Source organism: Diadema antillarum, unplaced genomic scaffold (genome assembly GCF_040938485.1).
Source record: "Diadema antillarum isolate AM-2024a unplaced genomic scaffold, OU_Dant_1.0 seq00001809_RagTag, whole genome shotgun sequence".
In the NCBI taxonomy this organism is placed as follows: Eukaryota; Metazoa; Echinodermata; class Echinoidea; order Diadematoida; family Diadematidae; genus Diadema; species Diadema antillarum.
In genome coordinates this window covers 26,534-98,622 of record NW_027272484.1, presented here as the reverse complement: position 1 = coordinate 98,622, position 72,089 = coordinate 26,534, and the positions used below count along the sequence as shown (strand labels likewise).

Genomic DNA, 72,089 nt, shown 5'->3' with positions numbered 1-72,089 from the left:
GTGTACCAAGAAGGTTTATGTCTTTGTTTGTTTGTTTGTTTTTCCTTTGCTTTGATGATTAATACTTAATGTTGAAGCAAGAATGTAATATTATCCATACACCAGACAAAGTGTGTATGTCTTGATGCATCATAGTTCCAATAAAGATATCCTATCCAATAGCATAGCCAATGTCTGTAGAACAGTTGAACACAAGAAGGTGTCAATTCCGTATGTAGTCAATGTTGCTAGAATCCATGTGATTCACAAGCTTACAAGTTGTCATATTTTTTTTTTAATGAAAGCATACCTCATATGGGACCGTTATATCTTGTCTGTAATATCCTTGCTTTTCATACAAGCGAATGAACAAAATAATGTGCAAAGGGGAACGTGTTCTTTGCAGATTTGTTTCATCTTATCGTAGTTCCTCATGCTCAGTCCCACATGTACCATAATTATGATGCCATGTGTTTGAATAAAGAGAAGATTTACTGTGAAGATGAAAGCTGCTTTGCCTGGCTGTGCTGTGACAGACTTTGTGTTTGTTCACCCTCCCCCACACCCTTTGCCAATTTTGTAATTGATGATGACATGAAATGGCCAGAGCCCCTTTTTGCAATTACGATATAAGTGTCAGAGAGGCACCACATTGAACCAGTAGATCTGCAATCTGTCATAATGCTTTATTATTTTTGTTTTTGAAAGATAGATACATGTGCATGTACATAAGTGAGAAAATAAATAGATTGTATAAATGCTTTACATGAATAAGTGAATAATTCAATCATGAGTCTGGAAACCAAACAAATATCACATGCTTTAGCTGCTTTAGTAATTCCCTTTCCCTGGCAATCTACACTTTATACAAACCCATATTCCTCAACTCATGTAGTTGCAGAGGCACACTCTTTTTATAACCCACAATATCAATAATAATAATTATAATAATAATAATAATAATAATAATAATAATAATAATAATAATAATAATAATAATAATAATAATGATAATAATAATAATAATAATAATAATAATAGTAATAATAATAATAATAATACATGTAATGATAATAATAATAATAATAATAATAATAATAATAATGATAATAATAATAATGAAAGTTACTTTACTAACCCATGTTTTTTTGAAAATTCACATTCCATGATATCTTGTCCATTGTGATAACGTCATGGCCCCATCCAAAACTACTCGGCGGGCCGGAGCATTTTTTTTTTTTTTTCGGGGGGGGGGGGGGGGGGGGTGATGCGCACTGTGCCTCCTGCTTATTCCAGGTGACAAACTTGAAATGGAATTTGCATTCTACATTGTTTATTGACATTAAAAAAAAAGAATAGCCACTGATACGTAATAAATGCACAATAATGCATACGTAATTATGATATAGAATTTGAAATTTTTAGTGACGAGCACCTCGACAGTACAATCTTGCATTACCTACACTCACACAGAGTAAGGAGTATCTTTTCATGTAATGCTTTACTGTTGTAATATTTCAAGACCTTGAAAGTCGACCAAAATTTCCATTCAGATAGGTGTTTTCAATAAAGAAATATATTTTATCAATAGACAGACACGTATTCATCAGTTCGGACTGGCATGCTGTCCTTAAATTGTATTGAACTCCCCGAATAGTCCGTCTAGTGCGATTCCGTTTCGACGTAAAAGTCGTAGAAACGAGGAAACTTTGACCTGGGTTTACATCATTTGAATTTGATTCGAAATGAGATTGATAAAGAAGTGGACCCACAATGCAATGAAATGTCCAGAAAATTTAAGACAATTCAAATGAGAAACTATAGGAGTAAGACCATGAGGCTTTGTATTTATCTCCATCGCGATATCTTCATCGCCCCATCCAAAACTATTGGACGGGATATTGGCACTTCGGTGGCATATGTACTTCTTCTTTTCCCCCTTATTGTTAACGTTTTAAGGTATAGATCGATATTGTATGAAAATATTTCAAAGCATGTACAGGCGTTGTATGATAGTGAAAATACGCTGTCATTGACGTCGGACACACTGCAAAAAGTCCGGTGTTAAATAGTGAACACCGAGCTGGTGTTAAATTTTCGGTGCTCATTTATGGTGTTAAATTAACACCTCCGGGTGTCATTTCCAAATATAAAACTGTTTTTTGAAGAGTTTCTTAGTAACTGCACTTCTTGTTGATTTTTAATTTAAACAAGACGATCAAGAAATTTACATTAAAGTACTAGATTTTTGAAAAAAATGTGAAAATAAATTTACACCACAGTAACACCAGCTGGTGTGGTCACTTATTGAAGCTGGACGGGTGTTAAACCATTAATATTGACACAAACAAATATCAAATCAACACCATGTGGTGTCATTTTTTAATTAACACCAGTACAGTGTCAAAATATCACCAGGTACTTTGTCAAATTAACACCACGAAGTATCAGGTGAACACTTTTCAACACCATCACAGTGCATTTTCTACACCTGTGGGTGTGGTCCTCTATTAACACTTGATCGGTGTTAAATTTAATACCCATGGTGTTCAATCTAACACCGATGTTTTTACAGTGCAGCGGGCTTGAAAATATCTTTGAGGTGTGTGTGTTTTTGTTTTTTTTTTCAGGATGGCTTCATTTCATATTTAAGTAATAAATGATATAATTTGATATTCATTTGTTAAAAAGAACCACCCATATGGTTTTATTTCTGTCTTACTATTTGTTATCATTTTTAATTTTTTTTAAGATGCGAAAGATGCGATCTTCCCAAACAGAACATCGTGGGTGTCGATCTCGTGGGATGACCTCATGCATATTCATGATGAAGGTCATGATGAGACAAAACCGCATCATTCTGCACATGAATCAGTCAAGTCAAATGACTCATTCATGACTTTTACTTATGTATATGCAATGTCTGACATATATGAAATATTCACAGTGAAAAAACAAAACATAACAATTGCTTGTAAATGTCCGAGGGTAAGTCATCCAAGAATGTGTAATTCTCATGCATCTTAATTAGTAAAAATATTTAAAACGCCTACACGAGTGAAATCTATGCTAGATTAGTTGTTATTGTTGTTGTTGTTGTTGTAAATGATGCAAATATTGACATTGATAGATTGCGTTTATCATTCATTCACACAATCAAATAAAGTTCAGGGTAATGAGAACAACATAACAAAGAGTTGGAAAAAAAAACAGAACAGTATATTTGCGATGCAACTTGCACTATCTTTGTGATTGCTGTGGCATATTATGCAATCGTTACTATTTTCTGCTACAAAAACACAAAATATATAAAGAATGTCAACGAAACCCAGTTACAGAACGCCATAGACTGATATCATAATAATCAAATCACTAAGATACACAGTACTATTTGAAATACGTTTACAAATTATGACCATCCGTATGAATGTATATATACATAGGCCCTACATACATACATATTCAGTTCACTGATACTTTTTTGCACTATAGATGAAGACCGCATTATGTTGATTTATTATCAGAACAAAAAACAAAAAACGTGACTATTACAGGCGGACTTTTTAGATTGGTGATCGTCTTGTTCTGTCCGATTTTAGGCCTATTCATGCCTGACTTCAGTGCATAAGGGACATCGGTGAAAACATGGTTTATTGTTCAATTGGTGATCAGATGCGCTAATGCAGTTCATCTTGCTAGAAACCCCCAAAATAATCAAGGAAGTTGAAGATGAAACTCTCCAGACCAGTTGAAGTATCAAATCCTAACATTGCGTCCTTATGCACTCAACATCGATGTCTATACGTACGATTTATTCCTTCAGAGGTATTATGCTTCATATTAAAGGGATTGTATAGTTTTGGTTGAGACCTAATTTCAGGTTTCTAACATTTTTTGGTGAGATAATGGGAAACCTCTTATGAAATATGAAAGAACATGCAATTCTATGTGGAATTCAACATTTATTTGATGAAAATTGGTTTTGAAATGGCTGAGATATCCAAAAAAGAGCGATCGTAATAAAGTGTGGGACCCACACTTTATTACGATCGCTTTGTTTTACTTTGTTTTTGGATGTTTCAGTCATTCCAAACCGGATTTTCATCAAATAAACATTGAGTTCCTCTTAAAATGGTATGCTCTGTACTATATCATAAGTGTTTTCTAGGTATCTCGCAAAAAAGTTAAAAGCCCAATTCTTATCTCCACCAATACTGTACCATCCCTTTAAGCATGATGTTATCAGTCTTTCTGTAGTGGTCTGTTACACTGAGAATACAAACTATACAGCTACATCTAAGTAAATCTCATTCCGCATCTGCTAATTGTCTGATCTATTCTGTGTGTGACCCAGAAATGCTTCGCTGTAGTCACTATCTGCCATGAAAAGGGTTATGCAGGCGCTAAACTGTCCCGATAATGAGCAAAGATGGACACACGATAAAGGAAATGTTCAAATTCGGCTCTGATCATATGAAACATCGGGTCAGTCGTGATGGTATTTTATTTAAAGGGATGGTATAGTTTTGGTTGAGATGGGGATTAAGCTTTCAACTTTTTGTGAGATATTTACAAAAGTTCATAATCATGGGATATTATAGAGCATATAATTCTAAGAAGAATTCGAAGTTCATTTAAAGGGATGGCTAGTAACTGATCAGTGGGAATCTGTGGGAATGCTGGGGGATCTATTGTTGTGTGCAAATTACTTGCTTCAAAATTGTCTCATATTCAATAATGTGCAGTTTAATGTTTCCAGGTTAGCATGCCTGTAGCATGCCTGTACAGTGACGGGGCGATCGTTAACCTGGAAACATTAAACTGCATTTTACTTGAATATGAGACCATTCTGAAGCAAATAATTTTCACACAACAATAAACTCTTAAATGAATCCCACAAGGATTGGAACAATCATCCCCCAGCATTCCCACTGATCAGTTACTATAGCCATCCCCTTTCATGAAAAACTGTTTTGAAGTGGTTGAGATATTCAAAAACAATGTAGAACAAAGTGGAATAAAAGGTTGGTCCCACCTTTTATTAGCATTGCTTTTCCCCCATCTTAGCCATTTTGAAACCATTTTCAGCTCTTAGCACCTCTTAGCACTATATGCTCTTTCATAATTATGTATAAGATATTTCTCCTTACGTCAAAAATAGTTTTAAAAAAACACGCCCTAAAGCCCCATCTCAACCAAAACTATATCATCCCTTTCGATGCCATCGTACGACATTGACGGATTCCTCAGGATCCGGCAGCAACTTACATGTTGCTGCGCATGGGTCCCATATCGTACAAGCTGTGCTTATGAGGGGGACCCATCCATTTCCAATCCATTTCCATTCCCATCCTTGTTCAATTTGTATTATGCATATTTCAAAATACAATTATCCTTTCTTCATTTTCTTACTCAATTTCACATGTATTTTGTTAATTCACGCTTTTGAAATTATTACAAATATGTCCTGCTTATGCATTGTATGATTTCTCTGTTTTCTTGATGGAAATAAAAATTAATGTGAACTTTGAACTTAAAAACTTTGAACTTCGTGAGTGGCGACAAAATCTTGGGCAAGCCAAACAAAATGGCCGGACGATCTTGCTGAGGTTCACCTCGTATGATAAAGATTCACATCTTCGGACAGTCTTTCGTGTCATCGTGTGACTTTCTGTAGGCACTGGCTGTTGATTGGCTTTTTTTTTTTACCAAGTTCGGGTCAAACTTCGTGGGAAATTAAAAATACTTTATATACATGGTCATCTTGTGTCAATATCGGGACAGCGTGACGCCACCAGCACAGTTCGCTACTCCCAAGTTTCGTTTATCCCAATATGAAATAAGGTTCGTAATTCCGATGGTTCGTTACTAGGACCTACACGCTTCGTCTTTTCTCTTTGGGATTCGCGAATAATGAACTTTATTTGATTTCGTACTCACCATCATGTGGAATAACGAACCTTATTTCATTTTCTGATTCGCGAACCTTCGGAATTACGGCTCATAATAAAGTTGAACTTGAACTTGAACATAATGTTCGGACAGTAAACGAACGTGGGATAGGTATTCAATTTTTGTGTTTCGGTTAGCAAACCTGCGGAATGACGAACCTTATTTAATTTTTGGATTAATGAACCTTCGGAATAACGAACATTACCTGTGAAAAGCATTGTTACTTTATCACTTCAAGTCGTAAGGGGTTTTGCTCGAGAAATTATTGTTTTTTTCATCATCTTATTGTCACCTTTCAGCCACATGACTTTCAAATGGGGTCACCCCTCGAGACCGACACCCATGAGTCATACGGTTCACGAGTTCGACACTGAAAACAAAAGGTCCAGGAGCCATACAACCCACGAGTCATACAACCCATGAGCCCGACACTAGGCAAATAGGGTCCATGAGTCCGACAGTATACAATATTAAAGCCCACAAGGGGGCCACGAGACTGCGGGGCTTGATGTGTCGGTCTCGTGGGCCTTTTTTGCTTAGTCGAGCTCATGGGTCTTACTTGCCTATAGTATGGACTTCATGGGCTGAATGACTCGTGGGCTGTATGACTCGCTGACTGTAAGACTTCTGGACTGTACGACTCGTGGGTGTTAGACTCGTGACATGCACCCGTTCAAATTCGATCAGTTAAAAACGTATTCAAAATAAATCAACTAGATGTTGATACACCAACATACACTTTTTATACAATGATCAGAGTCTTTCAAGACACCCGAGTGAGATGATTAATTTTGACAGTAAACATTACATTGTACAATTTAAGATTACACTTCCACACAATGTTCAAGTTGACTTTGATAACCAAAATAATTAAAACCGGGCCTGTTTCATAAAGAGTTGCGATTGATCTTAAGGTCGATTTATTGAGCGTAACTTGTTGAATTGAGCGTAAGTTCAATATTGAGCGTAAGTCCATGTTTCATAAAGGCAACTACGCTTGATTTCTACAAAATTCAATAACTCTCAGTACATTGAGCATTACTTGAGATCAATCGAAAAGTTGTGATCAGTTTGCGATTTTGCGATCAATTTGCAACTTACGCTAAGTCTTTATGAAACAGACCCCAGACAAGGAGACTGACAGAATTTCTATCACAATCAGATACTTATATAAAAAGATGTATATAGTTTCAAATTTCGAATGTTTTTTTATCGGATGTCGATAGAAATACCACATTAATTTAGCTGAGATGATTTTTTTTTCCATCAACTCTCTTTCACTCAAATTGAATCTACACGTGCGTTGGGTTACTAATCTAGAAACTTGATAATTCTTTCCCCCGAAAATTGTTACTGCCGGGATTAAATTACGATATACCAAAATAATTGATGAGAAGGGCATTTTGTTTTTCTCATATCTTACGTCGAAGAGGGTATTTGAGTGATTATAGTATTAGTATAGAGGTCAATGGGAGACTTTGAGTTCACATCATTTCGTCATCTATGTTGTAGGTCCTATATACCCGTTTCTGGTATCACTATTTTGTGATGACCAAAAAGATCCATAACTTTCTTAACTTTGTTTATTACACGAATATCGTCTTTTAGAGTCCAATTTTGATGAGAATGCTGATATCTTACCATTGCTAATCTGGTTTTACACTCTTTTGATCATTTTTTTTTTCAGATTGAAGATGGAATAGTGATACATTTGAAGTCTATGCAGATTTGTTGCTTGTATAACTCGCTGTCAGTAGACGCAGACGAGTTGATTCTCGGGGTTGGGCTCTCCAGACATGCAGGGGAACCGGGAGGGGAACCCTCTCCTCAGGGAGGTGGGCACCTCCCTGCTCTCCTTGTGTCTCGTAGAAGTCTTCACCTTACGTCTTTACGAAGAACACAGCCAGCAGCGATGCGACTCCGAGAGCCACCCAGAGCACAAACCCAACCCAAGATGCCGTCTGATGGAACCAACACAGAATTATTTGTAATCATATAAGTTTCCTTGGAAGGATAATTTGTCCACATACATGCACACACAGACACACACACACACACACACACACACACACTATTGTGTATGCATTCATAATGTTATCACGTATCAGTCCGAGATGAGCTTAAGAAGACGAAACGGATGACCCATTATTGTTAACTATAGGTCTGAGCATTTGCACAAAAAGATAATACTAATTCTGTCTTCTTGTACTGCCGCTGCTCAATCAGATGACCCTGCCATTACCATCAACCCAGCATTACCAGGTACATTTTTTGCCGATTTATACACCTGGACGGGGAAGGACTTGGAAAGTAAACACATGCATCTTTTCCATTGACATGATATCATAGGCACTTGATGGGATTCGAACTAGGAACCTACTATAGAAAGTCAAGAGTCTTATCCACTATACGTCATAATATAGTGCACCAAACAAATACTGATATTGTTGATTTCACTTCTAAATGGAATGATATCTTAGGAAAATTGGAAAGCAAAAAGAAGGAGTTTTATTTGATGGGCAATTTTGATATTGATTTATTGAATTATGGGAGTCATAGTAGAACAAACAATTTTGTTGATATGCTGTTTTCTTTTTACTGTGTTTCCTTTGATATCGAAACCGACTCGTAAGATTCATCAACCAGAGCTTCTCTAATTGGCAACATTTATGCCAACACTACTGACAAGAACATTTTCAGTGGAATATTTCATGACTATGACGATGACGATCAATATATGTTATATTGAGAGGTAGACATTGTTATCATAAATCGTTAAGGAAAAATGCGCAAAGAAAATGATTATTTTGATAGCGAGAAAAATTGTTGTTCAAAAATAGACTGAAGACTTTTGATTGTGTTTTTTTTTTGTTAAAGAATGTTCAGATGTAAATGACAGAGTAAGTTTATTGGAAAATTAAATATGTTTATATCGTGAATATTTTTCTCTTTAAGATTATTCGTAAAAGAAAAATAGATAAAGGAAACCTCGATTTTCTCAAGGCATACTCAAATCTATAAATTTTAGGAATAATTTGTATAAAAAGGGCAGGTCTTAAGTATCCAGGTATTAAACATATATTTCGATATAAGAAGTACAAAAATAAACTTTCCAATCTTGTTCGTTATTCTAAACATAAGTACACAGTGAAATGGTTTCCTCAACACGTAATCTTATAAAACAAAACAAAACTGGAGGCATATTGATATCTTAGGGAGGAAAAACAATGTTAGGCCACTGCTATTTTTAGCATATGTAAATGATATTATGAATTGTTCCAAAATGTTAAATTTTTCACTTTTTGCTGATGACACCGTAGTATTATATTCTCATATAGCTTTGTAAACACACTTAGATATTTTGAATAATGAATTACAAATGTTGAGTGAATGGTTTAGATGTAATAAGCTAGGCTATATTGAATTTTAAGAAAACAAAATATGTCTTATTTTACTCCAAGAGAAATAAAAGTCCTTTAAATTTGAATATTTCCTTTGTATAAATCTTGTTTTGGGCCCCACGAACAAGCTCTACAGTTTCTTCGAAGGGGTCCCATATTGATTATTAAACATGTGCATGTGATACGCATTGTCTTTGTATATTTTGTACATAGTGTAATTCCTATTTCTTATGCCGAAGAAATTGAATTGAATTGGAAAAAAAAAATTGGATTCACATACACTGTATAGCTGCATAAGTATGTCTGCACTTTTGTTATTGATTGATTCGCTACAATTGTACTTACTTCTGCAGATACGAGATAATCGAAGAAATGACTCCAGGGACTGTCATCGGGCGATATGTCTTGGTAAGCCTTACACCTGTTGCATGAGACCAATTTCAGTCAAGACTCAAGAACGCTAAAAACGGTCACAGGAAATCGTCCATGTTCAGTAACATTTTTCTTAGATGGAGTATTTTTTTGTATGTTTTCAGTGATCTTTTTATTAATTCCATTTCCTTTGAAAATATAACGTTTCAAATGAAATACATATCAAAAAATACATATACAATGGAGTATGCTGTCATATTTAACACACACACACACACACACAAAATACAAACAACAACAACAACACACATGTGTTGTATACATACATCCGGGCTCGACACTAACTTTTTTTTTCTGCTCTGGTTGTCCATCCGGGCCACTATAATCTTTGAATATGAATTGTTGATGCCCCTAAAAAGAAATGTAGTCGGGCGGAATAAAAGGAAATACAAAATTTCATTTTTTATTTTAGCTGCCCGATCGAGTCAAAGATATTTTGTCAGTTTGTTTTTAATTTGGTGGCGCGTGACATAGATTTTAATCACCTGGGCCCGGCCAGCGAGTCAACACTAATGTCAAACCCTATATGTTTCATATATATATATATATATATATATATATACATATATACATGTATATATATATATATATATATATATATATATATATATATATATTACATAATTCATTGTAGAATACAACACAAAATTAACCTAGCTTGTATGCTATATGTCATAGTTACACTTTATGAGTGTTCACTTTTCCAGAGGAAAAGAGTGCAGAAATGAAACTTGAATAAAAAGACAGAAAAAGAAAGATTTAATCTTTTCTCCTGCATGGAGATGTCATTCAGTATTCATATCACAAAGTGGCCCTATATTCTTAATAATGTTCTCATCAGGTAGATTCTGTTGACCTCACATCCAACTGGACCCCATGGAAGACCAGCTTAAAGTAGCTGAATATGGGCTATCCAGCCATCTTCCCAGATGGAAATGAACAAACAAACAAACAAACAAACAAACAAACTGTAAATGCTAACTTACGTATAATATTGTCCTTCGAATGTGACAGAGTCACACAGCTTCTTGAAGCCCACGGCAATGATGCAGGCAGATACAAGAAGGAGAAGACCAACGAGGAAATATATTGCCGGTTTGATGATTGGCACCGATTCTCTGATTGGACAATTGAAGTGAGGTGATGTAGTGATGGATTATTTACAGTCTATTACGAATAATAATTTTGGGCTAGACGCAAAACGACAACACAATTAAACATGATACTATTTTTTTAATGTATTATATAATCATAGCCATACAAAAACTCTCAATTTCTCACACATTCTCCCACAGTACTGAATGTACATAGTTTTAGATGAACCAATCACGAGTTAAGATTAAAACTCTAAAATGCCCCCTGACTGGACGGATTTACTGAAGTTGAAATGAAATTGAAAGTTCGGAAAATAAGTTCATCGACTTACATTAGAGAGAGCGGTTTCCCCTTTCGAATCTCCCAGACCTGCAAACAACCGAGTGCAATAGCTACGACCAAAGCAATAACCTTTGGAGAAATTAAGAAGTAGACACATTTTAAGACGTGAGTAACGAGAAAGGCATATAATCTTTCTCGTGAAATGGAACTGAAAGGAAGCTTATATAGTGTCATCACTGTTGTTCTAAAAGTGACAATATTTCTACAAAACATTACTCCAAAGGTAAAACACTATACATTTTGATCTGTACAATTATGAGCAAGCAACTTTTTGCATGTCGGATTGACTTGATGTATTACATGCTTACTGAAATATGTACTTCGTTCTTTGCTCTCTGCCCTCTGCTTCAGTATTGCCAATAGGAATGCGCGTGCCTCAATTATGCATATAATTATTATCAGTGACGTAGAGTTGTAGCATTCAGCTTTATCTCTTCTTTACCGCTGCTTCTTTACCTTAGTGGCTCTACAATATCCAAAGGACCAATTTGCCTGCAAAATGAAACTGTAACTACATGTATATGTTATTGACTTTGTACATTCATGTTGTTGGGTTTTTTTTAATCGAAAGGGGTCATCCCACGTGACCGACACCCACGAGACATACGGGACATGAGTTCGACATTGGAAAAAAGGGTCCATGAGTCATACCGCCCACGAGTCATCCCATGAGCTCGACACTATATGAATTTGGCCCATGAGTCCAACAGGAGGCAAAAAAGGCCCACGAGACCGCACATTGCATCATAATGTGTCGGTCTCGTGGGCCTTTTATGCTTAGTGTCGAACTCGTGGACCTTTTTTTTTTTGCCTAGTGTCGGACTCATAAGCCTTATTTGCCTATCAGTATCGAGCTCATATGAGCTGTTGTGACCTGTGGGCTGTATGACTCCTTAATGTCGAACTCGTGACGTGCACCCTGTAAGAAATACTATATGACAATATTCATGTATAAGTTGTAATGTACACTATAATACTGGCATAAACAGAGTATGCATATTTGGACTGAATGTATTTGACCCTTGAATCCACAGGACTTATGAACAGCCGTGTTTCATGTACACTGATAAAATTTCTTTGTGTAGTCAGAATGTGCAGTCAAAAAAACTGAGAAGGAAAAAGGAGTACAGCTTAACTATTTCACTTAGTGATTATAGATGTGATGATTGATGATATATTTATACACATGTATTGTGCACATAATCATAAACATGTATATAATAATACCATATATAATACACATATATTTGTGTTATATATATATATATATATATATATATACATATTATTATGATATTATGTGTGCGCGCGTGTGTGTGTGTGTGTGTGCGTGTTGGAAAATACTTGCTTGCCAACAGTCATTACTTTTTATTTACGGAAAGCAGGCTAATCCAGGAATGAAAACTTAAGTATCGATATCAATCGTGAAATACGACTCTTACATTGACACCAATGACGTAGTTGCAGTTTGAGTCTTTGCCTCCTATGAGCACCCCAGCTCTCCTTTTGGTATACAGAATGCATGCGTCGAAATCCCCCTGCAATAAAGATGCGAAGACAAATACATGTATTGTCATACTAACTTGTAAAGGAAACGATGGAAAGGCAACAGCGTACGTCATCCTAGGTTTAGATGCAATATGCTTTCATTTATCAGATCAAGGCAAAGACACAAGTGTAAACAAACGATACAAGAATAATCATAAAACTACACGATATCGAATTCTCCGTCACATAAGCGCATTTAACGGTATAAATCGAGAGAAATGATTTATTATGGAATAAGAATTGACCATATGTAAAGTAAAGTAAAATGATGATCACATTATTGAGATAATTGGAATAATTGCTTGAAAGATGCACGCACGATTATTTCCTACACAGTACATGTGTATTGTGATGTGCTGAGCTGAACAACGGATCTTTTTACCATCAATCGATCAATAAATCAATCAATCAGTCAGTCAATCAATCAATCAAATAATCAATCAATCAATTTATCTACTTATCTATCCACCCATCTATCTATCTATCTATCCACCGATGTGTTGGCTCAGTGAGTAGAGCGGCTGCCCTCACAATCGGGAGGTCGTGGGTTCGAACCCCGGCCGCGTCATACCAAAAGACGTTAAAAGATGGGAGTTGCTGCTACCTTGTTTGCCATTCAACAGTTGAAAAGGTTAGAGCAACGTCGATCTGGCGCTGCTCAGTGGCTGCCGGGCCCACGATCAATTGGGCAAAAAGAATTTCCAATCTCGGACAATAAAATTTGGAGTTTATATCCAAACAATTATTATATCTATATGTCTTGACGTACCTTTAGGAGTGACATAATGATGACCACAGCGAGGGAAACACCCAATATACTCAACAGGGCTGCAATCTCGAGGGCCCCGAAGACAACTCTCTTGGACGGCATTGTTAGTGTCTTTCACTCAGTCATGTAGCAAGTGGAAAATGTCAAGTCCTATAATATCCCACACTGGTCTGCGTCTAACGATTATTTCAATCCTTTTGATTCCTTTATAGCCGAATCTTAGGTTTGTCTGTCATATTTACGAAGGCTAGTATACCACTGGCTACTGTATGCTGAGGAGTGATGTATGAGTTATTGTAAAAATAGATATGATCCCGTCATTACGGAGATAAAGGGCCGTCATACAATAAGGTATACAAGGTTAGTATTCAGTGTTAGGCCAATGCCGAGTTTCGGTTTAATTATTAATTCATCTGTAAGACAGGGACCGCAGAATGTTTTAGTAGTGAGTGCGTGCGTGTGTTGTCACAAATGTACACACTAGTAGTTATGTACATGTATGATGTACTGCATGCATGGTTGTTTTAATGTGTATGTACACAGGTTGACCAGATTAATGGAGAACATTCTACGTGGTATAGATGTAGTACTGTTGCGTTTCCAACAAGAGTCAATGAATCAATCACACCAACGTAAAATCATTGCATTTACAGAGAGAACATTTATTGGCGTCTTGACTTCAGGAGGACCAAACTCAGACTCACTCCCAAACAGGAGTTTTAGCTTGGCATCATTCACAGCCAGGTATGCAAACAATTAACCAGTTGGCTACTTCCATCATAGAAGCTTGGGATTAAGTGAGAAACTAATACAGGAGCAATCAGGTAATAGGGTGGTAATTGGAGGGAGGCATGGCTACAACAATAGGACAAAGAGACATAAAGTTGAGACTTTTACAAAGGGGTGACATCAAATGTTTTAGCTACTAGGGGAGGACAAAGGATAGGAAGTTGCATAGTCGGTATAGTAGATGAGAAAAGGGCTATACAATTACTGCTTTATTCTAGGCACCAACACTAAGCTTATACTTGTGTGTCTTGGTTCAATTAACACATAGAGGCTAGCTAACTAAGCTCTCCAGTTTATGACTTTAGGACAAAGGATATTCAATCTGTACAAGATATATGTGTGGGAGAATACTGGTAAGAATTAGGACATTGACCCTGGCTATGAAGTGCAACCAGTATACAGGACAAGTTACTGACCTTAACACTACTCCCCCCTTTTGACAAGAGGTATTGTCCTCAATACACAACCTACCACAGGGTGAATTTAGCAGTATGGATACATGACTTGGACAGACATAGAGAGAGAAGACACTTGACAGAAAGAGAAGAGAGAAACAGAATCAGGAGGGGTAACAGAATGATAGTGAAGATTTTGTACAAGGTGTTAGAGAGGTTGTCACATTTATCCAAACTATAATTAATAAATAGTCCAAATATTTTATAACTCCCAAATAGTGAACCCATCACAAAACACTCAAAAAATATATTACAACTGACAGCGATGTATAATCATGTACATGTATGTACAAAAAGTAATGACACGAACAAAGAGCATGTAACTGAAATAACAACCCAAATTTACAGTGTTTACATTTTCACTCTACGTCCATCTATCAACAAATAGCGCTTACCTTTAATCTTACATTATACAGTTACACTACAGTGGCGTCACCAGCTTTTTTTCAAGGGGGGTGCGTTTTGACACTAAATGTTTACGAGATTTTTTTGACAGACATTTGGAATATAGGAAGCTCTCAATCCCTAGACTTTTACTGTTTTTTGAGGGAAACTAAGCGGGGAAAGGGCACCGACGCGCCGGTAGCTAGGATTTCATCTTGGGGAGGGGTAGTATGCGAGGGAGCGAGCAAGGGTGGGGGGGGGGGGGCGGTGTGGAAGTGCCGGAGAGGGTTGTTCCCCTTATAAATGGATTATGGAATGACGGTGTGAAACGACAAATTACTCGCAGCGATATCAGGGGAATGGCATCACGACTACATGCGAGCGAGCGGAGCGAGCGAGCTTGAAAATTTTGACATTTTACAGTCCAAAAACTGCCGTTTGTAGCCATATTTTTTTGCTTTGTAAATTAAGGGGGCGCATCGGGCGCAACTGCTGGCAATTACTGGCAGCAACATCAGGTGAATGGCATAATAATAAAATGAGAGCGAGCAAAGAGAGCGTGCTTGGAAATTTTGACATTTTACAGTCCAAAAACTGCCTTTTGTAGCCGTATTTTTTTGCTTTGGAAATTAAGGGGGGGGGCGCACCGGGCGCATCTTACTGCTGGCAATTACTGGCAGCAACATCAGGTGAATGGCATAACAATTAAATGCGAGCGAGCGAAGAGAGCGAGCTTGAAAATTTTGACATTTTACAGTCCCCAAACTGCAATTTGGAGCCATATTTTTTTTTTCGCTTTGGAAATAAAGGAGGTGGGGGGGGGGGGGGGCCGCACCGGGCGCAACTGCCGGCAATTACTGGCAGCAACATCAGGAGAATTGCGTATAACAATTAAATGCGAGCGAGCGAGCGAGCGAGCTTGAAAATTTTGACATTTTACAGTAAAAAACAAACAAACTGCCGTTTGTAACTATATCTTCGCTTTAGAATTTAAGGGGGCGCATCGGGCGCAACTGCTGGCAAATACTGGCAGCAATATCAGGAGAGCATAATGATTACATTCGAGCGAGCGGAACGAGCGAACTTGAAAATATCACATTCTACAATCCAAAAACTGCCGTTCTTTTCTTAGCCATATATGTTTTTCGCTTTGGAAATTACGGGGGGAGGGGCACCGGGCGGAACTGCTGGCAATTACTGGCAGCAACATCAGGTGAATTGCACAACAATTAAATGCGAGGGAGCGAAGAGAGCGAGCTTGAAAATTTTACATTTTATACACCACAGTCCAAAAACTGCCGTTCTTAGCCATATTTTTTCGCTTTGGAAATTAAGGGGGGCGCACCGGGCGCAACTGCAGGCAATTACTGGCAGGAACATGAGAAGAATGGCATAAAGATTAAATGCGAGCGAACGGAGCGAGCGAGCTTGAAAATTTTGACATTTTACAGTCCTCAAATTGCCGTTTGTAGCTATTTTTATTTATTTATTATTTTTTTTTTTTTGCTTTGGAAATTAAGGGGGGGGGGGCGCACCAGGCGCAACTGCCGGCAATTACTGGCAGCAACTTCAGGAGAATGGCATTACGACTAAATGCGAGCGAGAGGAGCGAGCGAGCTTGAAAATTTTGACATTTTACTGTCCAAAAACTGCCGTTTTAAGCTATTTTATTTTTTTTTTCGCTTTGGAAATTAAAGGGGGAGGGGGGGGGGGGGACGCCCGGTGCGCCCATCTCCCTGGATCCACCACTGGTAGTCAAGGGTGTGGGTTTATGTCCATGACTGGGGGAGGTATGACCAGCGAGGTGGCGTCGAAGTGACCAAGCGGGGAAAGGATGTCCAAAATCTGCACTTTAGAGCAACCCCTAAACTAATTGTGCGTGTTTGTTTGTGTGTGTGTCTTATATGTACATGGAAAAGTTAGGAATTAGCCCAGGTCAAGTCTTTTTATTGGCAATGCAAGACATTTTTACATAGACTAGTATGTAAAGCAACACTGCAAAATCAATGATCTAGCTTTGATATAACGAAGCGTAAGGTACAAAGGTGTACATTCTACATCACATTGCGCAACATTGTAGCGAGTCTTCGTTCGGATGTATACTGAGTACACTGCGCACATCCTGCTTATATGCAGAATGCCAACCAGGAATCACGCTGAATCACAATCTTTTATCGGGTCCGGGCTTTTTGAACAATGTTTCACACTATATACCTATCTAATTATGGTTAAAAGAAATCATAGAAAAACATCTTATTTCTTGATCACCCTTTCATTCAAAAGCAGTTTACTAACACTTGAGGAATACTATTTCGGTAAGTCTTTTTTTTTACCAGCGGATTGGGAGGGGGCGCATCCCCCTCCTCCCCCCCCCCCCCCCCCGCTCCGTAGTTACGCCACTGCTTTTGGGTGAAATAATTGGACAGATTTGTTGAATTCTTAAAAAAAAGCAAGAAAATTTTTTCATCGCGGATATTATGATTATGTGGGATGGGGCAAACGTGTATAAGTGCTCCGTATCGTACGGATAATTATACGGTCGATAAATAGTAAACACTGTAGAATACTTATAGATATGTACAATATCAGTGCTGCCAGAAACAGGGGTGCGAATTGATTTTGTGTGTGTGTGTGTGCATGCCGTCAATCCCTCGTTTGAGGCGAGTCCCCAACTGGGGCATAACCAAAGTGGGGTGCGTATATTTGTCGTTTGGGAGTTGGGAGTCGAAGGACTTGTCCATTGCAAATAAACTTTCTGCTCAGGCGTGACAAACCTGGAGGCCAAGCCAGGGTTTGATGACTCCAGCAGCTGTCGTATTACGTAAGAGCATGATAAGGATATCTGCCTGTGGCAGACCATTCAAAGTGAACTCAATTTTCTCTATCCTTTCTAAAGTTTTCAATTTTATATTCTATTGAGAAATTCTATGGTCATCCATTTTACATTTCGAACGAAAAAAATTGACCCGTAAATAACGAAAATACAGGAATAAGAAGGAGAGCATTGCTAGTTTGGTTTGCCGGTGCTGACAATGTGCTATTTGGCAGTGAGTTACAACGGGGAGGTGAGACTACCTCCCTGGTTACAATCAGCCTGCTGACTGGATCATTGAGAAAGCAGCTGTCGTATTACGTAAGAGCATGATAAGGATATCTGCCTGTGGCAGACCATTCAAAGTGAACTCAATTTTCTCTATCCTTTCTAAAGTTTTCAATTTTATATTCTATTGAGAAATTCTATGGTCATCCATTTTACATTTCGAACGAAAAAAATCGACCCGTAAATAACGAAAATACAGGAATAAGAAGGAGAGCATTGCCAGTTTGCCGGTGCTGACAATGTGCTATTTGGCAGCGAGTTACAACGGGGAGGTGAGACTACCTCCCTGGTTACAATCAGCCTGCTGACTGGATCATTGAGAAAGAGAGAGAGAGAGGGAGAGAGAGAGAGAGGGGGGGGGGGGGGGGGGAGAGCGAGGGGGAGAGAGGGAGGGAGAGGGGGGAGAGATGGGGGAGGGAGAAGGGGAGAGCAAAATGGAATGACAATAGTTCCGGTCACTACAGTACAGGCATGCTCTGTCTGCATACGCTGAATGTCTACACTCACACACACACACGTACACACACACACGCACCATGGAGCTACATGGCCCATGCCAAAACCAAAACAATCTCCTCCTCTCGCGGTGCCCCCCCCCCCCCCCCTCCTGTGGCGCTGTGGCGATGACTGATGCTTAGATTAGGCCAGGGTCAAGAAACAGGTGTTTTATATCTTTGACTTTAAGTCATTGATTGCCAAGATATGCACTGGCATTATTTACTGGGGTGTAGCCTCTTCAAACGAGAGATTTGCGTCATGGTGTGTCCCTGGTGCAAAATATAAACAAAATTAGAAAAGAGTAATTATTTAGCGTCCGCCGTTGTGGTCGCTCGCAGACTGATTTTTTTTTTTTTTTTTAAGGATCTGAAGGGGGGTGCGTTCGCACCCAACGCACCCCCCCTGGTGACGCCCATGCACTATAACATGCACATTGAAAATCAGAATAAAGACATTGGTTATTGAAGCTTCGACAATCTAAGTTTTGTAGAAAGAATGAAACATTGCAGAAGAAAAGATAACGAAGAAGTAAGACAATTGTATAAAGAGAAGAAAGAGAAGAACAGACAGTATCCTCATTCGAGGTAAAACATTAAACGGAAGAGATGCTATTATACATTGTAAATACACATTGTACATCGAGGTCAAGAGTAAAACAACGTGTACAGTGTACATACAATGTGGTCGCCATTGACAAGAAAATTAAAGGTTAACTACGAACAGGAGTTAAGAACAGATCAGTACTGGAGGATATTAATTCATTTTAGAACCCTTTGCAACATAAGAGCGTGGGTACTACACAAATTCCTGTTCATAATGCATAGGTGTAAACATTCTGGTCTCTCAGTGTAATGAAATTAAAAAAAAAAAACTAGAGTGAGGGATTGAGTTAGCAGAGACGACAAACTCTGATGTGAAACTTGGATCCTATGCAAATTACTAGTAAATACCAGCATCAACTGAACAATTCATCACAGTGTAAAACCTGAATTGGGTGACAAGTGGTGACACAAATCTTGATACCCTTAGTCTACTTCAACATTCTATGAAACAACTACATGCAAAACTCTACAGGAATTTCTCTGCGGCCCGGATATATCCGGCTAAGGCAACTTTGTATAGTTGCAGGGCAATTCACCGGTAAAAACACCCATATACGAACAACAATGCACATTACTGAACTATCTCTATAATTCTTTAAATCTAGGCACCTTTACTCATAAATCTATTTGACAACCCCAGGGTTTCAATTTCATCTGTTGTCTTCATTTTCGTGCCAATGATAAAATTTCATCACATATTTCTCATTGTGTGTGCATTCTCTATAGAATATCGAAACAAAACACATTACTTGCAAGATTTAGTTGTGGAACTAACTGAATTTCACGAATGTCTTCTAACAATGAAATTTATTACAAGTTAAAAAAAACCAAAGACCATGTGTAGTTATGAAAAACGTACCGGGAAGAAGGAGAAACACTAAATTGTCAATCACTGCACTCATGTTGTGGCGTGGTCAAAGTCTCTTCGTTGTCATGGTGATATTGTATGTGCCGGGTTGATCTACCAAACGATGTGCTTCCCGTCCAGCCAAGATGTCTCGACGGTCGTGCTCTTACTCATGGAGAACAGCAATCCGCTCACGTTCTTGCCAGCGTTTGTCATGCTCATCCAGCCAGGTCCATGGTAGTTTGGCTTTAAAGTTGTCATCATCAGTCCTGTCGTCATCCGTGTCATCTTGCCTCCAGTGTCATCTCCACGAGGAAAGTCCCCGCCCTGGATCATGACGAGATGGAACTTGCTACCTTGGTATCCGCATACTTTCAAATGAATTGCAAGTGCAGCAAAGTTCTTTGTTGGCTTTGGCATCGATTTCAGAAGCAAATCAGAAACATTTCTCCTCACTTTCTTGTCGCTGCTCACGGGGTAAAAGAAACCATTTTCAGTGATCACTGTGTCTACCGATGCTTCGATCCCCTTTTTGACATCTGATGATGTAACAAAGTAGACCAGAGCTACTGATGCCAACAACAGAAGAGTAAGGACCTTCATTGTCCTTGTGGTGACGGTTGTCATGCAGACTTTACAGCACACAGAAGTCGCCAGCCTTTGCCTTGCGGTCCATCTTGTTTGCAGGTTGTTGGCAGTGCATATCCAACGTCTTTAATTTTGTGGCATTTCAACGATGAAAGTGTTAGCGTTTCGATGGCATGTATAAGTCTAAATCCCACCGCTGCTCACCAGTGTTGTTTCAAACAAGAGTCAATGAATCAATCACACCAACATAAAATCATTGCATTTACAGAGAGCACATTTATTGGCGTCTTGACTTCAGGAGGACCAAATTCAGACTCACTCCCAAACAGGAGTTTCAGCTTGGCATCATTCACAGCCAGGTATGCAAACAATTAACCAGTTGGCTACTTCCATCAAAACAGCTTGGGATTAAGTGAGAAACTAATACAGGAGCAATCAGGCAATAGGGTGGTAATTGGAGGGAGGCATGGCTACAACAATAGGACAAAGAGACATAAAGTTGAGACTTTTACAAAGGGGTGACATCAAATGTTTTAGCTACTAGGGGAGGACAAAGGATAGGAAGTTGCATAGTCGGTATAGTAGATGAGAAAAGGGCTATACAATTACTGCTTTATTCTAGGCACCAACACTAAGCTTATACTTGTGTGTCTTGGTTCAATTAACACATAGAGGCTAGCTAACTAAGCTCTCCAGTTTATGACTTTAGGATAAAGGATATTCAATCTGTACAAGATATATGTGTGGGAGAATACTGGTAAGAATTAGGACATTGACCCTGGCTATGAAGTGCAACCAGTATACAGGACAAGTTACTGACCTTAACAGTACATACAGGCTGACCAGATCAGTGGAGAATTTTCTAGGTGGTATACAATGTAGCTATACAGTACATGCATGTAACAGGAAATACATTATAGCTCACTCAATCTAAAATGATTTCACTCATTCCAGAATGTTCTAGGAAGTGCTTACATGTTTGGCTGAGTGAGGCACTGTCCCTGTAGCCCAATGTGATTGGTAGTTAATTTTGGCAATTATGTTATGCAGTGAGTCATCCAGGATTCCTGGAACTAGGACTTGCTAGTATGTTCAGGTGTGTGGCCCCAGGTTGGAGAGAGTTACAGAATGTGCTAGAAGGGGGTGAAGAGAAATTCTGCAGTAGGCAGAGTACCCAACACCTCTGCTCTGAGAGTTACGTCACTTCTGGCTCTGAAGCGACTTGTTATAGTCAGTCCTGTGTTACCTGCTGACCTGTTATGTTTGTGGAGATAAGGCCTGGGAGACATTGGCCTGCATATAATTAGTTTGCCTACATTGGAGATAGACTCCATTTTTGTTTCGATGGACATTGCTACGGAAAAGCTGTGACGGGCTGGATTCCTAGCTGAACATTATTGAGCGAATCATCATTCACCGCATCGACTGGACGTGGTCGTCATAACGTTGTGGATTCTGCACGTTTTGCTGTGAACATTATACCGTGGACCTATAACATGGACATATACCCTGGATCTATACCGTGGAGTATTGTAACCTGCACCTCTGGATTTACATCGGAGGTATCATTCGTCGGTGCATAAAGGGCCATTCACCTGTGCATCGAACATCGTATATTGGACATCACCAGGGGACTATATGAACCTCGTGATTAAGATTATGCTGTAATGCATAAAAGTGTTTTGATTCCACTACTGTTTCATAATTGTTTCTATTGATCATTATTGTACTGATGTGAAACCGATTACCAGTCTGTACCCATAATATCACTGTTAATAAACCGCCTGAACATTAGTTGATGGTTTCTTTTGTGCGATCATTCTCAGTGTGATTTTGGTCGTAACAGTGTGTGTGTGTGGGGGGGGGGGAGGGTTAAGGGTCAATGATTCCCCCTCCCCCCACTCTACTGACACCATTAATTATGATATGACATTTTACTTACAATGGAAGACCTTGGTGGTTCAGAATGTACATGCAAAACAGAAAACATATATGTTTCGTTAAATTGGCAAAACTCCAGCTTACAATTACTTAAATATGGTGTTCCACAAGATAATAGTTTCTTGCTGCTTATGATGTAATCATCTCAACGATTTGAGCAGATTATCAGATGTCCTTTCGTTTATAACCTTTGCCTATGATTCAATGTAAGCCTACTTTTGTTCATGAGCACCCCAACACTCCTGTTTACATCGTATTTCTATTGTCTCAAAAAAAAAAAAAGGTTACTCATGCAGGGGGTGAGAGCTTTTAAATTATCACTTAATCTTCACAAACAAAGTAGATGCTTTTAAGCAATAGCTTAAAAGATTACACATAGATATCGTTTTCGATGTTTCTCCAGTAAAGATCATAGTTATTTCTCGGAATTATAATCAACAATAAATTCTCGTGGAAAACCTATATCATCAATATTTTAAAAGTTAATTATCCTAACCCTGATATTGCTCTACTGTTTGGGAAACTTTCATCAATACTGATATCTAACAGTATAATGCTACTGTACATATACAAATTGCTTCATTTGCATTATTTATTATATAGCAAATAACGGGCAAAATATCTGATCCGCTACATATACTCCTTAGTAGGAAAGAAACTTGAGTTGTTTCAGTCTGAACATCGGATGATATTAGTATAAAGAATTGCAATTAATGCAGTCTCATGCTTTTTACACTCTGGGGCTCCGCACTAGCAAATCTTTACACAATCACCCTGCTAGGAGGTCCAACAAGTTCCGTCTACACTTCTAATAAGAACACCATTAGTATATAATTATATAGTAGGTTCCCTTATATAAAACGCCGGTCAGAGATTTTGAAACTCGCGAAAGTGACTTCACAGATGATTGATTACTGAACATTATTCTTTTTTTTTTCTCCTTCAAAATTTATTGATCAAATCAGTAAACGAATCATACAAATCAAAATGATTATTTACATGATTATACAAAGCAGCATATAGAAAATATACATAAGAGTCACAAAACCTGAATTCAGAATTGCAACAAAGCAGTCTCTATGTGGAATATAGAACTTTCACCTGTAGTAAGGATGTAATGTGATATTGTAATTTTTCCTTGATGTTCAAGGAAAAACGATGTCCTTGGCATAATTATTCAGGTGAGGTTTGAATTCCACGATAATAGGTTATTTATTATCAAATTTGCAACAGTGGACATGATATTTTATATAGGACTAGCAAAATTGAAAATTTGTCACTTCAAATTCCACACATTTTCTCAAAAAGAAAAATAGTAATATTCGAAGGAGGTCTCTGATTCAATATCAATAAGAACACATCAAATAAAAGAGATTTACCATCGTGCATTTATGGCATAATTTACCTTTCGCAGACGAAATAAAAACCCAGCTTTAGTGCTTCAAAATAATTCTGAAATGTGAGTGAGGGATGGAAACAACCAGTGTAAAAAGTTAATCAGTATAATCAATGTTAAGTATTGTAAAATGTAAAAAAAATGTGAACAATAGTTATAATAAAATTGTGTCCAGACTAAACCGTCCACAGTTATGGTGTCGTGAGAAAAATAGTGACATCTCCTTATATTTTAGGATTTATTGCAAAACGTTCATAATATGCAAAGATGTTTTGTGATACAACTGACCTACACATATATGTATCTAATGTGATTACTCGTACATTTTTGAAATCACCGTTCCCAATGTTAAACAATACCTTTAACAGAACATAAAATTATGGACATTGATCTCAGCTTCCATCGCACAAAATGAACAGTTGGGGCTATATTCTCTTTTCATTTTAGATATAAATGCATTGAATGCAAACACCTTATGGAAAAGTTGAAAATGGAATGATCTAAGAAGACAGTCTACAGTGATGCATACGAAATTCAAGATATACCCTTTTCTTTCCCAGTTGATATTAAAGGACAAGTTCACCTTCATAGACATGTGGGTTGAGTGAATGCAGCAATATTAGTAGAACACATCAATAAGAGTTTGAGCAAAATCGGACAATCCGTTAAAAAGTTATGAATTTTTGAAGTTTCTGCTCAGTCACGGCTGGATGAAAAGACTACTATAGCTTGTGATGTCGCATGAGTACAACGATATACAGAAAGAATAAAGAAAATTCGACATATTTCCATTTTTCTCGCATAGCAAAAGAACACTCGACTTCTCTCTTTCAGAAGGCAGGGGGAATACCCTTAACATACGTCAGTAGCAAGTCGAAGAAAAGTGCGCTTTATTCAAAAAGTAAAGTTTTGTGAAATTCTCTTTTTATTTTCCTTATATAGTTGTACGCATGTGACATCATACACTGTAGTAGTCTTCTCTTCCAGCAGTGACTGCGCAGATACTTAAAATATTCATAACTTTTGAACGGATTGTCCAATTTTCTTCAAACTTTCACTGATGTGTTTTACTAATATTGCTGCATTCTCTCAATCCTTATGTATATGAAGGTGAACTTGTCCTTTAATAGTTCAAGGAGGTGGACGAGAAATCATTCGAAAAAGAAAGATGCATTCATATGCATTCATACAAAATTGGGTATATGCGTAACTCATGGCTTTTTCCATAGTAACTTCTTGACGATATCAGCGTAAATGTCTAATTCAAATGCACGCAATAGTTATGTTTAGGCAGGGCTCGACACTACCTTTTTTTTTTTTCTTTAGTTATCACACTTTGACCAGTAAACGCTTTGAATATGACATTTTAGTTTGCCCGAAAAAAGATAATTGGCCCGAAACAAGGAAATATAGCAATCCACTCTGAATCTTCTCGCGCTTAGTTGCCCAATCGGAACAACGAAAAGATAACTTTTTTTTTAGATTGTGATGGCCCAACATCAATTTTCAGTGGTCCCGGACCATCTTGCCATTGGGTCAACGGGCCACCAGTAACGTGGAGCCGCGGTTTAAGTTATCTCATTTACCATGAGACCTTTAATGTTGTCTTCTAAAATTGTGCCATTGTCCTTTGTCGAATTATTCCTGTTTCTCATTATTTCTCAGGTTATCATTACTATGAAATTAGGAATATAATTATACTTTTTGCTTATAGACAGTGTAGGTGTATAATGCGTGTTTGTATATAGGTATAGGATATAAGATGTGATTTATTCTATGCGTACATATTATATAAACAACATATAGGCCTAGAGAAAAACGTGTCATTTCTATTATCATGTCATTTAATATCATCCTGCAGATCTAAGGGGAGGGGGGGGGGGGGGGGAACGCTTTTAGGGGCCGGGGCTTTCGAGCCGGGGTGGGTTGCTCAAACAATCAAAAATAAACAAAAAAAAAATGAAAATTTCATCGCGAAATTCACTCTCCACACGTTATTCTAATATATGCCAATTTCCATGGACATCAAGCCGAGCCGGGCCTGCCCTCCCACTTCATCATGGTTTCGCCACTTTTTAGAAATTGCATGAAAGACATTCAATGGGAGTGTGAAAACCAACAACAGACACCATTCAAGGCCCTATTGAAGAGATCACTTAAGATTGAAGAGTGGTACCGTTGGCCCAGTCCGGGAACGTGTTGACATTGAAGACCCAGACGCCTAGCGTGTTCAGACTGAGGTTGGAGACGAGAACACACGCAATGTTCATCATCAGCCCGGCCTTCGCCTAGGATCAGATCAGGAAAAGAACAATGATGATGATTATTATGATGACAATGAACAACCACGACCACCAAAAACACAACAACAAAATGATACTGCTGCTGCTATACTTTCAGTTCAGTTCAATTCAGTTCAATTTAGTCCAATTCAGTCCTTTGTTTACATTTTGTGTCAATTCGACTTTCCTCCAGTTGGGAAGGACAGATCGTTGAACACAATATAAAATAATTTATATAGGGCCTTCAAGTGGTATTATAAAGAAAAAGTAATGTTGCACACTTTCCATTGTAACAGAAAAGAAGAAGCAATCATAACGTTATGACGTGCACATAATTTATAAGAGGCGGATGACAATGAACAACCACGACCACCACAAACACAACAACAATACTGCTGCTGATGCTTTTGTGATTGTCGAAATGATGATTATTAGTATTGAAACAACTAAGCAGTGAACTAGGAACATGATTAAATCAATGACGGAGTATATGTCACCAAGTCATACAAAATCCAGGGAGAAAAAGTCTTAATTATGTCATTATTGGTGTATATGAATGTCACCATTAAATCATAGTCGTTCTTTCTGTACCCCCCCCCCCCCATCTCCCTCTCCCAATTATTTGTATGGCTAGTAGAAGGAAGGATCCGGAAAGCAAAACTCACTTGATTTATAGAAAATGATTAAGTATAAGTACGTCATGAAAGGTTTTTAACAAATTGAAGACATCGGCTGAGCAGAGCGCTCTCTTGCGTTTTGGGCAGCAAAATCAAAAGTGAGTCGGTGCAGAGAGGTCATTGATAATCGTTGAAGAGGGAAACTCCCTCCTGGTTTGTACGAGTGACAAAGGTTCTTTCGAATTTTGGTCACAAATTAAGACATTCTCTTGTATTGCCTAAGGTAAATACACGCGTATTGTTCGACAAAAGGACTTCAAAATAAATAGGTTTGAAGAAATTCATCAATCAGTTTTGAGATCAGGGACAAAAACTACCAAAACATATCAGTTTCAATCAAAGTGATTTGTATTCATTTCGGTGTGAACAAAATACATAAGTGTCTGGAACAGAGAAAAGAAGCAGATGTGTACATCGGGATATCAGTGTATCAACTAAGCAAATCATATTTTCGATGACATTCGTGGTGATTTGCAAGCTGGTTTTATTTCTTTTCCCTTGTTATTTGGTACACTAATTGTTTGTTTGTTTGTTTGTTTTGCCGAAGTCCAGTACTCACCATATCCATGACGGAGAGCTGCCCGTGGGCGAAGGCGATGGCGTTTGGAGGCGTGGCTACCGGAAGCATGAATGCGAAGGAGCACGCGATGGCTGCTGGAAGCATCATGTACAACGGGTTCATTCCAAGACTGGTGCTCTACAACAAACAATACACAATAGAGAAGTGTCTTTCAGTTTCGAAACAATTACATACATTGTAGTTCAATAGTTCAATCAATTTTTTCTCCTCAAATCAATTTGTAGTGATATAACTATCATGCACGAACGGAAGTTGACTTCAAGAATTCAAATAGCCTTAATTTTCTTCTTGATTCGCGGTAAATTTGAATGGTTGTAAAATCAATTTGAGCTCATAGAGACTCTTACACTGCTGTAAATGTCACAGCCACTTACACATTCTTGACGGACCTATACATTTTTAGTTCAACGCAAACGTAGGCTGATATTTATACATTACATTGGCTCTACTATCTATCTTGCAAAGTATACGATTGTTTCAACCTAAAAACCAATTCAACATAAGTTTCAATAAATCCAAGAAATTGAGAAAAATTCATCAAAACATGGCGTCCAATTTCAAACACGATGTCGATTAGGCAAGCATGTTTTTCAATCGACGATTTTTTTTTAATAAGGGCACCCCACGTGAACACGTCTCTTTCTTTCCTTTCAAATTTTCTTATTTCTTTTCAATTCAATTCGATTCATTTGTTTGGATTTGTATGAAGAAAAAAACATAAAGTAAGATGCAAAACTATTACAACGGAATTATCATAATGACGAGAAATACAATGCACACTTTGCAACGGTAGCCAAAGTAAATATAGCGATGGAAAAGAGCCATTCACGACAAAATTGACATGTAAACTTTTATTTTTTTAACCCTGTTTGCAAACCCAGACTTGCTTAAACTACGACTTCGTGCTTAAATGAGTATCACGCCATTATTTTTCTATCAAAAAAAAAAATGCGTTTCCAGGGACCATATGAAAAGTTTCATTTCAATAATCGGTTTACAACGATGATATAGATATCGATATCGAATAAAATGGATGTCAAATTATTGAATGCTTACAAGCTCGGCGAATATTGGGAGAAAGATGGTAGCTGTGGCGGTGTTACTCGTGATTTCGGTAAAGATGGCCACGATTGTGGAGATGATGAGAGCCATGGCCACAGGGGGGAGCCCTCCAAACACCGTGAACTGGCTACCAAGCCACGCCGACAGGCCGGACACCTAGAACGTGGAATCAAGAAAGAGCGAAAAGTCATAGGTCCGCCCAATTTGCAACTTGATAAGTATTCACTAATGCATTATATGGTTTTATTTCGTCAAAAGGATATGGGTAATCTGCTGCACAGCTATCCAGGATGCGGTATAATTTATAGATTTGTCGAGCGTGCTTTATCGGTGTCGAATTTTATAGAAGTCTTTTATTTATTCATTTATTTTGTTTAGTGCTAGACTTCTGCTCTGAAAATTCGGTGTTCACCTCATTACCAAATTGCATCATCTAGCAATGGATGAGAAATCACAACAAATGCATACCTTTGTACAACTGTGAGGTTGAGTAAGTTGTAATTGAGCTATACGAATTCGTAATCAGTAAGAAAAAAGTATGTGCCCCTAAATACAGATGAATTTAATATTGAGCAATCAATAATGAATTTGAGCACGAGAAAAGCGTAAAAGGACGATATCCTGAACTTGTGGGCATATTAAAAAAAAAAAAGGATACGGACCACATTACGGACATGTCGTCATGATTTTGCCTTATTTTGCTCATGCATTTTTGAAAGGTTCTCTGCAGTCAACTGCATTATGGGTTATCTGTGACTTCATATTCACTAATTGGCCTAGCTCCATCTGGCATAGAATAGCCACATTTGATTTTGTCAGCCAGGCTAGCTGCCCGGAGGTATGTTGCAACTGAGTATGTCATCGCAGGCAGGACAGTGCTTGCGTTGTTTGGCCACTGTGACATTTTAGCTTTGACTGCTAAAGTATATCAAGTAAATTGTGTGCGTGTGTCGGGAGTATTTTATTCCAGCTTTTCTTCAGGGTTCGACGTAATGCCTTCATTATTATTACATACTGAACGGAATTATCACTGACCAAGACAGGAAAGAAGATGCAAACCTTTAGAGTTTTACAATCGATGAGGGAGTAACAGCTTGGATTTTTTTTTTTTTTAAATGACGATAGGAAAAAGGAGAAAGTTATAGTCAGAAGTTTGAACAACTGATTCCACGTTTACACAGGGCTGACATATCATCAAACAATGGCAGTGATCGTGACAGAGCGGACACTTTCCGTCTGAGTAAAGGGCTTTTTTACACTTGCAAATTTTTGCTTAGTCCCGTACCAACGGTGGGGCTAAGGGGGGGGGGGGCTTAGCCCCACCGTTGGTACCGGACTTTCCTTAGCCCATTTTCTGTTTACACTTGTTTTTACGAAAGTGGGCTAGCCCCACCGATAATCCCGTGCTATCTGGCCCTACAAAATAGCAGGGTTAGCACCGCAATTGCGGTGCCAAGCAAGCGAGTGTAAACAGAACGAAAAAATAATCCGGGGCTAAGCGACGGAGACGAAGTCCGACCCCCCACTGACGAGGTAGTGCTGCCGGTGCGTGCGTGTACTTGTACAGTGCACAGCGTAATCATGAATATTCATTAGTTTGGAAAGTACGGGGCTAGGAAATATGAGTGTAAAAAGGTCAGTTTTCTCCTTAGCCCAGGAAAAAAGCTTAGTACGGGATTTATTGGCGAGTGTAAAAAGCTGAAAAAATTGGTACGGGACTAACAATAGTCCTGGGTCAGAGAAAGTACGGGGTTAAGAAACACAAGTGTAAAAAGGGCTTAAGATTAGGACTGATTGGCTGCATGAGAAAATGTCAAACTAATACCAGATATGAAATTAGATTAAGCGACTAATAGACATCAACAGGCGACGACGTGATTTTGCATCAGGAAATCGACCTCCATGAAGCCGAGTATACTGTTAGGGGAATCCCCGAGGTGTGTGATCATCGGGTTGGAGTTGCAGCAGGGAGAATTGGCAATGAGAATAAGTATATAGATTGATGTATTCGTAAATATCGTGGTAAAGATTTATAGCTGCGTTGCATGTCAGACTATAAAAGGAGCAGCATAATAATTAAAATCTTAAATCTGGGGGTGTTTCATCAAGTTAGTCAGCCCTGACAAGTTGTCAGTCTCTGACAATAACCATAGCAACAGTCAGTGACCAGAGCTTCTCAGCCAATCAAAACCAAGGATTTTGCTGAAATTGTCAGAGACTGACAACTTGTCAGCGCTGACTAAATCGATGAAACACCCCCTTTGTGTCCTCACCTTGCAGGCCTCGGCCAGGGCCGCTCCGCCCCCGAGGAGCAGGACGACGTTCCAAGCCATCTTTTCATGAATAACCGGCCAGGTTAGAATAGGGGTAATCCGTGAAGGTTTAACAGACGGATCTGGGCAAGAGAAGTTCCAGGGTGGATGTATAAATCTACTGCAGTCCATGGTACACAATATAAGTCCATGTGACATTGCAAGATAGTGAGAATGTAATGTGCTTCTGCAGTTATCTCTCTCTTGAATCACCAAGTTTAAACACCTCATGTGCATTTTCCAGAAAAGTATTGACATATTATTATCCTCCTACATTTCAAGTTTTGCTAGATTTCCTACAATCTAGTGTAATCTATGAATTCCAAGCAAAACCTCTTCCTTTATACTTCTGTTCTGTTCCTCTCTTAACAGTTGAAGAGGTGGAAGGGCACAGAATAAACGAAAATTCGTTCCCAAAATGCATCACTATCAGTAAACAGATTGTCAGGTTTTTGTTAAGCTTTCAAGGAGTGTCTGGTTAAATCTTTCTGCAGTCACTACAAAATTTACTCGAGGAACATTTCCCCTCGAAGAGGTTTATTAGTGTCATCCACAATGCTTTTGCTTCTACAAACACGAGCGATAACATGGTTTTCCGTATAAAGAACTGAGGCAGAAAACAGGGTTGATATTACAATATTGTTACCGTTTCGTCCCTGTCTGGAGCAGAAGTAAGGCAGCCGAGAAGGGAACATAAAGAGGAGCAGCGAGACGAAAATCACGGACGTAGCATCGGTCACATAGCTGCGAAATTAAGAGACGGATGGACATTTTGACAAACAAGAGATTATTATCCCACTTAGGACAAATAATGATCGTTTCAGCTCAATTATGTTTCAAACTTGATATCTATCTGAGAGGTCAAGCTCCTCATGAAAGACTTTGTTAAATTCTTTCTGGGATCTTTAGGACCAAATGTGTGTGTGTTTTATAGTAGGAACTACAGTATAGGCCTACTAAGCATTTCTTTTGTACTTTTATCACCCTTATTATACATCTGTTGAAATATTCCTTATACTGTAAGCATTGTAAGAGCATTACAACATACCTATACGCGGGACGTTAACCATCAAGAAACTTATTCAATGCGCGTTTTTTTTTTTAAACAAACATACAATAGGTAGATAACAATTGTCAATTTTAAACACCACAATTGAAATTTCGGGATGCAGTGTTCCAAGACAGTGATAGCATGGGGTTTCTGTCTTCAAAGAAGCTTTACATTAGATTTAAATGTGTGGTAGATCGACATAGTAATTCATACACTACATAAAGTCTGCATGTGAACAATAAAAGATATTGGTCTGATACAAAAACACAAAAATCAAACAGGGGGCCATATATAGAGGGTGTTGATTCTGTTCCTCATTAAATCTTAAGATAAACGTCGTCATTTGCCTCCTCATTAATGAAAGACTAAAGATTGTTTTAGTCCCCCAGAACGGATCCTATCTTATACATTGCACTCGATAAGCGAGCAATTTTAATGAAGAGAAAATGATAGTCTATACAATCAAAATATGTATTTTGCTGGCGTATATTTTTTGTGCAGTGCTCTGCCTGGGATATGTGTTACTGTTTTGTCTTCTTTCAAGGTGAATTCATTTACCATGCCGATAAAGCGCAAGAGATATCTGAAATACCCATAGCTGGTACAAATTGCGGCTGGAATGAGTGGCAGCAAATAATTAAAAGGGAATACTTAATTGCAAGGACTCTTAGGTAAAACTTCGATCCACATGGAGTAAAATGAACTTGTGCTTGTCATTTGTAAGCACTGTGTATACAGTGTATCATAAAACTCACCCATCCTCGAAGGCGATGGACCAACCGCTGACGAACTTGGGATCCCGTGTTAGCCAAAGCAACACCAGAACGACGAAGTGAAACAGGATCGCCCATTCGGCGAATCTAAGAGGAACGCAGGGAGAAAGAAAGGGAGAGGAAGTGTGTGTGTGTGTGTGTGTGTGTGTGTGTGTGTGTGTGTATGAGAGAGAAAAAAAATCGTCGTATGTTCATTCAAAATGAAGACGCGAAGTGAACATACAAAATAATGGTGCCGTCTTCATCGATGTAAATATAAAATTCATCAAAAAAAAAACCAGCTAAAACAGGGATATGTTACTTAAATATCTTCAAATGAGAACTAAAGAACACTGTTAATATCCCAACATTTTCAGACCCAATAGATAAGCGCACCCGTAAGTTCCCATTAATTCTAACTAATGAGTTTAAGGCCATGACATTAAAACACGTGTCTGGCATCGCATTAACGAACAAGAGCATACTTTTATAGATCAAGATCATCAAGGCAAAACCGCACTTCCTCTGCACTAATCTTCATCCGGTGAGTGCATAACGACATTATATTTTATAATGTACTTTCATGTTAGAGAACTTGAACGCTGCTAAAATAGGCGATGCTCCGAATACTCGGTGATTGCGCTAAAACATACGACATTTGTTCTTTTCTGAAGCCAGACAAAATGTGACAATATATGCATCAATGCGCTGTAGCTTAAAATGCATAGACATGCAGCACGAGTAGCTAGAACTTGGTAAGTCCAGGTTTATCAACTCGTCTGAACTTGCAAAGGGGTCATCCCACGAGCCCAACATCCACGAGTCATAACGCGAACGAGCTCGACATTGAAAAAAAAAATAATGAGTCATATATAGCAAACGAGTCATACAGCCCATGAGATCGACAATTGACAAACAAGGCCCATGAGTGCGACCTTTGGCACATGAGTCCATGAGTCTGACACTAGGTAAAAAAAAGTCCACGAGACGAACACATCGTACAGTAACTCCGTGATGTAACGAGTGTCGGACTCGTGGGTCTTGTTTGTTAAGTGCCTGACTCATGAGCCTTTATTTGACTAGTGTGTGGCTCGTGGACGGTATGACTCGTGGGTATCACACTGGGGTCGTCCCAGTAGACCGACACTCACGAGTCATACAGCCCACGAGTTCGACATTGAAAACAGGCCCATGAGTCAGACAGCTCACGAGTCATACAGCCCATGAGATCGACACTAGGTAAGAATAGCCCACGAGTTCGACAGATACAACACGGGGCTTAATGTGTTGGTCTCGTGGGCCTTGTTAGCTTAGTGTCGAACTAATGGGTTGTATGACTCGTGAGCTATATAACTCATGAGCTGTATGACTTGTGAGCTGTGTGACTCGTGGGCTGTATGACTCGTGGGTGTCGGTCTCGTGACGTGCACCTATCAGATTCGTGGCGTCCACCCCTTGTAACAAGACTCCGGGAAAAAATTGATGGGAGCAACACAAGAAGAAGAGCAATCCTACTCACGACATTGGGCCCAGCTCCGCGTAACTTTTCCGTATCACCGCCTTGGCGCGCTCCTCCTGAGCCTTTCCGATATTTTTATTGGTCCTCTGTAAGCAACTGCATGGTGTAGAGAAAGGAAACCGTGAACTTGGGAAAAAGGTACAATTTTGCGAATACTAGTGCCATGTTGAAAAATACCGCCAAATGCTCATTGTTTCTAAACTTCTCCATGAATTTATTGTGTCAAGATTGTGTACAAACTTCCTTGACGTCGAAACGGTGGTGCTTATTTCAACAGCAAAGGGTTTCTCAAATTAGTGAGATAAACCAGCGTGACAGAACTCTGTTTTCAATAGTTGATAAACCTGATAAAACTGTTAGGAAATGTATCAAATTCAAAACGGAACTGAGCAAAAACAGTAATGATGTTGTTTGGTGAAGACTTCAATGCTGTAAACACATTATAATGCATACACAGTTCAGAACAGTGTTTTCGAAGCAAAGTTATTTTCATAGGACATTATAACTGCAAGTTTGTAAAAAAAAAAAAACTAAAAGAGGCAGCTACGTCACAGGCTAAAAAACAAATGCAGAAACAGATATCGATTTATTCTCAACCATTTTGTTTTTATTTATCTATGGACTGCAGTAATGGATGCTGACTTAAAGGGGATGGCTAGTAACTGATCAGTGGGAATCATTGGGAATGCTAGGGGATGATTGTTCCAATCCTTTTTAGTCCAAGAGCATTAGGTCAAAAAAGGCCTAAACCTGGACATTTTTGGTAACAAGCTGATTTTTTCAGGATAGGTCCAGAAAAATGTCTAGAATAACATACTAAAAGTCCTCATGAATCCTCCTTGAGCGTTTTCCGCAATCCAAGATGGCGTCCAAAATGGCCGCCATTTCCAGAAATTCTTATAACTTTTCAACCAGAGAACCCAAATACAAAATTTAAATGTCTAAATATATGTTTTGAAGCATGAAGAACTCAATAAAACAAATATCAAGAGATGTTGATGCACGCAAGTACCGAAATCCAAGATGGCGTCCAAAATGGCCGCCATTTTCTGAAATTCTTATAGCTTTTCAGTCAGGTAACCCCAATACAAAATTTGTATGTCTAAATATATGTTTTGAAGCATGAAGAACTAATTGAAACACATATCAAGAGATTTTGATGCACGCAAGTACCGAAATCCAAGATGGCGTCCAAAATGGCTGCCATTTTCTGAAATTGTTATAGCTTTTCAGCCAGGTAACCTAAATACAAAATTTAAGTGTCTAGATATATGTTTTGAAGGATGAAGAACTCAATAAAATACATATTAAGAGATGTTGACGCACACAAGTACCGTAATCCAATATGGCAACCAAAATGGCCGCCATTTCCTGAAATTTTTATAACCTTTCAACTAGAGAACCCAATACACAATTTAAGTGTCTTTACACGTTTCGAAACATGAATAACTCAATAAAATACATATTAAGAGATTTAGACGCACGAATGTGCTGATTTTAACGCTCGAGCTCTTCCTTATATGGAAAATGGGGTGCAAAATGTCCCAATTTTATCTCACAATTATGTGAATAAATGTCAATATATTTTATAAGAAACTTTTTATTTAAAATATAGTTCTTATGTGTAAAGTATACAAATAAAAGCATTTGCATGTTAACGTCAAGGAGTGTCCTTGTTACGAGAGAAAATATTTCACCAACAGATGTGTTGCTAAACAGAAAGCCTACTAGAAGGCAATATCCGTTTACCACATGGTCTATTTTCGTCACCTTAAGCACATGAGATGAAAATTTAGTGCTAGCCGCTTTTTATTACCAATGAATTTGATGTCTACCATGAGGTGAGTTCCAGTTGAAACTGTCAGTTATCACTTGAGAAGTAAAAACAATTCTTTGAAAAGTAAAGTTATTTGTGCATGGAGGAGGGATACTCCTCTACCACACGAGGGACCTTTTTTCTTTCTTTTTTTTACTCGAAAGTGAAATACATAGTGCAAGCGTTTGGTAAGATATTGAATTATTTCCATCAAAGAGTAGGAAATTGGATATAAAGTAGAATTCAGGGAAATGGGCAATATGATTATGGAAGGGTGTGTGTGGGGGGTCCCCTCCCCCCCCCCCCCCCCCCCCGAACATGAGGGAGATTTTGCATTTTCAGACCTGATATTCAGACATCCTGATGCACCCTATTGGTGAAATATTAGATTTTTGTTTCCATCAAAAAAGGAACAAAAAGATATACAATCATGGAAGTGCGCGGTTATAGGGTTGCCTGCTCCCACACGAGGGAAAATTTCGTATTTTCACAGAGCTGTTGCATCCATTTGGTGAAATACCCGATATTTGTTTTCTATTTGAAAACGTGAGGAAAAATATATATTCAGGAAAGTGTCGGGGAGGGAGAAGTGTGAAAGGAGAGTACTCCTTCCCATACCTCAGAAATTTTTGTATTTTCCAAATGAAATTCAGAGATTGAGTCCATTCTTTGGTGAAATATCTGAGATTTGTTTTTGTCCTAAAAGTAAGAAAATAATAGCCTACTTATGGAAATATGCGGGGGAGGCGTATGAAGTGATGCACCTTCCCACAAAATGGAGATTTGTTGTTTTTTTTTCAGGTTACGAGTTTTATGGTGCGCTCTGTTGATGAAATACTAGATTTTTGTTTCTATTAAAAAGTATAAGTAGAATAAAGACTAGTATATTCAAGGCAATGAGCTAGTATATGATGGGGGGGGGGTCACTTTCGACTGGAGGGAGTTTTGCATTTCGATGATCGTCATTAAACGGTCTAATGCACCCTTGGTGTTATATGGAGAAAATTATCCATTCTCGAAGAGTAGATAATAATAGTCTCATTATCCCCATCCCCCATAGAAAAGAGGGAGCTTATACACTTGAATAGAAATGAAATAATTATATCATTTACACACATTTGATGAAATATTTGGGAATTGTTAGTCAAAAGGGGAATTTAATATATATTGGGGGAAGTGAGCGGTTGAAGAGTTAGGGCAAATTACCCTTCAATATGAGGGAACTAACTTTTGCATTTTGTAAGTGAAAGATCTAGTGCACACTTTTCGATGACAAATTCGGAAATGTGTTAATCTCAAAAGTGTACAAAGTCTTTAAAAAGGGGCCGAGCGAGGGACGTTTAGCATTTTTATGATTGCAACTGAATGACAAAGTGCAAATACTTCAGGTTGAATATTTGGAAAATAATGATTGTACAGGCCACCACCTTCCCCAAGGAGGAGGGGGGGGGGGGGGTGCATCCAACCCAACCTATACCCGTTTTGTGCACATTTAAGGGAAAGATTCCACTGGACCTTCTGAGTTGTTGAATCTCGAACATTATGTTGAATTTGGCTCTTGAAACAGGCTAAAAACAGCAAATTTTGATGAACAAACGGCGGCCATTTAGGGCAACATTTGGTTTTCGGGAAGAACTCACGTGGTTTTATTTGTACTTATGTGCTTCATGATCTCTAAATAAGTATTTCGTTGGATTCCTTATGTCTTAAAATATATATTCATACATTTAAGTGCGTATCGCAATTACGTAGTTGCAGGGTTATGAGAAAAACAGGAAATGGCAGCCATTTTGGACACCACTTTGGATTTCTGGAAGTGCTCAAGTGCTTTATTTGTGTTTCAAAATCTCTGAATAAGTATTATAATTGGTTCCTTGAGACTCAAGACGTATATTTCGACATTCCAAGTGTGTACAGTTAAAATCTACTTGCAAAATTATGAAAAAAAAAACCAGGAAATGGCGGCCATTTTGGACGCCATCTTGGATTACCGTACTTGTGAGCTTCTACAACTCTTAATACGTACTTGATTGAGTTCTTCATCCTTCAGAACATATTTGTAGACATTTAAATTTTGTATTTAGGCTACCTGGCTGAAAAGTTATAAGAATTTCAGAAAATGGCAGCCATTTTGGACGCCATCTTGGATTTCGGTACTTGCGTGTATCAAAATCTCTTGATATGTGTTTCAATGAGTTCTTCATGCTTCAAAACATATATTTAGACATTTAAATTTAGTATTTGGGTTACCTGACTGAAAAGCTATAAGAATTTCAGAAAATGGCGGCCATTTTGGACGCCATCTTGGATTTCGGTACTTGCGTGCATCAACATCTCTTGATATGTATTTCATTGAGTTCTTCATGCTTTAAAACATATATTTAGACCTTTAAATTTAGTATTTGGGTTACCTGACTGAAAAGCTATAAGAATTTCAGAAAATGGCGGCCATTTTGGACGCCATCTTGGATTTCGGTACTTGCGTGCATCAACATCTCTTGATATGTATTTCATTGAGTTCTTCATGCTTTAAAACATATATTTAGACATTTAAATTTTGTATTTGGGTTCTCTGGTTGAAAAGTTACAAGAATTTCTGGAAATGGCGGCCATTTTGGACGCCATCTTGGATTGCGGAAAACGCTCAAGGAGGATTCATGAGGACTTTTAGTATGTTATTCTAGACATTTTTCTGGACTTATCCTGAAAAAATCAGCTTGTTACCAAAAATGTCCAGGTTAAAACTAATACTCTTGGACTATTTGGAATTCATTTAAGAGTACATTTAGGCCTATTGTGTGAAAATTATTTGCTTCAGAATGGTCTCATATTCAAGTTATGTGCAGTTTCATGTTTCCAGGTTAGCATGCCTATACAGTGACTGGGCATTAAACTGCACATTACTTGAATATAAGACCGTTTTGAAGCAAATTACTTTCACACAACAATAGAATCCCACAAGAATTGGAACAATCATCCCCCAGCATTCCCACTGATTCCCACTGATCAGTTACTAGTCATCCCCTTTAAATACTAGTAGTCAGAACAGCTTTATGTTTGATATGTTTTCTCAACAAAATGTCACAGCGTTTGTCTCCATCTCTTCATGGATTTGCTGATTTGCGTGATTCAATTATTATGCTTGCATCGAGTTAAAACCATTTATGGTAAGCTTCCCAATATACCCCTTAATTCCGATTTTTGGTATATATATTACAATATGTATATATTATGCATATTCATTTTTTCTTCCAGAATGGAATGTAATATATTATTTTACAATGTACTTGAATCTTTTGTGAAATATGAATGAATATGAGTTGATCATACATACATATATATATATATATATATATATATATATATGTATATATATATATATATATATATATATATATACATGTGTGTGTGTGTGTGTGTGTGTGAAACTTTAAAAGCAGTTAACGCTTTTGAGTTTGGAAATGATTCCAATTTACACGAACATCAAACATGTCGAATAATGAAACAGCTCTCGGCTCTCATTAACAAACGTTCCATTGTAATTCCATATACCAACCAGGCTCTTCAATAAATCAGCCAATTACTAATTACAGAATAAACTGGTATAACATGCTCAATAAGGATGCCAATTCTCTTCTTAAACTTTTTTTTTTGGGGGGGGCGTCGTCTCGTACATGAATATTATCGACTATTCATATCATTCTGTTTTTAAAGGGAGGGCACGGAAGAGAAAAGAAAATAGAGTCAATCACGCCACGATTTCACAATTTCACGGGGTCACAGAAAGGAACAAGCAAAAAAAAAACAACACAATACAAAACTTGACAATCCTGCAGCAGTCACATGAGGGCAGTGGCCTCACTGTTTTTTCTAGTCACAAATAGTAACAAAACATGACATGGCGTGATACAAAACGCTCCCTCGTATACACACATGCAGATCATTACCAATGGGCTGGAGAACGGGGGGTGGGGGGTGGGGGGGGGGTGGGCGGTATTAGGGGCTATAGCTGTATAGCCTTAAGCAGCCCGCATAATTTTTATACAAACATATATACTCAAATGTAAATACATTATGTACATATAAATATAATATCTACATACGACACATAACATACACAATAACATTATGCATATAGTATGTAAAGATACATACCGACACGATTTAATCATCCCCAGTAAGCCATGGAGGGTGAAAGTTTAAGTTTACACAGATAACAGGGGATATGTGGTAATCATACGACAGCAATAAAAATAGATGAAATCCAAATGTTAATATACATACCTGTTCTTCCTACATGCACGTTGAAGAATATCAAAGTGAAATACATGTACTTCTATAACCCTCGAGATCCACATATACGACATTATTTCTGTGTGGAATCGACAATCGCTGAATGATATCATTATAAGCATTTCTTGTTTCCTATAATATCCGCGATAATGATTTTAGTTATATGTATGATTGTGAGATTCTAATATGCATATAATATTACATGCCATTATGATGAACATGACGTATGAGAATCATATAGCTGAAGTTGTGTCCGTCATTGTTACAGGATATCCATAAGCAGGATTTTTGTATTTTTCTTAAATGTTCAATATTTGGATTATTTATGTTGTTGTTTCATCCATTTCACAGGAAAAAAAAACATATAGGCCTACCTTGGGTATATATGAGTTCTTCAAGATTACAATGTACACCCATAGCCACTGATCCTCTTTCCCTGTCTATAAAACTATAAAAATCTATTCACTACTTAAAGTGCTATAGAAAGACTTTGGCCAACCTGGAACTAAGGCGGTGACACGAGCTACATTAATAACACCATGTAATATGCACGTCGCGCTGTAAATATACCCACTTTGCTTTACGATGTTTCTATATATATAATATAGTGTGAACTGTCTGGTACTTCATGTTACCAGTATAATTATCTATAGTAATAGGTTAAAGAAAACAATATGTGCTGCTGAAAGTGATCTTCAAAGGCTTCCAAAACGATAATAATCCTTGAGTAATTATTATTCAATAGCTAAACTCATTTTTGTCGATGTTTCCAGAGGAGAAACATTCGAATGCATCATTTTAGTTTTCGATATAGTATGGGGATATAATGTTTATTTGATGTCTGTATGTTTTCAATGAATTCAAGTTCTGTGTGGTACAGCATTTCTACATTCTTACACGTGCAGCACAATGTATACATGCAGCTAGCTAAGTAAAGTTCAATTTGAATTTTGAAATTTACCTCCACAAAAAAAAAAATAATAACGATGAAGGAGTTTTGACTGATGGTCTCTGACACTTGTGAAAATTTCTGTTCACTCTAAGAAAATATGTTCAACTTTGCACCTCTAATACCAGTGTTACACCGAGAGCACGTTTACGGGTGCAACTTTGTACCTTTCAGACCAGTGTCGATAGGCGCTTTCAGACTGGCAAAAGATCGAGAAGTTTAAGATCGCGATCTTTCAGATCTCGAAGTTTTGTCATTGTGACCGGAAACTTCCCGCGAAACTTCTCGATCTTTTCCCCGTGTGACCGTGCCTACAATGTACCATTCTGGTCTGAAAGGTGCGAAGTTGTACCCGATGAGGTGCTCCCATTGTGATCCTGGTCTGAAAGGTGCAAAGTTGCACCCGTTATAAGGTGCTCCCACTGCAGGGGCGGATCCAGGAATTCCGTAAAGAGGGGGCGTGTTTACAAAATTAAAGGGGGGGGGGGCGCACGCACCCCTCCCCCCATTTTTTTCTTTTTATTTCTTTTGTTTCTACAAAAAATAAAGGGGGGGGGCGTGCGCCGGTTGAGGTCCTCCCTGGATCCGCCTCTGCACTGTGACATTGGTCTGCACCTTTTAAGGGCGCAAAGTTGAACTTAGTTTCCTTAGTGTGTATGTTGAACGTTGTTTGATTGTTTTGCTTTGGGTTCTTTTTCTAGATTCAACGAGTGCTATACGAACTGGCAGAGTTGTTTGCTTACCAGCAATCGAGGTACATGATCTGAAGCCAGACCCAACATAGCAACAAGCAGACAACCATCCCGGGAAAAGCGTACATCATCCACGTGCCAAAGTTCAGCCCTGCCTCCGGACCGTAAAGACTGCATGTAACGGGAGAGAGTTTAGAACGTATTAGGCAATGGGGAAACCAGCAAAAAAACCTGAAACACGACACAAACAAGAACAACAACAAAAGCAACATAATTAATATTATCTTAAAAACATTTGTATTGAACGCATGCTGTGGAGAAAGGGAGAAACAGAGAAACCAAACAAACAAAATGATAGCTTTCGATTGCGGATTGCATGAAAGTAGGTTGTGACTGAGTATTTTGTGTGTGTGTGTGTGTGTGTGTGTGTGTGTGTGCTGTCGCTCTGTGTAGTATGTGAATACCCCGAGTGTGTGTCTGTTGTGTGACTCCATACCGTGATCTTGAAAGTCAATGATAAAAATTAAGTACAAATGGAGAAACCTGCAAAAAAAGCTTCATCAAAATTGAATATAAAAGTACCTTCAAAATTTGCGAAGTCCAGAATTGCACGTGTCTTTACGTATTACTACTCATTGTTTCACTCTATTCTTGATCATCAAAGTCAACATTCTGCGACCGGTGTTACAATAAGTCATATCCGGCACAATCGGAACACCACTCTGGTTTCTCTGTTCAATCTTGCATGTGTGCTCTTACAGACTCTTAAAGGAAAGATTCACTTTGTTTCTGAATATATTGGAACAGAATAAAAAGGGTCAGAACCACCAGCACTGGGCCGTCGGACGGACATGACGGAAACTCGGTAGTCTAGTATCCGATATCCATTCATCATTTATTTCATCCTTGGTTTTGAAAGCGTTTGAAAATGCGATTCATATAAATATTCAGTTATGGATTAAGCAAAGCTGATGTCTGATCGTCAGTCGTGTTTTAGACCAAGCATTCAATTTGTACACGCCTAACCGAGTTCTGCGACCTTATCTACGATAACCTAGATAAAGGCCGATTGACATGCAGGTGCAGTCTATTTAGACTTTAAAAAGGCTTTCGACATTATTCCACATAATCTTCTATTAACGAAGCTGATTTGTTTTGGTACCAAAGCGGTGGACCTATATGGGTATACAACAATATGTGACATTTAGGGGTGTGACCAGTGACTTTCTTCCAGTTAATGCGGGGGTCCCGCCTGGATCCATGGGTCCCCTACTATTACATAATAATTTTGTACATGAATGATAAAGTTCGCCTTCCTCTTAACCCCCACACCCCTTTATGCAGATGATACGGCGGTCTTTTCCTCATATTTTGGCTTGATGTCAGTGCAAAAACAACTTCAAACAGATATGCATGTGTTAAGTCAATGGTTTATGGAAATAGAATGATGGTTAATACAGATAAAACAAAAGTAATATTATTCAAATCCCGTAAGAAAAAGAATCTGTTTGAGTTAGAAATTATCATAAACCGGAAAAGACTTGAGAGTGTTACAAAGTTTAAATACCTCGGTGTGACGGTTGACCAAAACCTCGACTGGTCTCCTCAGGTAAATGAAGTTATAAAAATAGTATTGTATGTACTTATTTTAGTTATGTGTGTACGTAGAATTAAACATTATTCAACAAAGGATATGCTATTTCCATTATATTTTTCTCCGATTCTCCCTCCCATTGACTATAACGCGTTGTAAAATATGGTGATCTTTAACGAAGAACAATCTTCATAGACTTCAAATGTGTCAAAATAAGTACTGTCGTTTTTAAATACAGACTATACGGCATCAACTAATAGTTTATTGAATACACTTTGATTACAAACCATTGAAAAGAGATTAGAAGACAAAGAAGAGATTAGATCAGTACTGTATATTGGCCAATAAAGTAGTAAATGATATAGCCCCACCTTACCTTTGTAGACTCGTATCTCCACGTGACATCATATATATCCCACAAGACATGTCTTGACGAGTCAGTTATACTTACCAGTATGCTTACCCAAGCAAAAAAGAGACAATAAAAAAGTTCTTTCTCATACTCCACCAGTAAAATGTTCAATTCACTTAATCTACCAATTTCCCTTCGCTACAACTCTTTAAGAAACTCCTCACTAGTCTACCGTTTTGATTTCATCATTACTTCGTATGACCACCACATGAATGTTGTATATGTTTTCTGTTGTTGATTTTATTCCATTTGTATAATTATGATATGTTAGCTGATACTGTTGTTTGTAAGTTCGTATTATATCTTGTAACTTTTGTATCTGACGCAGGGCTCCCTTGCAAAACAGGCCTTTGTGGCTCTGAATGGGACTACCCTGCTTTTAAAGAAGACACAGATAAATAGAATAGTAAGCAAATAATCAACGTTGGTGAAGGTGATGGGACAAACTATCACTTCCGAGGCGATCTGGATGTAGCTATCTTTCCGAAGCGCAGCTGAGGAAAGATAGCGTACACATTCAGATCGCCGAGGAAGTGATAGTTTGTCTCATTGCCTGAAACTAGAAGTTGATTATTTGCTTTATATTCCACATCTAGGGTCCTAGAAATTCCCATTTTATTCCACATCTGAAACCTTTTTAGCCGTCTTTAGGTATCCTTAGGGCTTAGGCTACGTGTGCGCGTAGATGACGAAACAATGAAGTTGCTGCGCGCACCGCGCGGCACCGAAGTGAAAGTGCGTTGCACTGTGTACTATCAAGTGACCTAGGTCACATGATAGTCCACAGTGCAACGCACTTTTATTTCGCGCGTACTCATCTTGCGTTAGGACTATGTGGACTGTGTGGAGATCAGCGAAACAAAAGGGACTATCAACATAGAGTGTAACGAACTTTTCTTCTCAGGTGATGTGATGGGTAAAACTAAGCTTCATCACGTGATCAGCTATGGACCAATCCTATTGCAACATTCTTAGTATGTGGAATATAATAGTGGATACGACACCTGGTCCCCGTTTCATAAGACTTGCTATCAGTGAGAAGTTGTCATAGTTGTTATAAGCTACTGAAATCCTTGCATCTGATTGGCTAAGAGTAAACTTGTCAGTGAAATGTGGCAGTTGTCACTGATAACAAATTTATGAAAATGGGACATTGTTTAGCAAACAGAAGGTTGATGGGTTCGAACCCCACTCGACATGTATGCCCATGATTTTCATCATGGCTACTACTCTTAACACTAAATAATTGGTGCTCATTTATGTCCATGATTGGGTAATCTGTCCTCCAGCAGCAACTCATCGCAAAAATCATCGGTCTGAATGATGTATTTCTGTCTATTAGATACTGTGCTGTCGTTATAGGCCCAAAACGATTGTCACTAGTATTACCGGCCCATCAACAGCAATGCTTGGTAGGTTGAGCATGTTTCCGTCGGATCGACATTCACGCGCTTTCAGCCAAGGTAAAGGTCACACACAAACTTAGATACTTTGTAAAATGAACAAGGAGGTGTGATACCCCTTGGTAGGAACAAGGAGGTCCAAGAGAATGGAGTCACAACTGTCTTATTTCGTTTGCTAGATGTTCGATGCCGCCGCTCAAAAATATTTGAAGCATGTGCCAAACAGGATCTGCCACGCAGATAGGAAGACAATTGACTCGTGTCTCATTGCATAATCACCAGCCACTTTCTAAGGAAGATATGTCTTTGTGACGGTAATTACTTTTCGCTATCCCTTCTTATACAAGGTAGGTGGTACAGACACGAGGATGTGCGAATAGAAATTGCGCAAAAAATGCTGAAATAAAGATGAAAATTACTCGACTGGGTATACCCGGGCACAAATCTGATATATCTATCAATAAAGAATTATATATGAAGATTATTCCAGATCAGTTTTATTTGTCGGAATTAAGCGGAAAAGTGACAAAACCGGCCTTCCAGGATGGTACAGTTTTAAACAGTTTCACATGATACAGCTCTGATTTACACTTATGCACAAATTTCTGCACGGGATTGATTTTTGTTTTACATGCTTTATCATTAAATGAAATTCCATTTCATTTAATAAATAAATAAGCAAAATATGGCCAATATTATGTTAACGTTCAAAATGAATCTTCAGATTGCTCAGCAAGACGGCGGCTTCGAACATCGATCATCAAAGGCACAAATGCACCTGTGAAATTCTTTTGTACATCAATAGAAATCTGTCAACTGTTTGAATGATTACAGCCAGTTGGAACTCCACCTCTTAAACCTCCTTGATAGGAGTGAAGTTCGTCAAGACCTACCGATCAACTTGAGTGCTGATAACCAGGTTGGGTCCAGTCCCGGTAAGGGTGGCCGTGCCACCGATATTGGCGGCATAAGGAATGCACAGTGTGATGGCCTTGCAGAGCAGACGATAGCCGTTCTTGGACTTGCTCCGATCCGAATCGTCGGCCTCAGGATCGGGCTGTGGTGGTGCGATCACCATGGACAAGTCATCATCCACCACGCCGGCTCCACGGGGGTTGAAACGCGTTAGATGAACCGGCGAATTGCTGTGGAAAATAGAGAGACACTTTTCTTCTCAAGAAAATCGATATAGTTTCCCACGATACGTTGGGTATCGGGATGTCAGCTCTTTGTTTAAGACAACTAAATTTCCTGATAAATAATTATCTCTTTAACTATATTTAAGAAAAATCATGCGTCACAGAAGTATACTTGATGTGCCTGGCTTTCACTTCTATCGACAGAATCTAAGTGAGCACTCTTAACGAGCTTTATTGAGTCATTACATTTTTAAACTTGTAATATGTGATATTTGAAATGAAATTTCATTTGAATTGAAAAAAATAATGACAGAGCACGGGGTTTGACACCAAAGAAATCTTTGCAGCGCTATCTAGACGTAAACTCAGTGACAATAATGTTATCGCGCGTTCCGCTTATTTGACGATGTTATACAATTCGTGATTTCATACCATGTTCAAAGCTTAGAACGCTCTTTACAACCTCTGAGATAAATCTTATCGTCAAACTTGCATCTAAATAAAAAATTGTGTGTATACCGATAATGAGTTTTCCCTCTTCCATCAGCGTTTATGGATTTGATAGGACATCACTGATCTTTAAATTGCAGGTCATTGTTTGTTTATGATCTGAGGTGTTGCGCTCATCCAAGTATGATAAAGACTCAGAGTTTAACTATTGCAATAAAATCTTCATTAAAGAGGAAAGTTAGTCCAAATATAAGTTAGTCTGATAAAAAAGAGCAAAATCTTTCGAGTTCAACGGTAAATCTTTGAAATCGAATAAAAGTTAAGAGGTAATGACATTTTTAAGTTTTGCTAATTTCTGCAAAACAGTTCGTGTACAGTGCATGGATATGAATATTTTATTCTTTCTTTTTCGTCTAACTTATATTCGGACTGGACTTCCCCTTTAAAGATTTTGGAGACAATGAAGAGAAGCTCGGATGTCACTATAAAATTAAACATCAATGACTTTTAAGCAAAATTTTCCTGTCATGTAAGGTAAGGCTATACTGTTTCGAAGATGACTACTAGTGACTAAGGTGAAATTACTGTAAGTCTCCACGGTCAAGTCGTAAAGCCCAACAGCAGTTCTTGTATTTTTCTTACCTATCATCATTGTCACCGGTGTAGATGTCCATCAATTTGATTTCGCTATCTTCCGTTTTTCTGAGTTCCTGTCACAGCAAAAAATACTATCATGAATCATTTTGATACATTCGCATACCTTGAAATATGAATGAATTTCAATTAATACAGGATAACAAGTCACATGGTCAAAATTAGGGTCAAATCGACGTGATTAACACAATGCGACTGTGAACTAGATGCATATAGTCTTTTAATAATTGTAAATTCAATCAGAACTATTGACAAGTGACAGCGCGGTCACTCCGAGTGTGCATTGGTGCAATGCACTCTATACAACAATAATGACAATTACTATTAAATTGTCGGAGAAATAAAACAATCTGTCGTCAGAATAGTGTGACGAAACCCCAAATCGTTATGCCACTTGGAATGACTTCCAGTTTGAAAGACACGAAAGAGCATTTGGAAATAAGTAACACTTTTGTCCTGATAGAATACGAATACCTTTCATTTACGCGAGTCAACAGACCAAAGGTTAAGCACAAAGTGAAAAGATTGACATTAGGCAATTGCTAGGAGCAGCGGATTGTGAGAAGGAACTGCATTTCACCTAATTTTGTTTGCTTGAAAGGAAGTTGAAACATGTACATGGCACACTTCTTGCACGCTTATTTTTATTTCATAGAATCCTATGCCATGGAATGCAAACAGGTAATATCATTATTTCTTTGCGCAATTAGCACTCTGAGAGGGAAAATATAAGTTTCTCGGAGAACATTAGATATCCTCACATGAGAATGATGAGAGGAGTGAGTGGTCGTCACAAGAAAACTTAACATAAAACCTACATGCACATTAGTGCAGGGAGGGGAAGTGTTGCTAATTTTTTGCTTCGACTATACACCCCTCCATAATTATGTTCGCCATGCTGCATTTCCCCCCTTTTTTTGTATGATGTAAAACTATCATTTCATGGCAATAACAGCAACAACAAAATTGATTCGTGTAAGATATTACTGAACTTTCAATATTTATACATTAATTTCAATGCATCATGGTGCAAAGGGTACTCAAATTGACTCTTTTTAGTGGATGTTTCAAGCAGAACATATCCTATATAGAGCTCCATAGAATTCCATTTTTACCACTCCATCTCGCATCGCGTCGTCATCTTTATGATCACTAGCGACGCCGGGCGCGTCCTGAAGTTCGTCGAGAACGGCCTGAGCGATGGGGATCATCATCGCCGTCGTCGCCGTGTTCGACATCCACATTGACAGGAAGGCGGTGGTGATCATAAAGCCGAACATCAGCCTAGAGATAAAGAATGACAATAATGATGACGATGACACCAGCAGACAAATCATTTGTTGTTGTTTTTTTACAATGGTAATACCGATCTTGCAAGATAACGACAAAAAAAAAACAAACATTTATACTCTAGACTTTTGTCGGAAATGAAACAACGTGAAATAGAATGAACTGAATGTTGCAAGTGAGGGTAAGGATGATACTCTCTACTCGATCTTTTTTTTAAATTTATTCGGTTTTTTTATCTCCAACAGAAACATGCACACATGAATTTTTACAGAAAATAAACACCTTTATAGGAAAAAACGGTTATCATGAGAATGATGATTAGAAAAAAAAATTAGATGACAATCACCACCATTTAATTTCCAGTAATAACATTGGAAATAACATTGAAACAGAAAACGTGTAATAAATTTTGAATTTCACGCTTCAAGAAATTATTGTGTGTCGCAGACGCATGTAGGCCTACATCGTTATTCGCCTTTCCGAAGGATCGGCAATCAGAATATGAAATAAGATTAGTTGTTCCGAAGGTTCATTGTTCCGAAACAATCCCCCATACCTTATACGTGTTCGTTCACTTAGAAATCAAATAGGGTTCATTAATCCGAACATTTATGGCGTTACATCGTTAACGGTAGGTTCGTCATTCCGAAAGTTCGTTTGTCCGAAAACGAAATAAGGTACGTTATTTCGTAGGTTCGTTAAAGAGAAAATGAAAAGAAAGTGCATATAAAACGAACCTTCGGAGTCACGGACCTTATTTCGTTTTCGGATTTATAAACCTTGGGAATAGCGATTTTTATTATTATATATATATATATATATTTTTTTTTTTTTTTTTTTTTTGGGGGGGGGGATTAACGAACCTTCGAAACAACGGACCTCCGGAATAACAAAGTGTAACCAATTATGGAAGGACACTATGTAACAGAACGATGCAGGTCAACGTGTATATACAAAACATTTGATGCCATTTATAAAGGAGAGGAGACATGATGGATTATCAACATGAAATGTTCGAGATGTGGGGTAAAACGAAATAGAAATTGCTTCTGCTTTTTCGGTGATTAATATTTTGGAAATTATTTCAAATGTATTTTACTGAATATGATCTCAGTAAGTATCTCGCACTGAGTAATATGATTAGGAAAACAATTATTGGTGTGTCCCTCATGAAATGAATGGACACTGACTTGCGGATTGCCGTAATTCTAAAGTAACAAACATTTCTGTGAGATGGCAAAGAACATGATATGGGTGTACCATCTCGGCTTCGCTCCAACCAGCATGAGCACTCGAAGGGCGATGCGTTTGTGTAGGTTCCAGTGCTCGACCGCCGCGGCCACCATGAGCCCGCCGATGAAGACAGTGTTGGTGTCGGTCAGGTACTTGCTGCACACGTCCTTCGACTGCATGACGCCGAAGACGGGAAAGAGGAATATGGGGAGGAGGGAGGTGGCGGCCAGCGGGATGCACTCCGTCATCCAGTAGGCCGCCATGATGAGGATTGAGTAGGCTGTGTAACCAATCTGCAAGAATGAAAAGACATTAAATCCACCGTTTCAGGGCAATTACCCTCGAGGACAATAGCCCTTTTTACACTACCTTGTGTTTCTTAACCCCGGACTTTCTCTGACCCAGGACTATCGTTAGTCCCGTACCAATTTTTTCAGCTTTTTACACTCGCCAATTAGTCCCGTACTATCTCTTGTCCGGGGCTAAGGAGAAAACTGACCTTTACACTCGTATTTCTTAGCCCAGGACTTTCCAAACCACATGAATATTCATGATTTTATACGCTGTGTACTGTACACGTACACGCACGCACCGGCAGCACTTGATTACCTCGTTTCTGATTGGTCAGTGAGGGTCGGACTTCGTCTCCGTCGCTTAGCCCAGGATTATTTTTTCGTTCTGTTTACACTCACTTGCTTGGCACCGCAATTGCGGTGCTAACCCTGCTATTTTGCAGGGCCAGATAGTACGGGATTATCGGTGGGGCTAGCCCACTTTGGCAAAAACGAGTGTAAACAGAAAGTGGGCTAAGGATAGTCCCGTACCAACGGTGGGGCTAAGCCCCCCCCCCCCCCCCCCCCCAGCCCCACCGTTGGTACGGGACTAAGCAAAAATTTACAAGTGTAAAAAGCCCTATAGACTCCTTAAATACTGATAAGTGATAGGGTTAGAGGGAAGGTGAAGATTAGGGTTAGGGTTAGGAGTTTGGGTACGGGATAGGGTTAGGGTTAAGATAGGGTTAGGAGTCTGGGTTAGGGATAAGGTTAGGTTTATGGTTAAGGTTTGTGAGTTCGGGTTAGGATTAGGTTCAGGATTAGGATTAGGGTTAGGGTTAGGGTCAGGGGAAGGGTCGGGGTAATTATTGTCCGGGGGAAATTGCCCTATAGAATCCAAATTCACATCATGTAGATTATTGCATAAATCGGTAGTGCCATGTATAGATTTGTGGAATTTGTTGCGGTCCTTCAGCAGATAAACCAGTACTCTGCAAAACCCAAAATATGATACACTGAACGAGGATGATGACATATCATAGGAGACTCACATATTCCAGAAATGTAGCAATGGAATTCCATTATGATATGAATTGCGCAACAAGTTCACCAATGTGGTTCCAATTCCTGCAAGCTTTTTTCTTTGGTTCTGCTTCCTTGAGTCTGCAATCATGTATGCTTATGTGAATCTGTTATGACATCATCCTTTAACATTGTGATTTTTTTTTGGTATGAATTTTTGAAGAAAAAAAATCTTACTCCTCATCTCAATCACTACAAACTCCGGAACTTTGTGCCCAGTACAGGTATAAGCATATCATAGATGTTCTATATGCAAAAGTCAAAAAAAAAAAAAAAATCCCGAGGTGTTGTTAATTCCCTCGGGCCTCTGTATACATCTCATATACATCTCAACATGATACCCATATGGCGCACAAGCAACTAATTGTCAGAGCCTATGATAGAGTTAAACGTCTGTGGGAGTGCTGTGGCATATTATTATACATATTGGAAAAAACTCCTGACTTTCAATAGGAGGTCCCATGTTCGAATCCCATTAATTGCCTATACACGTCCTTGGACAAGATGTTTTTACCCACCATGTCCCTCTTGACCCAGTGGTATAAACAGATAATGAGTATAGTGGCAACGCCATGGTATAATAATGGCCTATTGGCAGGGCCCTGGTAGGGCAGTTGTAACACTGAAGACAGCACTATTGTCTTGATAAAGAAGACTATATTATTATCATACTCTTTCTAAACACTTCATTTTTGTCTCTCTCAGTTTTGCAATCTCTATATGCACAAAGTTTTACTATATGTTCAAGCAGAATTAAAAAAAGAAAAGATAGAATACTATAGAGTTACAGATATGGTTAAAATTCCTGAAAAATTCCTCACATCATGCGAAAATGGGGATAACATGACTGATGTCTAATAGGCATCACTCTGGCTTACACACGGATCTTCGTTCTATATTTCGTTTTATCATTATTGATAGTATATAGTAATTTGTTTTACGTAAGTCTTTTGACTATAAACTCAATTAAGACATGGATCTGAATTTCACTGCAAGCTCCTGGCGAAATGGATGTGTGTGTGTGTGTGTGGGGGGGGGGGTAAAATGCAACAATAGAACAGAGTAATCATCCGAACGAGCAACATGGTCGGTAGTGTTGTACTGTCAAGCTGTTTCATGACTTGTAACTTATTGAACTTGCAGCACCAGGCACCGGACATCCGTTCAGAAACATGGCATGTAAGCATTATTCATTAAAAAGGCCCATGGAGGCTTTTCCTATTACGATGTTCCTGGCCCACCTCAGATTGCGTTCGATATGTCGTTTGAACTAGCTGATTGCGACCCACTTTATTCCCAAGCATGAAAAGAGTAGTTGTCACGGCAAATTTCGTTTAGGAAGAGAAATAAAAAGACATACACAAATTGTAATTCGAGAAGCGCTCAGTTAAAGCGAAAACATATTTCTCATTATAACAGCAAAACTGTCTATCTATGCTTTAAAATGTACACATTTGCATAAGAAATGTGCAACAAAAAAAAAAACCGTTGTAAGAATAGGTATAACACGATTTCAAGCTGGATAATGACGAAAGTGCGAAATATCAGCCAAAAGGGCCACAGAATATGCACCGATCTCCATCGCAGTGTAGTGTCTCGCATGCAGCTTGTTGGAAAATACGATTGCCAGGTTACGAGCAATGGTCACGTATAACGTCCTCCCTACCGATAATGCTGAACGCGGAAGACTCTTCAGGAATAAGTCTTGTTTTACGATCGAAATTACTTCTCACTTTTGATGTGTAAAATGAAGAGCTTGCCTCCAAAAGGCGCTAAATCCATCATTTTCAATGGATTTAGTGCCTTTTGGAAGCAAACCCTTCAAATATATTACTAAAAAACAAACAAACAAACAAAGAACAAACTCATTGTCCTGATAAATCGCGTCAGCCAGACAAGTTTCTTGGTAGATTCTTGCGATGTAGCCTTTCTGACAACTATGTTTTTGGCTGAAATCATGGACCGAAATACTTGAGTCGTCTTGGCATGAAGCATCGTTAAACGTAAAACGATACAAGTTACAGAATTCACCTATCAGTATAATTTATAATGATTCATAATCATCCAATACCAAAATATGTTCAAACGAATAAAGACTAGCTAATAGACGCTAGAATGACTGGTCGTCACTTCTGAATACAAGACACAAGTATAATGTAGAAACTTGGTGTCATGAACGTGCACATATTGGAATGTATACAAAAAACAAAAAAGCAAGCGTCTAGCTGCCCCTGGTATACAGGGTCAAGGGGCAGCCCCTCTCCCTCCTATCAAACTTTAGTGTAAATTATATATATATATATATATATATATATATATATATATATATATATATATATATATATATATATATATGTTATATACATACACACGGTATAGATACACATACACATATATAATGTAGGCCTATATATTTCAATTCCAATTTCAATTCATTTTCATATTTGTCATACACTACAATACCAAATTGCAATATACAAATTAGGTGAAACTTCACCTGATTGTCTTGTCTTGTCCATCCCGTTTTGTCCCGTACAGCCTTTTCTCCAGCAGTTGTTTTGTTGTCTAGTCTTGTCCTATGTTGTTCACGTCTATGATAGTAAGTGTATTTATCTGTGAATCTAATTCTCAGTGGGCTTCCAGACTTCTTCCTCTTTTTTTTTTTCTCTCCTTTTTTATTTATGATGCTTCAATTAATCTTTCCATTGATGTTATTATTCCAGAGGGGCCCACATTCTACAAGCTCTGTCTTTTTAGTGGGTCTCTCCATTTTTCGCACTTTAAGCAAAGTTATACATGTACTTTATTTCGATCACTTCTGTTTTTTTTTTTACTACAATGTATAATTACTATAAGGTCCTCCTCAATTGTTTTACATTCTTTTCGATACATAAGGTTCTGTTTACCTTATTCTCTGTTGTCAAAAGAAGTGTAACTTATATGTTTTGTCGAAAAATGAAATAAACTTTGAATTGAATTGAATTGAATCTACATTAATATATAACACAAAGGTCTGTTTACAGCAGTGTTGGGCTTTGTTTAAAATACGAAAAATATTACTGGGCCATAATACTTATACACCATTGGAGTCATTCACTAAGGAATATAGGAACAGGCCTGATATAGTCAGCTTTGCCTCTTGCCTACGAGAGTGTTTAAAAACTAGCTTGTTCAAATAACTCACTCCCTGGTGTGTAAAGACTAGTGTACTATGATAGGTATTAACATATCATCCAGTCTAAACGTAAATGAATAAAGTCTGAAACGATCGAATAGGAAATGGGCGGTCATTTTGAAGAACTTGTTTCGTGGAACAGTGGTTAGACAAGACAGAGGTCTTTCAGTGGATTATTGGGAAGTCATTTAGAATCATTAATATTGGATGCGGTTGATGTTGGGAGAGGATGTTGAGAGATTGATATTTGGAGAGGGTGCATGGAATTAGCATAATCACCTCAATCAACTTCATTTTTCATTTCCATTGAATAAACATAGAAATGATATACAATGCAATAGTAGAACATATTTGTAATAATTTCAAAAACGTAAATTAACAAAATACATGTGATCACGAGTAACGACATAAATTCCTTTGTGCTATACTTATCAGAATTTCCATAATGCAGCGCAAGAACTGATTACCAGTCGCTCGTAAGTCGTTCGCAACTTTACGAACAGCTTTATGAAACACCCCCCTGCAATCGATGATCAACGAAGTGAAAGTAATCGCATTGTTGTTTACTAGTACTTTCTCTCCCAAAGAGAACTCTTACATCTACAACTGCACACTTGCACACACACACACACTCTCTCTCTTTTTCTGTTAAAGCAAGCTCCTTTATTCAAATTCTTAATCTGTTTATTATGGTTTCAAGTGGCAAACATGGCGGGCCGTGTTGAGTCTGCTTGCTGGGCAGACAAAACTGGCAGGGAGAGTGGACTTTAGGCTCAGACATCAAAGTTCCAGTGAAGGTATCTTAATCTTAAAGACACACAGCACCTGCATCTTTCTTTCTTTCTTTTTTAATCATTCCCAACTCTTTTGCAGAATCTTTGTTTTATGCACAAACACACAATCGGCAGTCATGATTGCAATGAAGGACCTTAAATGCACAATCAGTATGTATAGTACTCAGCATATGAATGATGTAAGAGAGAGGGAGAGATTAAAAGTTGTATGAGGGGACTGGTGAGACAGTGTGCATGGTACCCCACAAAGCAGACATCGGAGACAGCGGATTAAAGACAAATAAAGACAATATAAGATTTGGAACTGGACCAGAGAAAGTTTCATGAGTGTTTAGAATGTACGAACTAGAATGAAATGTTAATGGATTGACAGTGAAATGCAGAAAATGATTAAGCGCTAACAACCGTATAGTATACGTCATTGCGGCGAAATATTCAATTCTGCGTTCTACAGTGTCACAGTAATAATCTCTGGGTTCATTTTATCAAACATACAATGTACTCTCTGAGTATGAAACTTGCTTGCATAATGATTATGTTCAACTGATGGACAGACATTGTAATGGTATAGTGTAAACTGGATGGGAATAAATTCTAAGCAAGACTATATGTTTGCTGCTATAGATGAGCTATTATATTGGGAGCCTGTTAATACAGAAATTCAATTCAATTCAATAGTTTATTTATTTCCATCATCCAAAAAAGAAAAGAAAAAGGGTACATGATCCAAAGTGGTACAATTTTTTCAGTTTGTCTTACATTCGTCTAATAAAGACATTTTTTTTTTCGAATAAAGTATATGCACGAATGGTGTCATGAAAAAGAAACAATGCACTTTGCCATGACAACAAAAATAGTAAATAATCATAAAGATGGAAAACAGTGTTCCACTAAAAAAGCAAGAGAGAGAGAGAAAAAAAGAAAGAGATGATCCGATAGCACAAAATCATAAATGTGTGTGATTTCAAAAAAGGCCATTTGTCTCGAAATGCACATAACTCAATGAACATGACGGCAAGGAAGGGATATTGTAAAATAACTTGTGTTACTAACTACCATTACTGCTATACTGCTTCTGTTGCTACTACAACTACTACAACGACTGCTACTACTACTGCTACTACTGCTACTACTTCTACTACTACTACTACTACCACTAATACTACGACTACTACGAATACTGATACTTCTTATTCTACCACTGCTAGTAACTTACTACTACTACTACTACTACTACTACTACTACTACTACTACTACTACTACTACTACTACTACATACTACTATTACTACTACTACTACTAATGCTACTACCATACTAATATACTACCACAACTTGTAATACTTCTATTACTCCTGAGACTACCATGGAGCTAAAACGGAACTCTGCGGCTAGCTCCATGCTGTAGCACACACGTCTCTTTCTCTTTAACAAGAGATCTTCGCTTGTGTTTGTTTGTTTGTATAGGTCTATATGTGTTGGGCACTTTTTTATTATATATCTATCAACTTGCTTCCTTGATGTTATTTAGTTATTTTGTCCACGGGGAGACTGCAAGATACAAGCTTAGCTTTTCAAAATGTCTCCTCCATTTCCTGCAACTTTAATTTCAATTCAATTTCATCTGTTTTTGTGATGAGTAGTACTCTTAATTTCACGTATTTTTATTTGTTACTACATTGTATTGATATTGTGTTATTTTGTGTATGAAAATGTTTTGCATTGTTGGAAATGAAATAAATGAAATGAAATGAAAAGAAGAGAGACAGAAAGAGAGGGAGGGAGAGAGAGAAAGAGAGATGTCATATACCACAGTCTTATCATTAAAGGAAAACAATAGCTAAAAATGACGAGATGGCATGCATTTGTAAAGTTATCTATTCTACGATGCCAATATATTACGTTGCTCACTCATAAATGTCTGGTATGGCAAGTCCTAAGATTGCACAAATGAAAATTGCAGTGTATTATGACGTAAGTTAGTATAACTCTATGTTTGTATGAAAACCACTTCAGACTGTTTGCAAAGAATTCAAACAATTTTATAATGTGTATACATTGTGTCTATGAAAGGAGCTGTAAAATTCTGCTGCAGGGTTGCGATGATAATTTGATTACGAAAACAACCGTAAAGCAACCAGGAACATTTTTGCCCTTGTCTTATTCCTCGATATTATTCTTTATCTACACATTTTATGTGTCTCAAATTTCAAAGTACACAAAATTGAGGTTCACATTTTTATATGTCATGTTGATGCTACTGGGAAACTTGTTCTAGATTACATTGCCCCCAATATCTGATCAACTAGGTCGGTATTACATGATTGAACATCAAGCATATTTATGTGCACAAGCATCGACAGTACTCTTTTCGTGCATCCAACCAAGTTCATTCAAGTATACAGACATAGTGTACCTTCATGGTTGATTATACCGTTTGCTGACTATTGCTGACAAGTGGTAAGCATACCCGGATGTGAAATAAATCATCTATGATATTTCTGAGTCTTTGAATTCATTCTGTTTTCAGGAGTGACTCTCAAATCAAGTTACAACGATTTATATAATACTACTTGAACTCATAGAGAGTTCTGGCGTTCTGGATGGAAAACTAGGGAGAGAAAAAAAATGTATAAGCTCTTCCTCAAGTGTAAAACGTCTGGAAATATAATCAGGGTTTGGTGATTTTCGGAATTCCGAAGGTTCTTGATTCCGAAGGTTCGTTACTCCGAAAATGAAATGATGTTTGTTATTCCGAAGGTTGGTTAATCCGAAAAAGATATAAGGCTCGTTATTCCGAAGGTTCGTTACGAACTCCATTTCATTTTCGGATCAACGAACCTTCGGAATAACGAACCTTCGGAATAACGCCACAAATGTTTGGATTGACGAACCCTTCTTCATTTTCTTATTAACGAACCTCTAGGAATAGGGAATTTATGTGTTTCGGGTTAATGAACCTTCGCAATAACGAGCCTTCGGAATAACGAACAGAACAGCACCCACTACGACTCTTATGACTAGTACTACTAATACCATTATATAGCAGAAGCAGTGCGGATTACTCTTTATTGCTATACGCGGGCGTGAGAGAGAGAGAGAGAGAGAGAGAGAGAGAGAGAGAGAGAGAGAGATGTAATACCAAACAATCGCTAAAAAGAGGAAGGCGGTAGACAATGATATTGTAAAATCATTTTTTTTTAAAGATGGAAGTTACATTGCTCACTCATATAAATCTGTGATATAAAACAAGTCCTAAAGATTTCACGTATGAAAATTGAAGTGTATATATATGACAATAAAGTGAATACTCTATGTTTGTATAGAATTGCTTCATACTGTTTGCAAAGAATGAAAAGATTGTTATATATTGTATCTCAATATGTGACTATGACAGAAGCTGCACTGCCCAAGGCAGATGACACTTTGATCACTAAAACTACTGTAAAGCAACCATAAACCATGAACTTTTTCTCGTCTCTGTTTTTCCCCTCTCATTCTTTGTATAGACATTTTATGTGTCTCCAAATTTCAAAGTACACAATAGGGGGTTTAATGTGTCAGGTTGATACTATACTTAATTGTATGGAAACTTGCTGTAGATTAGGTATACATTGCCCCCATTCTGATCAGCTGGGTCGATATAACATAAATTTATACTTCATGTATGAATGTGCACAAACATCGCCATTACTTTTTTTTCGTTCATTCAAACACTGCACAATTGGTAAACATATCCCTACTGGAAAGAACTCAGTGTCCCATACTACAGTGTGAGAAACACGGTGTGAACACAATGTGAACACAGTGTGAAATCTCTTCACACTGTTAAGTTCGAGCATTTTAACAGTGTGAACATATTGTGAATCATCAATTCACAGTGACACAGAACATTACCATGTAAACACTCCGTGAAAACCAAACCACAGTGTGGAATAATCTCTACACTGTTAAATTCGAGCGTTTTCACATAGTCGACTATGTGACCACACTGTGTCCTCACTGTGGGACACTGTGTTCTTTCCAGAAGGGATATACTAGGATATGGAAATAGATGATCTATGATCTCTCCGAATCTTCGAACTCACTCAGTTTTCAGGAGTGACTCTCGAATCACGCTATAAAGATTAATATACAGACAATACTTGAACTCGGGGAAGAATCTGGCGTTAGATGGAAAGTTAGAGAAAAGAAAAATCTTATATATGCTCTTCCTCAATAATGTAAGACGCCTGAAAAGATGATCATGGTTAGGTGACTCCGAACATAGCGAGGTTAAATCACCACTTCAGATGTGACGTAAGGTATACTCAGAATGCTGCAGAGTGCAGATACTCTCATCTCACGAAACGTAATCCTCACTTTCCTCTTTCGACTACTCATTATTGATAATAAGCAGTAATGTTGCCATAATTATGAGTCCAATTCTATTCTCTCTCTCTCTCGCTCTCTCTCACTTTCTCTCTCTCTTTCTAAAGCAATATTTTTTCATGAAAATATTTGGAGCACGTTTTCACATTTTTTTCCTCTTGTACGAAAAAAAAAATAGATGCTTACGTGACAAATTGGGAGGCAAAGTAAAGGGCATCATGTCATCCCATTTAGCATGGTTAGGTGCCTATTTTAGGGCGCAGTAGGATCCTACTTCTATAGCAGCAGAAATAATTGCAGTATTACAACTTCCGGTACCTCAACTGCCTAAACTACATGTAGGTCTCTAGACCCCACTGTATAGTCATGGCAGTTGTGGTACAGTAAAAGTTGTAGAAGCAGCAGCAACATCAGTATTCTATACCCTCAACTACAGACTTCATGCAATGCTTATGACTTTTGGCGACATCTGAAGTCATCACTATAGAGACAACAAGGTTTGTGGCGCTGAAATCTAGAACATCATGGAGGAGCACTGTGGCTGAACGGGATATCAATCTCGTTTCTTTAAAGCATAGAAATAATGACTTATCGATATGCGAACTACTACTGTAATCCTTTAACAATGAAATATGACAATTTCCCACAGAGTTAGCACGGGGTCATCCCACAAGGCAGACACCCACGAGTCAACAAACCGACGAGTTCAGCATTGAAAAAAAAAGGTCCATGAGACACACAGCCCATGAGTTCGACACTATAGCCAAATACGTCCCATACGTTTGACACTACATAAAAACAGCCCACGAGTTTGACATTACAATACGGGGCTTAATGTGTCAGTTTACTCGTGGGCCTCGTTTGCCTAATGTCAAACTCATGGGCTTTATGACTCGTGGGCTGTTCGATTCGTGGGTGTCAAACTCGTGACGTGCACCCGTTAGTACATGACAAAGTCAGTGACAGTGTAGGCAGAGGATTTAATGCCAATATGTAGTCGGATACATTACTGTATATATATATATATATATATATATATATATATATATATATATATATATATACATACATAGGCCTATAATGATGTTTGTAGTCCGCGTGTTGGTAACAGTACAGAAAAGATGACGAAGTAGGGTAGTAATGCATTTCAGTCCAACATTGCTATTTATTCAGATCAAATTTTCGACGTATACATAGTACTTACGTCTTCCTCAGGGTCGAGACTGTTGGACTGAAATGTATTACTACCCTACTTCGTCATCTTGTCTATATATGTATACATATATATATATATATATATATATATATATATATATACATATGGTCGACAGACATGCTATCCTAGGTTCCTTTACAATAAAGATTATAGTTTAAGCGAATAATTCAATAGAAACATGCAGAAGAATGAATTGAAAAATACATGATAACAAGGAAAATATGATAAAGATGACACTAAAGAACCCAAACATTATACAAACCAAACGCGCAGGCACTAAATAGCAATTACCAACCTTATTGCGGAAGTAACAGTTAAAGAAACGCACGTTAGACCCTGAAAGGGAACAAGGACCAAACAAACAAACAGACAAACAAAACAGACAAAAAACTTTAAAGGTAACTGGTTACCTCGATAAACACCGCTTTCTGAACTTACCGCATTGTTGAAGACTATGGCGACGGGGGAGAATACTATGGGTACGAGGATAATGACCAAGTAGGGCCAATTTTTGCCAATTTCCTGCAACACTTTGTCTGATTTCATCGACATATTTGTGATCAAATCCGCTCAAATCGTTCAAAAGCTCTAATCGAACTGTCAATAGACAGATAAACCAAGTCTGAGAGCACAATTAAAACTAACGTGTTCCAACAGCGATACTCAACTGCTGACTACACCCGGGATGGGTCAGACGTTGCCAACGAAGTGTAATGATGTCCCATGACTATATTGCCGTGCTCCGCTCGACCGTTGACACCTGGGGTATGACATGCACTCACTAGATTGTACCACGCTACCTATCGATCTGGAAGCTGTACGAGTTTCTGGATAGTTCGGGGATTTTTATTTAATTAACACGCGTGTGATAGCTGTTTATACTTCGCTTGCCTTGTGTCTTTTATTTTTCCTGGATTAATTAGGACAAAGATTTGCAGGAAAAGTGGAGCAGTGGTGGTCAGACATACATAAGATGCCCTCTCCTTGCCGACCGGAAGCACACGGCGGTGTGGACCAGAAAGACTGAAAACCGGAAGTCCCTATCTGGAGCTGACCCATGGCACTGAATCTGGGCTATATGGTGCTCAGCGTTCGTATCAACATGCTCCCCTCTGAAAAAAAACCCCATCAAAAACAAACAAACAAACAAACAAACAAACAAACAAACAAACAAACAAACAAACAAACCAGCCAAACGCACACACACACACACACACATGTAATGATACGCCCATAATCATATGTATACATGCATATACACACTTACGAGACAGTCCATCGAACAAGGTAAAATATAAAATTTTTTGGTCAACCTCGGTAAGTTCCGAAAGAGCTGTGAAAGGGTACACACGTGTCGGGAGGAAAAATGAAATAGACCCTAACATAAGAAGAGGAAAGCTGCCACATCAAGCAGCCCCCCATACACATACACATATATGCACACACACACACAAACACACACATCAATTTCGGCTCGTCAGAAAACGAAAAGATAAAAAATTGAAGAACAAAAAATCGGAAAAAGAAGTCATGAGTCCCACGAATTTCAATTTTCAAAGAATCCCCCTTAGATTTTTTCCATGTAACGGAGGGGGGGGGGGGGGGGTAACAAAGACCTTTACCTGTCTATCCCTCTCTTCTTCTTTTTTTGTTTTTTTTTAATACGAGAAAAGTGAAAAGAGTCTAATTTTCTATGTATTTTATTTATATCTTTATACACATGTGACATCATAAACTGTAGCAGTCTTCTCATTCAACAATAGTGGCATGGAAACTTAAAGAAAAAATGCAAAACTTTTCAACGGATTGTCTGATTTTCTCAAACTTTCACTGATGTGTTCTTCTATTATCACTACATTCTTTTAATCTCCATGTATGTTGTGAAGGTGAACTTGTTCTCAAAATATTGTTTGTCACTTCCGTCCGAACCAATCCCACAGGCGCCGGAACTCACCTGCTATATACGATTATCAATTTCCACCAGATACGATGTTTCAGAAGTGAAATGATACAATTTAAATGTTATACTTGTAACATTCATTGTTTTACATGGTTAAGCCGTCTTCCAGGCGCCCTTAAATTGCATATTCTGTCAGGTTTAACATTACAAAAGGTTAACTTTGGCTGGAAGATATCAACATGATTTAATAGAAAAATTGTAGGTAGATGGCGCTATTGGAGCAGAAACATGTAATGATTTCAATTTTGTTCGACACATTGACCTCACGTTATACGTATAGGTCATTTTATTAACAGGCTTTATACTTTCCAACAAACAGCGGATTTTTTTTTTTATTTTTTACAAAGTGCATTGTAAAGGGACCCTTAGAAGTCTTAGAGATCATTGGAATTACTCGGCACAAAGGACTAAAATCTGTCGTGTCTTCTTAGCTCTCGCGTTACTACAGGACCATGATACCAGTTGACATTACATTGTACCACTGACTGCGCTCCTGTTCTAAAAATGGAAGGCGCCCTCGTTTGCGTTTTCTCGGAGATGATTCCAGTGGTTGCGTATACTATAGGGCTCACACCTGTAAATAAAATGGAATGTCCCAGACCCCTTCACAAATTCATACCAAAGATACAAAAATAAATAAAGAAAAATAATTAAAAATCAATAATGCAGTTTGGCATAAAACTGAATAGCTGCAGATGTTGAGTATGAATTCCTCTACAAACTGCATTTTGGTTTGAAGATGAAAGCTTTTCTCATGGAATTTGAAGGGACTATGGGTGCATGTACAGAAAATAGGTGATTTTTTTTTTTTTGAGAGAAAAGAACTCGTAGTCTGGCTTTGCGGACCCTTGGACAGAGTTTGAGCTGAAGAACCCGCCATGGAAATTTGATGGATGACAGGGTATAGCTCACTTATCCATGTTAGTGAAGATGAAACACCTCATTTCTCCCAGCTATTTTACAGAATTTTTGAATTTTGAATTTTAACACACGTCTCTATGGGGAATTATTTACCCGTGTGAGCCCTATAGAGAATATGCAATGCACACAAGTCAATGGGAAGTATTCATCCCAGCTGTGCTGGTTATGTCGATCTATTCTGTCAAATCCCTCCCTCCCTCCCCCTCCCCCTCCCCTCCCTGTGTGCACTTCAGTAATCTTTGGTAGTGAACCTCAAAGGTCAGTTGTCTGTCCACAGGAAGCTCCTGGTGGTCGTGTGGGGGAGTCCCTCTAGACCAAGGGTCCGAAACAGACCGATGGTCCCAGAGTCCAGATATTTAATAAACCGGAGTCAGTGGCGTATCTAGGGAAAACGGCGCCCGGGGCAAGCGCGAAAATTGCGCCCCTAATTTCTGAAAAAGTGTTCAACCCCAACCCCATCCCGGTAGGGACTTTAAACAAAGTCCGCATGATATGCTTTTCAGGCACTTTAAAGGGGTCTTTTGAGGGTGATTTGAATGTAATGAATTTTTGATCAATTCTGGCGAGCGAGCGCAGCGAGCGATCCGAAAATTTTGGTATTTCAGCTTACAAAACATGGAATTCTTGTCATTTTTTGCTAATCAAATCTTACAATTCCAGTCAAGATATAGTGACGGCCTTATAGATAACGATTTATACCAACAAACTGCATGAGGAATTTGAAAAGTACTCTAAAAATGTACGCGCGAGTTAGCCGAAATTTGTATATTTCCACGTCATCATCACGTTTTGTTCTTATCTCTTTCTTTTTTTTTTTGATAAATTTTGGCCAGCGAGCGCAGCGAGCGAGCTGAAAATTTTTGTATTTCAGCTTACAAAACATGGAATTCTTGTCATTTTTTGCTTATTAAACCTTACAATTCTAATCAAGATATAGTGACGACCTTATAGATAACGATTTATACCAACAAACTGAGGACTTATAATACTAGTACTCTAAATTAGTACGAGCGAGTGAGCCGAAATTGGCATATTTCCGCGTAATCATTACGTTTTGTTCTTATCTTTTTTTGATTGTTTTTTTTTGCGCCCCCCCCCCATATGTTCGAAATCGTTGGCGTCCTCTCTTGATCCAATCGGCGATCGTGTCAGAACGAATGAAATTGCAGCCGCTGCTCCGTGTAACATTTTTCCTGCTTAATATAAAATGACATGTGTGAACGCAATAGACATTGTCATTTTGTGCGCGTCATCGTCATGTTTTGTTCTTATCTTCTTCTTTTCTTTTCTTTTTGATAAATTTTGGCGAGCGAGCGCAGCGAGCGAGCCGAAAATTTTTGTATTTCAGCTTACAAAACATTGAATTCTTGTCATTTTTTACTTATTCATTCGTAAAATCCTAATCAAGATAATAGTGACGGCCTTATAGATAACGATTTATACCAACAAACTGTGGACTTAAAAAAAATTACTCTAAATTGTACGAGCGAGTGAGCCGAAATTTGCATATTTCCTCTTCATCATTACGTTTTGTTCTTATCTTGCTTGATTTTTTTTTGCGCCCCTCCCCCCTCCCCTATGTTCGAAACCGTTGGCGCATTCTTTTGATCCAATTGGCGATCGCATCAGAACGAAAGAAATTGCAGCCGCTGCTCCGTGAAACATTTTGCTTGCTAAATATAAAATGACATATGTGAACACAATAGACATTGTCATTTCGTCTGCGTCATCATCACGTTTTGTTCTTACCTTCTGTTGGCGAGCGAACGCAGCGAGCGAGCCGAAAATTTTTGTATTTCAGCTGACAGAACATGGAATTCTTGTGTGAACACAATAAACATTGTCATTTTGTCCGCGTCATCATCATGTTTTGTTTTTATCTTGTTTGATTTGGTTTTCTGCCCCCCCCCCCCACCATTCTCCCTCCCCCCCCCCCCCTTCCGGGCGAGTTTTTTTTTTTTCTTCTTCTTCTTCTTTTTTCTTCTTCTTCGTTTTTTTTCTTTTTCTTTTTTTTCCCGTTTTTTCCCCGTTTTTTGCGCCCCCAAGGAGTGGCGCCCGGGGCACGTGCCCCCCTTGCCCCCCCCCCAGATACGCCACTGACCGGAGTAGACTTGTTCCAATTCCGACAAAGAAAGACACACGCGGTTTCACCACGATCAAGTGCGACAGATATTCTAACAACATAGAGGGGCGCTTAAAGGAAACCAAAACCCAAAGAGAAATGTGGATTGAGTGAAAACAGCAATATTAGGAGAACACATCAGTGAAAGTTTGAGGAAAATCGGACAATCGATGCAAAAGTTATGAATTCAAGTTTTGGTGTTGGAACCGCTGGATGAGGAGACTGCTAGGGGTTATGGCGTCATGTGCGGACAATATAAAGAAAATATAAAGGGAATTCCACAAAAATTGAATTTTCATGAAAATCACACGTTCCATCAACTTGATACTGACATATATCAAGGGTACAATTATTCCCCCTGCTTTCTGAAAGCGGTTAGTCAAGTGCTCTTTCATTATGCTAGAAAAGTGATTTTTTTTTGTGGAATTCCCTTTATGTTTTCCTTATGTCCACACAATGACATCATAACCTCTAGTAGTCTCCTCATCCAGCGGTTCCAACACCAAAACTTTAAAAATTCATAACTTTTGCATCAATTGTCTGATTTTCCTCAAACTTTCACAGATGTCTTCTACTAATGTTGCTGTTTTCACTCAATCCACATTTCTCTTCGGGTTCTGGTTTCCTTTAGGGTCACTTAAAGGCCTCCTTAAGGTCACTTAAAGGCCACGTTCTTCTTGTTATCGCTTACAACCGTGCTGGCTCCAAACAAGATATCATCGCACATGGTTAGGCAATTGTATTCACAGACATTCGGGAAACAAAAGGTTGTCTAAAACCAGTTTCCATGACGATGAATGGCTGAATCATCGCACTTCCTCATGTGCTCTCCATTGCACCTTATCGGGGTTTTTTCAGATATATCAAATTTCAGTAAGCTTGATTAAAGGCTACGTTGTAATACAGAATTAAACTTCTTTTTGTTGTTAATTTTCTGATTTTAATGAGCAAGATTGCTTGAGCGCACCTGTGCCTACACTCAGAGGGGAATGTACTGTAATTTTATTGTTAAAGAACTGGCTATGCGAGTCATTTTGAAGAGATGCATAGACCGAAGCTGCCCCTAGAAAAAGCAAAAGAAAGTTCTCATAAAATCATAACAAAATGCTTGAACTGACATAAATGAATTACCACATTATTTGGTGAATGCATAATTATTGAATTATATGTATACGTTATATCATAATAGTCTTGAAAGTGTATAGATTCGTTTCCCTTCAGTAAAACTCCTTGTGTCTCTTTCACAACTGAGAAGATTAGATTCCTTTCATAAGCTGGTATATTGTGGGGGTCGTAGGTCATTTAGACCTTTCCTCGGAATGATAAAACGGAAACTTCCGGAAGGTGGAAACAATGCTATAGATTTCTAGTGAATTATTTTTATTCGAACTCCGAAAAAAAAATCCACCCGTTATTCTTGATGCAAGAAGGGAGCGTAGTAGTTGAGTGACACGGGGTTAGTTGTTCATTATTGTTCATTCATTTATTCAAAATCGTATTCCTGTAAGATTTCATTCACAATCTTGGTAATCATTGTTCTTCAACCGTATAAAATTGCGTGACGTTCTTTTGTTCGTAGAAGGGATAATACGACTTACAGGTCTTGTATCTTGTAATATAACCTACATGCGATTGAAGTCAAACTCGGACAGACATGATAAGAATCCACAAGAGCGACATGTTTTCAAGTCTAGAGATATGAGGGGGTAGGTGCAATATTGTGCTAACCCACACTTTTGTCAAAATTGAGTTACATGCATTTCCATAATCCTTATCCTTCACTCTAACCTCCGTGAAAATATCATATATGAATTCAACCAATAAGATGGTCAAAATGCACGCATTCATGTTTTATTAATGTACAATGTAATTTGGACTTTCCAAACATTCAACAGCGATTATCTCAAAATGACAATTGTTTAGGTTAGCACTATATTGCACATTATACCCATCGAGTTGCTGTGATAGCAAACTTGAACCACCCTCTCTGTCTTTTCTTCTCTCTCTCTCCCATTTCCTGCTTGCGCATATGCTTCTCATTCTTTCCACTGTTTTTTTTTAATATCTCTTTTAATCTCCTTAGATACAACGTCTCATAGTTTTCATAGTCAACATGCGCGCCTACTTGTTCAAACACACTCTATCAATAAAAGGGTACCTGTATGAGACTCTGAAAATGAAGGGCCTAAAGGATTTAAGGAAGCAAGGGAAACTATAAAAGGAAATATTCTCTTTTTTTCTCTCTGTTTGACCCTGAAAAGAGCTTGGAATGAACTTTGACACATCTTCCAGGGATTGAAAAAAAAAGAGCAAACAAGGCTAGGAAGTTTTAAGGCTAAAGGATGGATTTGACAGAGAAATATGTAAAAAAAAATCCAGAACTATACACAATAGTATCAAAGTAGCGATCGTACTACAATAAGTAAAATGAAACAAAAATGCTCCATCATGTATGCACTGTCAGGCCCCATCGTGACAAATACACATGTCACACACTCACACGAAAGCAAAGTTTACTCGCATTACTGTCAATAGAGGTCTCCATTCTTTTGTCACAACATCAGCGAGAGGGCCCGCTGGTATAAAATCTCTGAACAAAGTCTGCTACCACCATAAAAGCGACGGTTATCTCCTTTGTCGGTTGTTGTGCAATATCATATCAAGGGGTGCTTTACGTATCTTATCAAGTTAGGACCATGGGTAAGCGACACATATTCCTTAATTCGTCGTTTCTGCTCTCATTCCTCGTTGACCACTCGTATCATTCAACTCGTATAGACCTTGTTGACTTTTCAAACATACATACAGACATATTTAATCGTCAAGATGCATGAAGTTTTTCTTCGTCATCTTATACTTTTCCTTATTTTCTTTGCGTACTTCAGTCTATGTCAGTAATAGGACTGCAATTTTAAAATGCAGTTATAATTTGTGCAACGTGAAATGATATAATTTCGACAGTAAAAGCGTGTCTACGTGTAAACGTAACCGAAAAGGCGGTTTTCGTAACATATTGTATGCATCTATAGCCTGCCTTTTGAACAAAGGTTGCTCTGTCCGACATAGCAACAAGTAATATATGCAAACTAGATTCCAGCAATTGAATGTCATTTCAGAAGAGCAAGTTAATGGAATATAGCTCGTCTCTAGACCTATTATGTTCCCGGGAATGAAACATCCATATCTTATGTGTCTCAATTTGAATACATTATAAAACTGTCTATTCAAGCTTTATTGTCGATATCACAAAGAAAAGGTCTAACAACAATTTTCCTGGCTGAAACTAAGGTTGATAGGGAGAGATTTTGGTTATCTTCATATGATATTTTCATAATCTGAGAATATAGTTCAGTACAAAATAGTTCCACTTCATCTACAAAATATATGCAGGTCATTGTGTATTTTGTACTTCAGAGTATCTCTAATACGAGAAGACCCACTCTAATATACCACCAAGACGGTTCCTCTTTCTTTATAGCCACCTAAATCATGTCCATGGGTAAATGCTTCTCTTCATTATTCAACCTGGATTCTATTATTCCAAGCACTGAAAACTAATATTTGCATTCACAATACACGAGTAGAATTGATCGATTTTTTTTTAAGGCTATACGAATATTACGACGAAAGAGATCGAATGAGGAAGAGTCCTTTAAGTATATTCGTCAAGTCACAATATTCAGAATAAACGTTGTTGTCATGATTATACTGGTAATTTCGAATCTCATGAATCATAATATAGTCATTGAGACATTTCTAGTGTCTAAAAGCATATTTTAATGTTATAATGATTCTAGAATATTGATTAGCAAATCAAGGTCAACGGAGGGTATTTTCAAATCTTGAGTTGCTCAATTTGTGGTGTGCTCTTCCTGTGTGAAAGGCTTGATCTACAAATTGTGATTGAGGAGGCAGAGCATATATATAACAGCTCGCCTTAATCTGGTCATCCCATTCTGCTACTTTGGTTGATCACATTGTAACTAACAATCCCTTTAAAGTGAAGAGTTTTGATGTAATTCACAATGGAATGAGTGATCATTCGATTAGTATTATGACTTGGAAGTCTGATATTTCATTTTCTTCAAGAATTATAAATTTCAGAAGTCGGAAAAATTTAAATATTGATGACTTCAGAATTGATATTCACAATCAACCGTGGGAAAAGATTAGAGAATCTGAGTCTATCGACGAAGCTGTTGAATTATGGCAGAATTTGTTTCTAAATGTTATTGAAAAACATATGCCTGAACGGTGTAAAAGAGTAAAAGATAATTTTTCACCTTGGATGACTTCTGATATCTATAGACTTACATGAAGAAACGAGATAAAGCTAAAAAGAAAGCATATAAATGTAAAGATGAAAATATGATGAATGAGTATCGAAAGTTACGAAATAAAGTTACAGCGGAAGTTCGGAAAGTAAAGAAAAAATATTATGTTGATAAATTCTCCCAAAATAGTAAAAATTCCAGATCTACTTGGAGTTTGTTGAAATCTATCATACCAAATAAGAAATGTGATAGCTCAGTCCATGTGAATTCTGATAATTTTATTGAAACTGCTGATCATTTTAATGAATTTTTCGCCACAGTGGGAAGTACTTTAGCAGAGCAAATTCCTGATGCACCTTTTATTCACAGTAAAGCTAACTCTGTTAATGATATATTTGAATTTACTTTGGTGACGGAAAGTGAAGTTTGTAAAATCATTCGTAATTTGAAAGAGGTTAAATCCATTGGTTTTGATAAGATACCTGTTTATATGCTGAAATTATGCGCTTTTGATATATCACATAGCATTGCTGATTTGATTAATCTATCTCTGTTAAGTGGTAAGTTTCCCAAGCCATGGAAAAGGGCAAAAATCATTCCAATTCATAAAAACGGGCATAAAGATTATCCCTCAAATTATCGACCTATTTCAATATTGTCATGTGTTTCAAAAATTCTCGAACGAGTTGTTCAAAGACAGATACTAGCTTACCTACACAAAAACAATATTCTGACGTCTGTGCAATCTGGTTTTAGACCACAACACTCAACTATTACTACCCTTATGAAAGTCACGGATGACTGGCTTCATGCAATTGATAGAAATGAATATACAGGAGCTGTTTTTGTCGACCTCAGAAAAGCTTTCGACACAGTGAACTGTGATATACTAATGAAGAAGCTTAAGGAAATAGGCATTGATGGTACCCCCGGAGCTTGGCTGAGAAGTTATATGACGGACAGAGTCTGCCAAACATTGGTCAACTCCAAACTTTCCTCCGAATCTAATATAACGTGCGGGGTCCCTCAAGGGTCCCTTTTAGGACCACTGCTTTTTATAATCTATATCAATGATTTGGTACAATATATCAAAGTATGTAAAGTGCAATTATATGCCGATGACACCGTTTTATATTTTTCTCATTCTTCAGTATACAACATTGAACTTGCTCTTAATCTGGATTTAGAAAATGTGTATAACTGGATGTGTCAAAATAAGTTAAGTGTAAATTGTCAGAAAACTGTATGCATGTTATTTGGAAGCAACCACATGATGTCCAAACAAAATGTTTTACGAGTCTCGCTACACAACACTCCTCTGAATCAAGTACGTGTTTTTAAATACTTAGGTCTGTGGTGTGATGAAAATTTAAATTGGAAATATCATATTGAAAAGATGTTGATGAGTATTGGAAAGATGGTAGGTTTTCTCGGTAGACTAAGACACTCTGTAAGTGAATCGATTCTGAAATTAATTTATAAGTCATTGATTCTTCCTCACTTTGATTATGGAGACATTATATATGGGCCATCGTTTAAGAAACACCTAGATAAGCTACAAAAATTACAGAATAGGGCCGGCCGAATTATATTAAGATTACAACCTGATTCTCATGTTTCTGT

At 38.0% G+C, this 72,089-nt stretch overlaps 2 protein-coding genes across 2 annotated transcripts; both read right to left on the bottom strand.

The window, feature by feature from the left end:
* Window positions 1–20,307: 20,307 nt before the first annotated feature.
* Window positions 20,308–20,820, bottom strand: LOC139712465 (peptidyl-prolyl cis-trans isomerase B-like). The gene has a single exon (XM_071624281.1). It carries the CDS (start codon window positions 20,818–20,820, stop codon window positions 20,308–20,310), a length of 513 nt encoding a protein of 170 aa, XP_071480382.1.
* A 5,454-nt stretch (window positions 20,821–26,274) lies between these two features.
* Window positions 26,275–50,556, bottom strand: LOC139712461 (Na(+)/citrate cotransporter-like). The gene is given in 13 exon segments (XM_071624277.1): window positions 26,275–26,406; window positions 27,637–27,774; window positions 28,714–28,875; window positions 30,993–31,113; window positions 31,665–31,775; window positions 32,838–32,942; window positions 34,354–34,449; window positions 42,155–42,274; window positions 46,406–46,569; window positions 48,002–48,053; window positions 48,368–48,381; window positions 48,871–49,039; window positions 50,306–50,556. Coding segments are annotated over 13 exon segments (1,620 nt in total). The 5' UTR covers window positions 50,542–50,556.
* Window positions 50,557–72,089: the final 21,533 nt, after the last annotated feature.

Coding starts and splice junctions, on each gene's coding strand:
- LOC139712465 (XM_071624281.1), bottom strand. CDS start 20,820: ATGACAACCGTCACCACAAGGACAATGAAGGTCCTTACTCTTCTGTTG.